We start from the raw sequence: 72,089 nt of genomic DNA, 5'->3' as shown, positions 1-72,089 counted from the left end.
TATGGCTCAGCTCCTTTTTCACCATGACAGACCGATGCAGAGCCTGCAACACTGCGGATGCCGCACCGATCTGCCTGTCGATCTCACGCTCCATTCTTCCCTCACTCGTGAACAAGACCCCGAGATACTTGAACTCCTCCACTTGGGGCAGGATCTCACTCCCAACCCTGAGATAGCACTCCACCCTTTTCCGGCTGAGGACCATGGTCTCGGATTTGGAGGTGCTGATTCCGCTCCCAGCCGCTTCACACTCAGCTGCGAACTGATCCAGAGAGAGCTGAAGATCACGGCCTGATGAAGCAAACAGGACAACATCATCTGCAAAAAGCAGTGACCCAATCCTGAGTCCACCAAGCCGGACCCCCTCAACACCCTGGCTGCGCCTAGAAATTCTGTCCATAAAAGTTATGAACAGAATTGGTAACAAAGGGCAGCCCTGGCGGAGTCCAACTGTCACTGGAAACGGGTTCGACTTACTGCCGGCAATGCGGACCAAGCTCTGACAACGGTCGTACAGGGACTCTTCTCAACCTTTCTCCAATCTCGCAGGTTGCTTTGTGGCAATCCAAAGAGTAAGAAAGAAGCAATGCTTCTTTCTTGAACTCCAAATGCTGACTGATGGAAAATCACAGAAGTGTGCCCGACTTATATACTCTGACTGCCGACTCCATGAAGTGGGTGAGCATTCGATTTGGACAAAGTGCTGCCAACGACGGTCGACAGAAACACAAAAAAAACACAGTCTCGACAACGAAGCAGGTGTCGACACCAGATCTAAACACAAAGCACGGTGTCAACGCCAGATCTAAACACAAAGAGTGCTATCGACAGTGTTTGTAAACAAAAGTAACAACCAAGGTGTTGTGTATTCAGCCAGTACAAACAGCACGTAGTCTCCTTTAATTCAATCCTCTTTAATCACCACACTCCAACCTCATCAAACAATCTTCCCCCTCACTTCCTCTCTTCCTCCATCACTACTGCCCTCTACTGAACACACCAGGAACACCACACAAGGCAGTGAATTCGCGGACAAACAAAGATCAAGATCCAAATGAAGATTATATATAAAGATTAAACCATAGAATGCACAAAGGGATAGTAAACTAAATGTAAAAACATTGAATAACACTGAGAAAACCTTGAACAACAGAGAAAACTAACATTGCAAGAGTTCGCGCTTATGATCCGATCGCTGTAAACACTCTTTTTAAATGAGTTTTAAGCACAGGGGAAAAAAGGAACATTTGAACAAATCTGAACTTTATTTAAAAACCAACCATAAACCACCAAGAAAGTAACATTGCAGGAGTTCACGCTAATAGCCTTACAACCCGATCGCTGTGTAAACTTTTTTTTAATGAGTTTTAAGCACAGGGAAAAAATGAACATTTTAAAAATCAGAAATTTAATAAACAACCAAGAAAAGTAACATTGCAACAATTCACGCTACGAACTGAAAAATGAACATTTGAAAAATCCGTAATACAAAAACTAACCATAAACCACCAAGAAAACTCACCTTGCATGAGTCGAGTTCTGACATGAAGGAAATGAAGAGGAACTGAGTGGAGAGGAGGTTACAGTTTTGAGGGACAGTTCAGCTCCGCAATGGAGGGATGTTCTCCTTCAGGTGTTTTCTTTGTGATTTCTTGGGTTTCTGGTGTTTTTAGCTGTTTAGCTGGTGGATCAGACTTCACAAAATAGCGGTCTAATGTGACATGCCTTTTCCTACGCATTAAAATTTTTCGGACCATACCGTCAACCAAATTTGGAGGGTGTGCCGGTGCATTGTCCATCAGAAGGTGGCATTTTTTAGGCAGGTTATTCTCTTCGAGATATTACTTCACAGTGGGAGCAAAAGCCTCGTGCAGCCATTCCAAAAACAAGGTCCTTGTGACCCACCTCTTCGTGTTTGCCCTCCACATCACAGGCAGTCTGGCTTTGCTTACATTGTGCTGCTTGAAAGCACGAGGGTTCTCAAATTGGTAAACAAGTAACGGCTTGATTTTTACATTACCACTATCGTTAGCACACAGCAAAACGGTTAACCTGTCCTTCATTGGTTTATGGCCGGGCATAGCCTTCTCTTACTGGGTAATGTAGGTCCTCTTCGGCATCCTCTTCCAGAACAATCCGGTCTCGTCGCAGTTGAAGACTTGTTTGCGGGATGTAGCCTTCGTCCTCCACTAATTTTGTGAAATTTTTCACAAATTCTTTCGCAGCTTCAGCGTCGGAACTAGCAGCCTCTCCATGCCTTACCACACTATGAATGCCACTTCTCTTGCGAAACTTTTCAAACCATCCTCTACTGACTTTAAATTCCTCACTTTCGCCACTCGTAGAAGGATAGTTTTGCAGCAAATCACCATGAATCTTCCTGGCTTTCTCACATAACATCGCCTCGCTTATGCTATCCCCTGCAAGTTGCTTCTCGTTCAGCCACACTAGCAACAGTTTTTCCACCTCTTCCAGCACTTGAGGCCTCTGCCTGGTTAACACTGTAACTCTTTTTGCAAAATCAGCTGCTTTAATAGATTCTTTCGGCTTTAGAATAGTCGAAATCATAGATTTAGACTTCTTGTACTCGGCGGCAAGATCAGTAACACGAACGCCACGCTCATACTTTTCAATAATTTCTTTCTTTACTTCGATTTCAATTTTCTGCAAAACTTTCTTCTCACCACTCTTCACTTGCTTAGAAGCCAACTGCAAAAGCACACAAAATACTGTAGAACACAAAGAGTTCACAGGTAAAGCACACACGTCTGACTGAGAACAATGAACAAGGAGAGGTTGAACACGTGCTTAAATACAGTAATCGGCGAGTACGAACCAGAAGGGAAATGAAATAGACCACAAAGAGTCCACAGCGAAAGCACACACGCACGTCTGACCGAGAACAATGCCATACGTGCGGAAATCATCAGCACGCACAAACCGAAAGGGAAACTGGCTTGTTCGTATTTCAAGTGTGTGGTCATGAACCGAGGCAAAAGTTTGGCAAACTTTTTGGTTGTAAACCAATCTGTACGTGTACCAAGACGTTCATGAACCGAGGTTCCACTGTATTAACCGTATTTTGATTATAAGGTTAATGTACACTGAGAACAAGCAAAAAACAGCAACTAAACATGTAGATCTGGCATTAATGATTATTGATAATAAACCAGCACCAATAGACCATTAAAGCCTATGTTCCCTCAAAGCTGCACGGGTGTTGGTGCAGTTTGTGTACTGCTGCTTCACAGGGCTTGAAATTTAAAGGGAGATTGAGGAATTCAGTCATAAACAGTAAGTACCTGCTGAAATTTTATTCATATCCATTTCTCAGTTAAAAAAAAATTCAGAGGGAACATTGGTCATAGCCCCAAATGTGCAAGTGAAGGATGGCAAGATATATGGTCAGATTAAGAACTTTGCCAGTTTATGAAGCCAGGGTTGAATAAAGGATAGGTTGTTCAAGTATGAGCAAACTTCTCCAAAGTAAACAAGACTGTCTTGGCAGAACGGGTTCTAACATTTGTTTCCAATACTAACTAAGGCCAACACGCTGCCCTCTCTTCCACTCTTCAAACCACAAATTCAAGAGTAAAATCTTAAGGGAACTAAAGGAAGAGAAAAAACAAATCAATCTAGATAACATCGGAGTGAGCAGGGCAGCCTACCAACCTACTTCTTCCATACAGTATCTTGGGATTCCTTTTATGTTTATTGTGGCTCAAGGCACACCACAAACGAATGACTTCAAGGGATTTAACTCATTTTACCAATCACAGATCTCTTCAGAAACTGGAGTTTGCCAGTTACTTTAAGGATTGCGCCACTATCTGCAATTCATGCCAGATGTATCTGAAGTCCTTATCAGTAACTTCATACCTGTCTTCACGGTTGGCATATGGCTACTAAACTCATGTATCTAGACACAGATTTTTGGAATTGTTCACATGTATAAAGTACTGTGAAATTCTTACTTGCACGCCTGACCAACATGCAACCACTCTCTGGCTCAAAAATCACCAAGAATATATGAAAATACATAGCTACCCAAGCAGTGATTACTTGACTGAACCCAAACCATTTATCCATTTTATGGAAAGACGAGAATCCTGCTCAGCAGTAAATTAGCAATATTAGGATAAGACTGATGATAGAATACTCCACCAGAATGTTAGTCTACAGAAGTACATTTAACAAACAATCACTTGTATACGCAGGTCGTAAGCTGTTTTACCAGATCTTGGTAGATCTTACTAATTTTATGATTTTAGATGGAAAGATTCAGATTTGAGGTTTTTACCATATGGATTCTGCTGCAGTGCCTCTGAATCCAATAGGTCAGTAGTTCAGGGTACTTTCAAAAGAAAATAAAGCTAAACAATATATATCTTCGATCAGATAAAAAGTTGCTCTCCAGCCAAACCACCTTGTGAACTTCTCATGTGGCACTCTTTTCTCTATAAACTACTGTATTATATTTTCTCTACATAGACAGAGGGGCAAAATCTGAAGCCAAGTGAAAAGGGTGTCACACTGACTGAAATGATCAGTTTAAAGTATAAAAGAAAATTTTACAAACTTTGACAAGTATTCATCATTCGAACACATAGACCTCCTCGCTAAAGCTTTCAAATGAAGATGTATTTGTAAACGCATGGACATTCATTGCAGTTTCACATACTAAGCATAATTTTCAACTGCAGGATAGTTATACATTCAAAGAGAAAATAAATAATCTTAGTCAGCTTTCCTATTGTTACCTCCCTTAAATATATTTAATAAAACAATGAGATGATGGCAAACTTCAGCAAAAAAGAAACTCCTTTTCAAAGCAGTTAGCTATAATCTGACTGTCAATCCAAGTTATGATGACTCAGACCAAGTTAGGAAATATTAAAAAAAACAAAACAAAAAAACAAGTACATCAAATCTTTTCCTGCATTACCATTATTAAAACATCATGACATTTGTAATATTTATTTTACTGTATTTTGTAACATTAATGAAGGATTCAAAATTAATACTTGAAATTCTTACCCAGCTGCATAAGTGCATACATTAGCCCAAGGATTGAGACAAAGAAGTACATAACAAAAACATTCTTTAATTTCATCTTCATGTTTAACATTAAGATTCCACCTGTTAGAAGCAAACACAAAACAAAGGAAACTGTGAAGAATGAAGCATTATTTTTTACTGAAGAAATTATAAAACAATACAGAATTAGACTCATGTTTCACAGTCATATTTCTATACTATGTGAGCTCACAATTATGTATTAAGAGACTAAAACAGACAAAAGTGTTTTCACCAGAAAAGTAACTACAGTACAAAGTAATGGGGATTGTGGAAGAGAGGTGAAAAAGAGAGTGCAGGCAGGGTGGAATGGGTGGAGAAGAGTGTCAGGAGTAATCTGTGACAGATGGGTATCAACAAGAGTGAAAGGACGGTAGTGAGACCAGCTATGTTATATGGGATGGAGACGGTGGCACTGACCAGAAAGCAGGAAACAGAATTGGAGGTGGCAGAGTTAAAGATACTAAGATTTGCATTGGGTGTGACGAGGATGGATAGGATTAGAAATGAGTACATTAGAGGGTCAGCTCAAGTTGGATGGTTGGGAGACAAAGTCAGAGAGGCGAGATTGCGTTGGTTTGGACATGTGCAGAGGAGAGATGCTGGGATAATTGGAAGAAGGATGCTAAGGATAGAGCTGCCAGGCAAGAGAAAAAGAGGCAGGCCTAAGAGAAGATTTATGGATATGGTGAGAGAGGACATGCATGTGACGGGTGTAACAGAACAAGATACAGAGGACAGTGGCAGATACAGTGGCAACTCCTAACGGGAGCAGCCGAAGGAAGAAGAAGAATGCTTTAAATAATTTATATGCAATGCTGAGGGTCATACTGACTGCATCAGGAAACAAAGCTGTACATAAAACATACAAAAATTTTGGTCACTCAAAATCTTTACTATGAATTTAAATAAAATAATGAAAGAGACTTGTGATAAACACAAAATGTTGCCCCTTGTTATTATATGGGACAGGCCAGGCACTGTGCTTTTTCTTGGCAGATTTCTTTCCTTATGTACAACCCCAATTCCAATGAAGTTGGGACGTTGTGTAAAACGTAAATCAAAACAGAATACAATGATTTGCAAATCCTTTTCAACCTATATTCAATTGAATACACTACAAAGACAAGATATCGAATGTTCAAACTGGTAAACTTTATTGTTGTTATGCAAATCTTCACTAATTTTGAATTTGATGCCTGCAACACGTTCCAAAAAAAGCTGGGACAGGGGCATGTTTACCACTGTGTTATATCACCTTTCCTTTTAACAACACTCAATAAGCATTTGGGAACTGAGGACACTAATTGTTGAAGCTGTGTAGGTGGAATTCTTTCCCATTCTTGCTTGATGTACAACTTCAGTTGCTCAACAGTCCGGGGTCTCAGTTGTCGTATTTTGCGCTTCATAATGCGCCACACATTTTCAATGGGAGACTGGTCTGGACTGCAGGCAGGCCAGTCTAGTACCTGCACTCTTTTACTACAAAGCCACGCTGTTGTAACACATGCAGAATGTGGCTTCACATTGTCCTGCTGAAATAAGCAGGGACGTCCCTGAAAAAGACATTGCTTGGATGGCAGCATATGTTGCTCCAATACCTGTATGTACCTTTCAGCATTAATGGTGCCTTCACAGATGTGCAAGTTACCCATGCCATGGGCACTATACCATCACAGATGCTGGCTTTTGAACTTTGCGCTGATAACAATCCGGATGGTCCTTTTCCTCTTTGGCCCGGAGGACACGATGTCCATGATTTCCAAAAACAATTTGAAATGTGGACTCGTCAGAACAGAGCACACATTTCCACTTTGCGTCAGTCCATCTCAGATGAGCTCGGACCTAGAGAAGCCGATGGTGTTTCTGGGTGTTGTTGATATATGGCTTTCGCTTTGCATGGTAGAGTTTTAACTTGCACTTGTAGATATAGCGACGAACTGTGCTAACTGACATTGGTTTTCTGAAGTATTCCTGAGCCCACGTGGTAATATCCTTTTCAGAATGATGTCGGTTTTTAATGCAGTGCCACCTGAGGGATCGAAGGTCACGCGCATCCAGTGTTGGTATTCAGCCTTGCCGCTTATGTGCAGAGATTTCTCCAGATTCTCTGAATCTTTTGATTATGGACAGTAGATGATGAAATCCCTAGATTCCTTGCAATTGTACATTGAGAAACGTTGTTCTTAAACTGCTGGACTATTTGCCCACGCAGTTGTTCACAAAGTGGTGACCCTTGCCCCATCCTTGCTTGTGAACGACTGAGCCTTTTGGGGATGCTCCTTTTATACCCAATCATGACAAACACCTGTTTCCAATTAACCTGTTCACCTGTGGAATGTTCAAAACAGGTGTTTTTTGAACATTCCTCAACTTTCCCAGTCTTTTGCTGCCCCTGTCCCAGCTTTTTTGGAACGTGTTGTAGGCATCAAATTCAAAATGAGTGAAGATTTGCAAAACAACAATAAAGTTTATCAGTTTGAACATTCGATATCTTGTCTTCGTACTGTATTCAATTGAATATTGGTTGAAAAGGATTTGCAAATCATTGTATTCTGTTTTTATTTACGTTTTACACAATGTCCCAACTTCACTGGAATTGGGGTTGTATGTTACTACTATAATAATAGCTCTATCTAGTGCTGGAACGGTTTACCAAATAAACGGAAGATTTACAAGCATGTAGATAATTTTCAGTAGTTTATATAAACTACAGACAAAAACAACAGAAATCCTTCCATTTTGATTGCATTAATGTTCTTATGTTTATAATAAAAGCTTCCAACTTATTATGTTTAATTCACCCTAAATGACAGGAATTCTAGCTCAACTGAAACATTCTGTGGGTGCTCTGCAGTTGCTGCCACCCTCGTTATTTGACATGCAAGACTACAAATTCCCTTCCTCTTTTTTCTGGTTCACTAGCTATGAAAATTCAGAAGGAACAATATATTTTGTTATTTAGGTACTGTCATAATACATTAATTCTACATTTCTAGAGATGGTGCAAAAATCTCTATACTTATTATCAGTGCATTCATGACATAAAAGTAAAAAAATGCAATACCATATTATTTTTTTCCCTATTTCCCATTACTCAAAATGAGGAATTAACAGCAGTACTGCACATCAAAGGTCATTGTTAGTAAAACACTGCCCTTCACGTACCTGGAAACAGGTACAGAAGTGCATCTACCCTTGAAGAGACTTTATGTAAAAAATAGCAAGTCCCTAAATTTTGATCTCTGCTGATCTGCTTTATTATAGGGAGAGTTATGCCATAATTCATGATGGATTACCTCCTGCTAGAATGTATTTTAATGAACAGAAAAAACAAGAATATTATGCCAATATTGTTAAAAGAATGTCACAATAGCTTATTAAATACCTACATATACACCTTCCCTGCAGTGGGTTGGCACCCTGCCCGGGATTGGTTCCTGCCTTGTGCCCTGTGTTGGCTGGGATTGGCTCCAGCAGACCCCCCCCGTGACCCTGTGTTCGGATTCAGCGGGTTGGAAAATGGATGGATGGATATACACCTTCCTAACAAATATAAACTGTATTGGTAATTTAAAATATATATATGTTTATATAAACATTTTCCTGTGGCACAGCATTTTTGTGCTTGCCTTTGTTTTTCATTTCTTTCTCTGTATTTGATGTCAGTCTGTATGTAAATTTGTCAGCAAAATCAGTTCCAAAAAAAACTACCAATAAAAATACAAAAAAAACATTTGTATAAGTTTAAGGACATTTACTAATTTTTATCAATCAATATAGTACTTGACACACTTGGCTGAAAGTCACTATCAGTCATCCTTTTAACAATTACAGATAACAAGCAGTAAGAAGCATGCCAAAGATGGTTTAATAGACGTCTGCGTACTTTAAGCCATAAATAATGTGAACTTCAAAACCAGTACTTATTCTTGAATTACCTAAAATATCAAGTCTCAGTTTACAACAACAACGCAAATCATTTTTTTGTGACCGAAAGTGTTTGTTTTTTTTTTCTCAAGTCAGCAATTCACTTGTCACCTGCCGGAGAAGGTGAAGTATTCTTCTCCTAGGAAGCACCACCGATTATTGCAATCACTCTATTTAGCATGTTTCACGAAGGCCTGAGTAACAATTGACATCCTTGTGCTTCACTTCACAGAATTATCCATTACTGTTGTTTTAATGCTCTTGACTTAGTTCTGACTTGTAAGTAGTGTACTAAGTTTTCCAAGTTAATGATGATTTCATTTTTGCTGACTTAACTTTTTGAATTTCGATTTATGTAGTTTTTGCATTTTTGAACTGAAAAGATTCACTTCTAGAGGTAACACATTGGTAAATCAGTCAGTGGGCATGCTGTGTCATATGATACTTACTGCAGTAAATGTTCTGATTAAGACAGAATCTACTCCCTGGCTACAAGCCAGGTCCAACCAAAGCTCATAACGCAGATTACTTGCTTGTGCATCAAAAAAATCAAGGACATTTTATCTCAAACTGGCACATCTGAACTGAATGTGTTTTCTCACCTCATTGTACAGAAAGCAGGCGATGAAACTAAAGAATCCTATGTAACCTTTTTGACTCCTTCTGCGTACTTATAACAGAAACATGAACTTAGACAGACAGGGAGAATGCATAGTTTGATGAATGGCCTATTGTATAAGACTGGTGACTGACTTAATTAATAATTAAAAAAAAAAAGTTCACTCTAAAACGAAAGCCGTATCAGATTATTCTCGGGCATTGCCATCTTTACCATCTCACAAAACTGTGTTGATACTAAGGAAAAGTTTAAAACAAAGTATATTGTATTAGTATTAATATCGGTATTAAATTGCCGTTTTAACCTTTACTAAAAAATATTTGAGTGGACTGAAAGTGCTAGCTTCAAACTGGGTGAATGGTTTAAGAATTACAACACATTTTGTATGTCATCCCCTCTTTATCAAGTGACAAAAATGATCAGACAATTGACTGACAAGCTGTTCAATGACCTAGTGTGGGCAGTTCCGTCATTAGTTCAGTAACAATTAAGTAGGTAAAATGTCTGGAGTGGATGTGAAGGGTGGAACTTGTTGTGAACTCCCAATATGAAGTCCAAAGAGCTGTCAATGCAAGTAAAGCAGGTCAACATTAGGCTGGGAAAACAAAACAAGAACCATCAAAGAAATGGCAGAAACATCAGGAATGGTCAAACCAACAATCTGATACATTTTTAAACAGAAGGAATTTACTAGTGAGCTCAAAAGGACTGCACTCTCCAGGAGGTTGGCAAGTCATTGTCCAATACTAACATCAAGAGAAAAGAAGACTTTATAAAAGTAAATACAGAGGGTTTACCACAAAGGGCCTCAAGAATAGGAATGCCAGATTAGACTTTGCCAGAATACAACGTCCGACAATTAAGTTTGTGAACTTGCCACCTTGCGCTAACATTGGAAGCACTTCACAAACAGCTCAGTGAGGTTTCATAACCTTTGTGTACCAGTGTCTCACCGCTGTGTTCGTGTCTTCTTGTGGCAGTGTCTTGCTGATTGGCGTTCATTATTGTTGTTACGTGTTCTTGTGTGCCGTCACAAGACTGTCGGAGCTTGCAGCTAACATGGCACTGTCTGTGAGGGAGTTTTTAGGCAGTAAACAAGTAACTGTATCGGAACACCCTCCCTACTCACCTGATCTGGCCCCCCAATTAATTTTTTCTTTACCCTATGATAAAGGAAATATTGAAAGGAAAACATTTTGAGGACATTCAGGACATCAAGCGTAATACGACGACAGCTCTGATGGCCATTCCAGAAAAAGAGTTCCAAAATTGCTTTGAAGTGTGGACTAGGTGCTGGCGTCAATGCATAGCTTCTCAAGGGGAGTAGTTCGAAGGTGACTGTAGTGATGTTCGGTAACGAGGTATGTGGCACTTTTTCTAGAATGAGTTTGCGAACTTAATTGTCAGACCTCGTATATCCAAAAATGCCTCTCCAGTTCTGGAACAATATTCTTTGAACAGACTATAAACTAAGATCAACATGTATCAGAATGATGGGAAGAGAAGAGCATGGAGAAGAGAAGGAACAGCTCAAGATCTGAAACATACCACATTATCTGTGAAACAGGGTGGAGGCAGCTTAAGCCGTACGGACATGCATGCCTGCCAATGGAACCGGGTTAGTAGTGTTTATTAATGATATGATAGTTGACAGAAGTAGCAGGATTAAAATAGAAGTGTATAGGGCTATAGTATCTATTCATGCAGCAAAAGCAACCTAAGCTTTTGTTAAGGCTAAAAAGTGGAATAGTCTTTAATGACCAAGACAATCACCTGACCTCAGCCAAACCGAATGTGCATTTCTCCTGCTGAAGACAAAATTGAAGGCACAATGACAAATGAACAAAAGACAGCTAAAGACAGCTACAGTAAAGGCCTTGCAAAGCATCACTAGCAATTCAATATTTGGTGATGTCCATGAACTTCACACTTCAGGTTGTCATTGACTGCAAATGATTTTCAAACAAGTTTTGAAAATGATTGTCGTTCCTGTACTGCTGATACACTATTTTTGTTAAAACCCTTGCCCTTGAATTAAAGCTGAATGTCTTCACTTACACCTAGGTCACATATTACATCACTTTCAAAATGCATCTGAATTGCACTGTGTTGGTGTACAAGGCCAAATTAATAAGACTGTGTCACTGTCCAGCTACATATGGACCTAACTGTATATTTTTCAAAAAGAGGATCAGGTACTTAGTTAAATGTATTCGTTACCAAGGAAAAACCAATATCATACAGTAAAATCCACGATTCAGGGTCGGGTCCATCAAGCATCAGAAACCAGTTCCGATTTTACAGTCTTGGAGGATTTCTTTTCATTGACAATTATTGCATACTCCTAATAGGAGCTTGATGTTACAGACATTGCTGTGTAAAAACAATGTTGTATTAGGTGAACTACCATCACTGCATGTGACTTGAGGTCACCTTGATGACACGGCATTATGCCAGACCTGCAAAACAGGCATTAGGGAAACCGTCCCTTGATTTTCTGTAACACGCTGCACGTGTTAATACATAGATGTGTGACTGGAGCATGAAATTACAATCGACTACCGTGTATATGACCGTGGCTACCTAAGCTATCGAAAATCTAACAATTAATTACTTTTTTGCTTTAATTATGATATGCATTTGTTTTCATAAAGTTATATTTGGTGCAAGGTAGCTAAATATTCCGCAGACTGCACTGAAAGGTGAGTCCAAGTAACCTCACAACTGCCTTACCGCAAACTGCTACGAAGCATTCGGACTGAACTGCTACAGAAGTGTGCACAAATGTGAGCATGAGTGGCATATTCTGCAATCAACAAGAACGCCTCAGTACCCACGTCGCTGAAAACCTAAACGACAATATTATAAACTCAAAATACCTCAAAATATCACAAAGGCGTCGTCTGCATGAATAGCGGTCCTTCCCAGAGTCGCAATAATTCTAAGTCATTCCCATTCATTCCGCCTCCACGATGAGGTCACTTCCGACAACTCGATTCTAGCGCGCATCCGTTTCATTTCCGGAAACACAACCACGTGGACTCTTTCGTCATACTAAGATGCCTTCGGCATGGTTCAGTTTAGGTTTCTTTTGGCAACAGACTAGTGGACCGCTGAGGTCTGGAGCTGGACCTATCTCACTATTCGACCCTCTTCGCCAAGAACAGTGACCTTGGGCAAAACTGGTGAAAATTATATCATTAGTACTACGTGCTACTTTTTCGTCTTCCTCTTAGGACGCAAATGACAATGCAGGACGGAAACGGTTTTCCCTGACACTCGGGCAACCTCCCTTGCTGCTCGATCAGTCGGATACATTGCGCAAGAATGAAAGTAATGTGGCCCCTTAATTATTAAAATATTCCCGCTATTAATAACACGTGCATTACACAGATTTCAGTAACATTTTACGTTCTTAACTAATGTAGAGCATGGATATTCAGTTATGTACAATTTTATGCAACATCACGTCGGTTTATTAGGGACATAATGATAACAATAGCCGTAAATCAATTTATTCAAATGACCTCAAACACATAGTACATACAGTGGTGTGAAAAACTATTTGCCCCCTTCCTGATTTCTTATTCTTTTGCATGTTTGTCACACAAAATGTTTCTGATCATCAAACACATTTAACCATTAGTCAAATATAACACAAGTAAACACAAAATGCAGTTTTTAAATGATGGTTTTTATTATTTAGGGAGAAAAAAAATCCAAACCTACATGGCCCTGTGTGAAAAAGTAATTGCCCCCTTGTTAAAAAATAACCTAACTGTGGTGTATCACACCCGAGTTCAATTTCCGTAGCCACCCCCAGGCCTGATTACTGCCACACCTGTTTCAATCAAGAAATCACTTAAATAGGAGCTGCCTGACACAGAGAAGTAGACCAAAAGCACCTCAAACGCTAGGCATCATGCCAAGATCCAAAGAAATTCAGGAACAAATGAGAACAGAAGTAATTGAGATCTATCAGTCTGGTAAAGGTTATAAAGCCATTTCTAAAGCTTTGGGACTCCAGCGAACCACAGTGAGAGCCATTATCCACAAATGGCAAAAAACATGGAACAGTGGTGAACCTTCCCAGGAGTGGCCGGCCGACCAAAATTACCCCAAGAGCGCAGAGACGACTCATCCGAGAGGTCACAAAAGACCCCAGGACAACGTCTAAAGAACTGCAGGCCTCACTTGCCTCAATTAAGGTCAGTGTTCACGACTCCACCATAAGAAAGAGACTGGGCAAAAATGGCCTGCATGGCAGATTTCCAAGACGCAAACCACTGTTAAGCAAAAAGAACATTAGGGCTCGTCTCAATTTTGCTAAGAAACATCTCAATGATTGCCAAGACTTTTGGGAAAATACCTTGTGGACTGATGAGTCAAAAGTTGAACTTTTTGGAAGGCAAATGTCCCGTTACATCTGGCGTAAAAGGAACACAGCATTTCAGAAAAAGAACATCATACCAACAGTAAAATATGGTGGTGGTAGTGTGATGGTCTGGGGTTGTTTTGCTGCTTCAGGACCTGGAAGGCTTGCTGTGATAGATGGAACCATGAATTCTACTGTCTACCAAAAAATCCTGAAGGAGAATGTCCGGCCATCTGTTCGTCAACTCAAGCTGAAGCGATCTTGGGTGCTGCAACAGGACAATGACCCAAAACACACCAGCAAATCCACCTCTGAATGGCTGAAGAAAAACAAAATGAAGACTTTGGAGTGGCCTAGTCAAAGTCCTGACCTGAATCCAATTGAGATGCTATGGCATGACCTTAAAAAGGCGGTTCATGCTAGAAAACCCTCAAATAAAGCTGAATTACAACAATTTTGCAAAGATGAGTGGGCCAAAATTCCTCCAGAGCGCTGTAAAAGACTCATTGCAAGTTATCGCAAACGCTTGATTGCAGTTATTGCTGCTAAGGGTGGCCCAACCAGTTATTAGGTTCAGGGGGCAATTACTTTTTCACAGAGGGCCATGTAGGTTTGGATTTTTTTTTTCTCCCTAAATAATAAAAACCACCATTTACAAACTGCATTTTGTGTTTACTTGTGTTATATTTGACTAATGGTTAAATGTGTTTGATGATCAGAAACATTTTGTGTGACAAACATGCAAAAGAATAAGAAATCAGGAAGGGGGCAAATAGTTTTTCACACCACTGTATCTGCAGAGGTAGAAATTTAGAACCTTCGCTATCTCAGTTGCAAGAAGAATGCATAATACTTAACAGCACTCATCTCTGTAAATAGGAAACTTGTCAAGTGTCTGAGAGAAGTAAATACAAATGGAAAGTATGGTAAAAGTAAATTCTATGCAAAAAATAAATGCAGAAGGTCTTGATATGAAAATAAGACATGTACTGTATAGATTAAAATGACATTTGGAATTGTAAATTCACTTGTTTATCTTTCTGACACATTCATTTATATGTGGTGGAAAGATAAATGACAAGTGAATTTAAGATATGGTGGTGGTGGAAAAGAAATAAAGATAAAGTGAATGATATCCATAAAGTAGTAACTCTGAACTCGGGAGTTGTAAAAATAATGTAAACTAGGAAAAATTAAAAAAAAGTAAAGGCATTTTATTTTTTCCTTAAAAATATACATCATCGGCCGCTGTTTACCCGCTATGGATGAACTGCACAGCTCTCGCTGCATAAGGAATGCAGAAAATATCTTAGAAGACTCCTCACACCCCTACTCATGACATGTTCCAACTGTTGCCATCAGGCAAAAGATATAGGAGCATCAAAACAAAGACTAATAGACTGAAAAACAGTTTCTACCCTGTTGCTATTAGGGCACTGAATGCCGCCAAATCACCTCCAATGCAGCAGTGCAATAGATGTCATCTTGTGCAATAGTGTTCATGTGCAATTAAGGTCTTATGTTGAATGTTTGTGTTCTACCTTATTTCTTCTTATCCTTTCTTATCCTTTTGTAATTTATATTTTGACACCGCAGGGACTGCACCTAATTTTGTTGTATTGTTACAATGACAATAAAGATACAGTATTCTGATGGCATTGACCAAACTATCACATTACTTTTCAACATAATCTCCCTGCTTATGTGCAGCTGATCAGCCAAGGCAGAAACAGTAAATCGTCCCCTTTCTTTAGTAAGTATTCACAGGATCCATATTGGTTACACTGCATGTTGTTGTTTGAAGGCCTGATCAGTCTTCATCCGCCAAACCTGTTCTTCCATTTTTAGCAAGTATACCAAAAAAACACGCACTGGTCACATGATGTCTTCCATTTTTTTTTATTTTATTGATTTTATTAAAATCACACAACATTCCATACAAATCAATTTTTACAAACATAAGATCAAAAACAAATCAACCCCCAGCCCTGAAAAAGAGAGCTAAGCCAGAAGAGTAAAACTTTAAAAAGTTAATAAAATAAGTAAGTAGATGAATTAATAAGTGAATAATGATAAATGGAGAGAAAAAAGGGGAGAGAATCTGCTTCCTCAGTGCTTTAAAGGCTTATTCTAAAATGTTATTGATTAGGTCCTGCCAGTTTTTGAAAAAGTTCTGCACAGATCCTCTAAGTGAGAATTAGATTTTTTCCAATTTCAAATAATATAAAACATCAGTTACCCACTGACTTAGACTAAGAGAGTTAGGATTCCTCCAGTTAAGCCTACGTGCCAATAGTGTAGTAAAGGCAATATTACAGTTTGTCCTTCTCCACTTTAAGCCCATCTGGAGGTACACCAAAACACAGCTGTTAATGGGTTAGGAGAGATTGGGACACCAAGGCTGTCTGATAGGCATTTAAAGATTTTGGTCCAGAATTGCGTTAATTTGGTGCCGGTCCAGAACATATGGCCCAATGAGGCTAGAGCTTGATTGCAATGTTCGCAGGTTGGATCTTGCCCTGGAAACATTTTGGACAATTTTAAGCGAGACAGATGTACTTGATATATAATTTTGAGTTGAATAATTGTATGCTTTGCGTATATGGAGGTCGAGTGGATTCTCTACATTGCTACTTTCCACTCCTTTTCTGAAATGTTGAGAGAGATCTTTTTCCCACTGTCCTCTTGGATCTTAGAAAGGGAGGGACTGTAAAATGGTTTTATATACTGTATTATAGAAATGCTGTCGGAGTCCTCAAGACTGATCAGTATTTTTTCCAGCATAGAGGTAGACAGGAGTGTGGTAGAAATTGAACATGTTATTAAAGAAAGAAAGGTCCTCTAACAGGACAATTCAGTAATCAGGCAGGAGAAAAGCTGTTCATTGTATCTTTTAATGACTCCTCGGCAAAATGCCTTGGAGGGAGAATTCTTCAGAAGCAGTCTGTTACAGCATGGTCAGAGAAACAAAGAATAGAGGTTCATTTTATAAACTGTTGAATTTACATACAGTGTCAATCAATGCATACATTTTGTTCTGGTTGGTTCGTTGGTTTACACCCAAAATAAAAGTCTCTTACTGTATATTATATTCTGGTTCTTCTTATACCTTTTGAGATGAGTCACCACCCTTGAAATTTCTGTGCATATGACAACTGTCCATTCTCGTTTATAGGACATCTGCTGATTTCTTAGTCATCTCTTGGTCATCCTTCAGTACATTTTGTATATTACATCAACCTTTCTTCTGGTACATTCTTCATTACTTGACCATTTCAGTATTTTTCCTAAACCAAATTCTTATATTTCAGTGTACATTTTGTTGTTCACTTGACCTTTATTTGGTTTCCCACATTTATTAACCCTATATGCTATTTCTTTAAGATGAAGAAATGTCTTGCTGGGAAGTTAAATTTGGAATGTAGTTGTAGGATGCAAAGACGTTGTCTATGTACAGATCTCTAGAAGTCCATCCATCCATCCATTTTCCAACCCACTGCATCCGAACACAGGGTCACGGGGGTCTGCTGGAGCCAATCCCAGCCAACACAGGGCACAAGGCAGGAACCAATCCCGGGCAGGGTGCCAACTCACCGCAGGACACACACAAACACACCCACACACCAAGCACACACTAGGGACAATTTAGAATTGCCAATCCACCTAACCTGCATGTCTTTGGACTGTGGGAGGAAACTCACGCAGACACGGGGAGAACATCCAAAACTCCATGCAGGGAGGACCCGGGAAGCAAACCCAGGTCTCCTAACTGCGAGGCAGCAGCGCTACCACTGCGCCACTGTACCGCCCTCTGTTCTTTCCATCCATCCATCCATTGTCCAACCCGCTGAATCCGAACACAGGGTCACGGGGGTCTGCTGGAGCCAATCCCAGCCAACACAGGGCACAAGGCAGGAAACAATCCTGGGCAGGGTGCCAACCCACCGCAGGACACACACAAACACACCCACACACCAAGCACACACTAGGGCCAATTTAGAATCGCCAGTCCACCTAACCTGCATGTCTTTGGACTGTGGGAGGAAACCGGAGTGCCCGGAGGAAACCCACGCAGACACGGGGAGAACATGCAAACTCCATGCAGGGAGGACCCAGGAAGCAAACCCAGGTCTCCTAACTGCGAGGCAGCAGCGCTACCACTGCGCCACTGTACCGCCCTCTGTTCTTTCCCACACTAGCAATTCTGCTGTAAGCTTAAAAAAATAATGCAAAATGACTGATTTTTTAGTTAACTATTTACTTGACCCATCTTATTTTCTTAACATTCTAATTTATGCTTAATCTAATGTTTTAGAAGCTTTTAATTACTTTTTATGGCTCTTTATGTTAATTTGCTATTTTAATGCTAATATAAAAAATTTTCCTTCTACACTACGACTACAAAGGTTTCTTTCTTTTTAGTAATTCTGATGTGTAGTTTGGGGAGGGGGGGTGTTGTTGTTTGTTTTATTTATTTGAGCTTCTGTAAAAATCCAAATGTCCCGTGGAAAAAATAAATCTATCTCCATCTCTCTATCCTGCAATGATGCATTCAGAAGGTGGAACTTCCATGTTTACACACTTACTCAAACCAAGAGACCGAGGACTGTAAGTCAGCCCTGCAGGTACAGACATGCTAGGTCTCCACACTCTGGTTATTGTCCTTTAATTACCCCTCCGGTGTGCTTCATACATTTAACTAATTTTATTTTCTGATCCTCACTCCTAGAACATGAATTTGGGAAAGAGAAAGCAAACTCCTAAGTGGTAATCATTCAGTTTAGACAGAAAACAGTAAGAGTTTGACCGGGAAAATGCCAGAGAACGTTCTATGTCTACTTTGTATTAGAATTAATGTTGATGGACTGGGACAATCTGAGGGCAAAAAAACAATTGCTGCTAAAGAAGTCTAAACCTACAGTCCATGGAAAATTGACATGCACTGTGGGTGAAAAGGTCTGAACAAATTTCAGAGAAATCCACTCATAGATGGACTCTTAGAAGTAATGGCAAAAATGTTATCAGTATTTGTTGTCGATGGTGTGTAATATATATTGAACTTTACAAAAGGTTTTTATAGTATTTCATTTTTTAGTTAGTTAATACCAGAGGTATTAGGAATTTTTCATAAAGGAAATGCATTTTTATATTGCAAAATACTGAAAGTAAATTTATTCAGGACACAAATGTACAACCAAAATATATAAAACTTTTGGAAGAATCACTGTGGAAATGACATGTGACACAAGGTACTCAGCAGTGTTATTTTAAAAAGAACTTTAAAGGTTGAACACCTAAAAGCAGGACAAGTAATACAGGATGTTGTACTATTTTATTGATTGTGTATAATAATAATGTATTTGGTGGAATAGCTATGGAACAAATAAATTATGTAATTGTGATTTGTTTTATGAGACTGATGCTAAGATAGTAATAGGAAGAAATTTTAATAGTGCTCCAAAAATGTAAAAATTGGGCAGTTCCTTGATTCAGTTCAGTAAGTGAGTGGCTTTAAAATAACAAGAGTTTATAGTAGCAGTATATGGAAACAATAAGCAAAGGTGAATTGTATCTTTAACTTAATGATGATTCTCAGATGACTCTGCTCTTATGGGGTGTGTAAAAAGGGGGGATGAGACAGAGTGTAGGAGTCAGGTGGAGAACTTTGTTAAAACCAAAGAATCTCTATACCCAGTCACTATTCAGGTAGTGAATGTAGAGGTGGTGCACTCCTACAAGTACCCAGAGGTCCACATCAGTGACAGGTTTGGACTGGCCTCGTAACACAGAGGAACTATATGAGAAAGGCCAGAGCAGGCTCTGTTTTCTTAGGAGACTGCGTTCCTTTAAGGTGGGCAGTGACATCCTTCGCATCTACTACAACTGTGTGGTGGCTCTGAGGCTATGGATCTGTGCTGGTATCCACAAGGTTACTGGTTCGAATCCCCATCACTGCTAAAAGAGATCATACTCTGCTGGGCCCTTGAGCAAGACCCTTAACCTGTAATTGCTCCAGGGGCGCTGTACAATGGCTGACCCCCAAGGAGTATGCAAAAACTAACACATTCCTAATACAAGAAATTGTATAAGATGAAATAAAGAACAAAGAACTCTGTGATGGCCAGTGGGATTTTCTACACTGCAGTGTGCTGAGCAGATAACATCACTCAAAGAGAGGCCCACTGAATCAACAAGGTAATTAAAAAGACAAGCTCAGTTATGGGACACACTGGACCCTCTGGTGGTCACAGCAAGGGAGAGAATTAAAACAACAAAGAGTGCCATTACAAACAATGCTACACATCCTCTCCCTGATACACTAACACGGAGGACTTTCAGCCAACAAATTATTCAGCAGAAGTGCATCAAGAAACGCTACTTGGGCTCCTTGATAGCAATGTCATCAGTAAACTTTTGCAAGTGGCAGGACTTGGAAAGTATTATTGGAAGTCCGATGTATATAGGCTGAACAGGACCAAAGAAAGTACAGTCCCCTGCGGAGCTCCTGTGTTGCTGACCACAATGTCAGACCTGCAGTTCCCGAGACGCACATACTGAGGTCTGTCTGTAAGATAGTCCACGATCCATGCCACCAGGTATGAATCTACTCCCATCTCTGTCAGCTTGTCCCTGAGGAGCAGAGGTTGGATGGTGTTGAAGGCACTAGAGAAGTCCAGAAACATAATTCTTACAGCACCACTGCCTCTGTCCAAGTGGGAGAGGGATCGGTGTAGCATGTAGATGATGGCATCCTCCGCTCCCACCTTCCCCTGGTATGCGAACTGCAGAGGGTCAAGGGCGTGACGGACCTGTGGCCTCAGGTGGTGAAGCAGCAGCCGCTCCATGGTCTTCATCACATGTGACGTCAGAGCGACAGGCTGGAAGTCATTCAGCTCACTAGGACGTGATACCTTTGGGACTGGGGTGATGCAAGATGTTTTCCAAAGCCTGAGGACTCTCCCCTGTTCCAGGCTCAGGTTGAAGATGTGCTGCAGGGGACTCCCCAGGTCCAGCGCACAGGCCTTCAACAGTCGTGGCGATACTCCATCTGGACCCGCTGCTTTGCTGCAATTTTCATAATATATAATACTTTTCTAGGGATCATCCATAGTTAATTTGTAAATCATGGCTTAATAAAAACAATTTTATATGACAAAAGAATTTTAAAAAATAACCTTATCAGTAACCACAATGACAAACTACAACAATGACTCTTATTTTTAGGGTCAAAGTGTTTATTTGTTAACATACAAATAAAACAAAATAAAAACTGCTTTGTTGTGTTCCTTTCTCGTTTAACTAAAATCAAACAAAATATTTATCCTAACATATCTCAAAATGGCCAATGTAAATGATTTAAGAGGACACACATGTTAAACATTAAAAAATGTATCATACATGTAAACAAGGCAGGGGAAAGTTGAGGACCAAACTCAGAGTACACAAGTCATAAAAAAAGTTTAAAAAGTACTGTAACAAGACAACTTTTTTTCTTTAACGTTTCAATACAAAGAGCATCCTGACTGCATTGCAGTCTATAAAAAACAGAATTATTAAAGCATGGCAAAGTTTTCCTTTATGACAAAACCTGCAATCTGCAAATCCAACACTATTTCTATATACACAATATATACTATATACACACACAGTATTATATATACTGTACATACCGGTATCATTTTTATAATAAACACAATAGCAGACAAAAGAAACGGATATGGTATTTCCTGAATTTTTGGGTATTTTTTTAACCAGACTTTTTTGCATAAAAAATGAGATACGATAAAAATAATTAAATGTAACACCAGATCCATACCATACATGACAGGCCAGACTGGCAATTTCTACATCAGACACCATCAGAAACATACAATATTAAAACTTTCATATCAAAACCCTATATAGATGATAAACATACACACCCTAAATTAATTCTTGCTATTGAGAGCAGGGAAGTATGTGCATATTTGATTTTAAGCTTCCATACATTTATTTTGATGACCAGCTCATTTAAAATTTCCATATCTGACAGATTGTACTACCTACAAACATATGCAAACAAAGGTATGATGTCTGACTATTGCCTTAACACACTACTTTTCACACTTTAAAGGATACAGCACATGATTTTTCTTATTGAAATAAGTGTTTCATTGAGCATGTTTAACACTTTATATTAATACTGAGCAATTTATCCAATGAAATTTCAAATGTCACTAAACAGCAAAATAACTAAAAGCTGTGATGCATAAGTAGACTAAGAAGAAATAGTCACATACAAATACATACACTAAAACCTTCCTTTTCTTACAAATTACAATTATATTTCTTTAATTTTCTTCCTACAAGAATGATGCTTTACGTAAATTAAGTAACTTCTAAATTTGGAGTGAAGAGACTATGAGAAAAGAAATGAAAATTGATACAAAAGCAAAATGTGGGTAACAGCATTTTTCTAATGAGGAGGAAACATCTCTAAGAGTTTCAACCTGAGAGTTCCAAAGATAAGCACAACAGACTTATACATTTTCTGCTTCCACGATACTAAGAAAATTATCACAATAAGGTGCAACCTCAACCTTCATTGAACCTAAATGTATTATGTACTCAGATTTCCCTTAATCACTACAGGCAAGAAGGAAACATAGAAGAAAAAAAAAAAAGTACAGTGTTATGCACTTAAACATCTTTAAGAAATAACTGCACAGTCTAAGACTGTATAATAAAAAGAAAGGTTGACTTATGAAATATAACACATTAATAATAAAAAAAAAAAAAAGCAGAAAATGTCATGGTATCTTTTCCAAGAATGAAAAATAAAATGCAGACATCCACAAAAGGCCTTTGTAAGAAGAAAAATAAAATCTAGATTTCTGTCCATTCTGAAGAAACACTTGTAAAAATTAATAAAGAGCTGGCAGAAGTATAATGTTATCATTCTTGTTAACTCTCCCAAGAGATTTAGGTCTTTTCTTTATTGAAAGTTTTAGACTTGTGCATATAAATACAAAGTGGCACTTGAAAACTAATAAAGTTTAAGAAAATTTATGTATGGCTGCTATTAGAAAGATAATCAGAAAGCTTTCAAATTTGCAGACAGCAAAAAAAAAAATCTCTATTTTACATTTTAAATGTAGCACCAAACAGGAAAGATGAAAATTTCTAGATACTACTTCATATCGCAGCAACTTGTTCTTAAACTTAAGACAGTTAAATACAGCATGATACAGTACATTTTCACATTTATTATAAAGTTGTTTTTTAATGGTATTGTGCTTTTCTTAAAACTTAATTTGTAAAAAGCAACCAAAATGACAAACAAATATGCTCACTGTAGTCAATAGAGCCATTTAATATTGTGTGCCTTAAAAATATTTATTTTTTGTTTAGCACCACTCATTCAAGTGAAGTTTAACCAACCTACACATTTCTAAATAATAACATCAGTTTCAGGGTGTTATACCGTACAAAAGGGCTATTTTTAATGAGCATGCCCTGCTTTAGAATGTTTGCTGCTTTCAAGTCAAACATTTTACAACAAACTATGTACAGTACCTCAAGATCAGCTGCTGGACCTTCCCTACAGTTTAGATGGGAACCTCAATGACCCTTGATGTTTTTCTTTGAGTCCCAGAATAAAATTCTCTGGATGCGGAGATCACGAGGTAGCCAAGATGTTGGGGAAGGATTGTCAGTCACAAAGAGGAAAGTTTACAGATAGGCAGTAAAGCAAAACTTCACCGACATTTGACACTTACAGTACATAGATGTATAGTGTTGAAAAGGCAAACATGAGAGGTAGTGAGGGTGTTTTTACATTTCTTAAGTAATTCCAGAAAATAGATCTAAGATCGGAAGTGGCTAAGAGTCTGTAAACAAACTGGGTATCAGTTATCCTTTTTGCTCGAGCAGTTTTACTTCTTGAAAAGCACATGCTGTAGGCTGCTGTAGAGTGACAAAGTAAAGCTAGGTTTAAAACTCACAAATATACAGAAATACTATTAGCGGAGTAGAAACAAAGTGGATAAGGGAAGTAATGTAGACCAACCATTGGCCAGTAGCATGTCAAGATTAAAAAAGATGGGAGACAATACAGTATATATTCCTCATAAATATTCCATGCAGAGAGGAAATTTAAATATGAACTACGAAAATGGTTCAGAGAAAAAAAAATCACCTAAAGCTGTATGGCATTCAACATTTTGCACACACCAACAATAATGCTGGGAACAATTTAATGTAATTTAATGTAAAGGATGATTTAAAAAAATGGATGAATACAAAGAAAAACAGGGAGCTCCTCCCTCAATGGCAGCAGCCCCCGCAATGTCCACCACCATGAGAATGTTGACCCTCTCCATATTTTGTTCTTCGACTCAGAATCTCATAAGAGCATTCATCGCCACAGCATCCAGACATGCTCGGTGATGAGTCATCAATTTCAAACCTATTGCAATAAAAGACAAGATAATGAAATGTACAGCAGTGGGTTAATTGGATTAAGATAATATACAGCTGTCAAATGTTTATCCAAAGACAATAGTAGTAATTCCACATAAAATGCTTTGTTTAACAAAAAAAAGGCATTGTAAAATTACAATATTCACAGCAAACACTGTATTCAAAGCAGTAAAGACCTAACACAACGGGCAAATAATAATAATGTAAACTGCTCAGTGTACCCCTTAAATTACTGGGAAAAACTAACCCTATGATGACCTTGTCACAATGTGATATGCAGTTCCACAATCTTAAATTATATAATTTGTAATGTCCTTCTGTTTCTTCTGTGATCAATTAATTAGTTACGCTTAGGCATAAAAATGAAAAATTATATGTAACACATTGGTCATGCAAGTATCCATATCAATAAAGAAAAAAGTTTGGCATTCACAATTTTGCTGGCTCAGTCAGAGACATTTGTTTTTTTTTTTTTTTTTAAAACAAGGTAAGATGCCCAGCGGCGGCACGGTGGCGCAGTGGGTAGCGCTGCTGCCTCGCAGTTGGGAGACCTGCGGACCCGGGTTCGCTTACCGGGTCCTCCCTGCGTGGAGTTTGCATGTTCTCCCCGTGTCTGCGTGGGTTTCCTCCGGGCGCTCCGGTTTCCTCCCACAATCCAAAGACATGCAGGCTAGGTGGATTGGCGATTCTAAATTGGCCCTAGTGTGTGCTTGGTGTGTGGGTGTGTTTGTGTGTGTCCTGCGGTGGGTTGGCACCCTGCCCAGGATTGGTTCCCTGCCTTGTGCCCTGTGTTGGCTGGGATTGGCTCCAGCAGACCCCCGTGACCCTGTGTTCGGATTCAGCGGGTTGGAAAATGGATGGATGGAAGATGCCCAGCAGACTCATGTTATTATGTACTGTAGCATTGTTGCCAAGTGGCACAATGGATGGATTCACTTCTCTTTCCATGGTGGAGGTGGCTTATCTTTATATAAAACCCTTTTGCTGCACTAATTGGAAAAAACACATGAACTGTGTAGAGCTGCTGATTGCAGAGGCGCTCCTGCTATTGATGACGTAATGCCAGTTCATTCTTTTGGTGACTTATCCCTGTCTGATATAACTTGTCCACCGTCATTGCAGTATTAAGCTTACAGTACATACATATTCACCTGTCCCTGAATAAAGTGTAATGACTATTGAAATTCTTTTATTTTTAAAGTACCCTAATGTAATCAAATATTTGTCCCATGCAAGTTCATAGACAAGTTTTTAATACATCCGGATCTTACCTTCATAATTGTGGATGTAGCTTGAAACATGCAGTTTGAAGCCCTTCTCCTTTTTAGCTCCCAACATTTGGCACAATGTTTGAATAATACGACTTACGTCGTTTACTGCAAGTCTGGGCATATCTTGAAGCGATCGGGTGAAAAACACCATAGCTAGTCCATTTTGATATCAGTGCCGGAAATGCAGCCACTGGCTGACACGGATTCCGGAATAGCCTATTGCCAACTTCCTTACTTAACAGGTATTCGTTTAGAGTAGTCTTGTGCATTTAAATAAATGTTGACATAATCCACCAGACCTTTAATTAGATTTTTAATTTACAGCTTATTGCAGAATTATGTTTCATCAATCTCCATTTATCTTTCTTTTTATACCATCTTAATTTTCTAAAGTCACTGAAAGGTGAAATATTCTCAATAAGAACCAGCCAAAGAGGAGACAACAATCTCTTCCCAATCTAATTTAATTATGGTATAAAGAAATTAGGTAATGAGATAAGCTAATCAGTAATAAAATAAAAATCAGACAATACAATGAGCAGGTTTACTTTATGCAACATTTTACAATGCACTTAACATTAATATACAAAATATCTGTAAATGCAGTCTTAATTTCTGAATTGTCAGAAGGCATGAACAAAACCAATAATTAAAAATAAATGAAATGAAAAATACTTACTGCAAAGCTTCCCTGAAGAACTGATAAGCACCATGATTGTGTTTGAATACTGTTAACATCACCTTCTTCATCTGAGTACTACAAATTAAGCATTAAGCAAATTAAAAAAAATATATATTTGCAGGAAAATATACTGTACAATTAATAATCTAGAAAATAAACTTTGCAAAATTGCCTAGACTGTCTATGCTTATTTAGTGCATCACAATACATATTTCCATCCTCCACCCGCTTTCATCAGCTGCTACAGATGTTTAATAAAAATGAGTTTGAACTACTAATGAAAATGTGATTTGATTAACCACAAAGAAAGCAGCTGCAAAGCTGTTTTTTCACATTTTTCTACCAAATCCTTAAATAAAAAATATAACTAATGGCAATGCTATCACTATTAACTGTTTTATAATGATTTAAAGCATTAAATTCTAGACAGATATGCTGTAAATCCTGAAAACTTGTAAAATTAATAAATAAATAAGAAAAAAAACAAGCTGGCTGTTCTTGATATAGAACTGTGCATTAAGCAGTTCTGAGTCCTAAACTTTTTGGGGGTTAATGTACAGTATATATACACGTGTCAGAAATTAATTACAAATCCAAAATCTAAGGCCATATAAAGCAAGTAAAACATGGAAAACGTACATGGCTACTGCAGACAATTGTAGAAGTCACTCTATTCTCTCCAAATGCTTCTCCAGGCCTAACACAATTTCATGATAATTTGAAACAAATCTGGTGCAATTAAGTATAATAAATATTAAAGTAGAATAAATATAAATAAAAATTCTCTTTGCATCATGAAGTTCAATGCAAGTCCTAATGTGGTGATCAGCAAAACACAAACCTAAATTATAAACTTACACTGAAAATAATAGTGGGGATAAGGTGACAGCACCGATCAAAACATGGAGCATTTCTATTTAGTTATTATCATGGCTTCTTTATGGAATCGAAGTATTTTTTACTTTGTGATTCTCAACCTTTCATGCTTGAATGAAAGTCAATTATTAAAATGTATCCCAACTTTTAATATTAATAAAAAGCACCCATTTGTTTTATATTTACTGGCTTGTTACAATGCATAGCTTTTATTGCTTGAAATTACATACATATCTCCATTATGTTGCAGCAATTTTAACAGTTAAATTTTACACTGTAGTTGTACTGAAGAATAGAAGACATTAGTGTCACTTTGAAGTTTCAATAAAGTCACTTCTTATTTCCAATCTTGATTTTGGGATAACTTTAAATTCAGATGACTACTTTCATCATATATCATTTCAAAATTTTACAAAATAAGGAAATATATGGTACCTTTCCTTTTCTTTTACACTCCACTATTTAGTATGTGCAGAAATCTGCCTACACAAAAGCAGAACACCTACAAGTTTTAGGCTTCAATAGAAGTGTAAAAAATGGCCCAATACATTGCTCAAATATTTTCTCAAGATTTTCTGGTATCTGCTGGTATAATTAGAACAAATCATATCAAACTGTGGCAAACATATAGCTGTGACTGCATATCAGATGCAACATTGTCATATTTTCTATAAAAATAAAAAACAATGTTAGAACAATAGTACTTGCATGACCTGATAAAACAACTAATTATATACTACCAATCACTACAATGAAATCTGATGACATTATCTGAGCACATTCAATGATGTACACTTTATTTTTCCAACACTCTACTTCCAAATAACTCCAAGATTTTGAGGACTTGTCCAACACCTCAACTTTTCTTATTTTTTTTTTTTAACAAGGTATATTCCATTCCCAAACTCCCACCCCAAAATTCCAAGGAATAACCTGAACATGGGCTAAGGAATAAAGAAACATATTTGCTGATCCTTCATAAAAGCCATATTCATTGTCTACTTACCTGTTAGCGATAAGCTGTAGTATCTGAATCAAGAACTTTCCAAGACCTTTTCTTCGTGCATTACTCTCTAACTGGACCTCATAACTATAAACAAAACAAGACATATTTATTCACAAAAAGGATGTTATTAATAGTTATAAAGTACTTAACATCATTCAACATTTTTTAACCTACAGTATAACAGTTCTGAAAACAAGGTACATTTTATTTAATATTAATAAAGCTACCCCATTATTGTAAGTGCTGCTTATTTATGTTGATTTACTGATACTTCCCCAGAGAAAAGCTTGAAATGGGGACTGAATCTGAAAAAAGGTGCCATAACGAGATAAAGGATTGATCATATGGTAAGAAGACTGTTGTAGGTATTTGCATTTCTGTCTGTTGTCTAAGGACCCCTTGATACCAAAACAAAAACAATGACCCAATGTTTAGGGCAAACTGATGTATTTCTGAAAAAAATCACATGCATATTCTGAATATTTCTAAACAAATCACCTGACTTCAAAGCCAGTAACAGTTCTTTTTGAAATGTTTAAATTCAATTTACAGTTTTATAACATGTACTTTCAGGTAAATAGCCCTATTAAATATTTTAAAAAAATGTACAGAGAATAATTCAGTCACATGAATCTAAATGCTATAAAATAGACTAAACATTTTCTATTCATAATTACAATAAAACTGTGTCTTGCTCAGTAATGTCAGGATGTGTGGGGTAAAAGATAAAAGTCTCATTGAGTAATTTGTAATAAAAAAATTCTTTTAATCGAAGGTGTTCCATAGTGCAATTAAATGGCCAAAAAAAAATTTTCTTAAATTAAACGAAAATAAAAATAAAAGCTGAGTGAAAAGCAAAAACTAAACTGAAATTAATACTTCATAATTGAAAACCAAATTAAATAGAAACAGCTGCCTACTGTTGACAAATGTTCCCTGTAAGGTGCATGCATGTGGAGTTGCGTACATGCACAATTAACTTTAAGCACATAACATTTTCCAGTAGGATACAAACAAGTCAGGAGCTCCCTTTTCTTGTCCCAGAAATCAATAATTAAAACTTGACATGGAAAGCCCATAGATTTATCATTTAAAAGTTAACATTTAGGTGGCCTGATTAGTTTGTCTTATGCCCACCCATCATAAACATTATTCATGCAACGTTTGGTGACTCTTTTCTCTAAAGTATCCTTGGTTTATGAAACACATAAATAACCCTGTTTTAAAGACATGAATGTCCTTAGAGCTGGTGGTTTAGGATGAATTAAGATTCATCATCAGTTTAACAAAATTTGTAACAAATAGTACATTCTGCATGTCATTGCAAGATGTTACATTAAAAGGCAAAATACATTCACCCACTCATTAGCTGAACTTGTTGCATATTGTAATTTTGGGCCACAGAGCAGGTATAAAATGGTGGGAAACTATGGAGCTACTCAGAGAAAGTTCTGACCACACAGCCTGTGACTGATTAAGATTAAATTCAGCTTCCTAGAGTTTTACAGCAGGAGTTCCAACCACTGTACCATCTAGTAAAATGTATTAGTTCATAAAATGTAATCATTTCAAATATCACTCTAAAACATTGTAAGTTAAAAAGGAGACCTTAGCTCTAAAGTTATGTTCAGGTTGTTCAAGCATATTCTGAAAATGCATCAGTCGAGTTTTCATACTGCAAATTAGCCACGCACCAATATAAAACTTCCTCTCCACACTCCACGTCAAAGCGAAAATGTGAGAAAGCAACAGGAGAATTGTCTGTGTCAAAAGCAATGAGGTACCAGGCACGATCATCTGTCATTTCTTCTTTCTTTTCTCTGTCTTTCCAGCCCCATTCACTCTGCTCATAACTTCAAAAAAAAAAAAAAAAAAGTTTTCAGTTCTTCACTTTCCTACAAGGGAAAAACACTACAAAACAAATACATTAGTAACTGAGGCTGATCGTAAAATTTACTCTATTACATTAAACGAGTCTTTAAAAACCCACCCAACATGCTGGCTTGTTTTACATGATAAAAAAAAACACATCAATTTATTAGAAAATTTTACAATATTTCCCTTCAAAACCAATAAAAATGCAAAGAATGCTATACAAAAAGTTATTCAGTCTTTCAAAATTTCATTAATTATCCATCCATTTTCTAAATCACATACTGAGATCAGGGTCACATGAAGCCAAAAGATATCAATGACCAGTCCACTGCAATACACATTTATTGCCACACTCAAAATACTCCGGGCCCATTTAGAATTGAATATCAACCTAATAATCACATCTTTGAGATGTGTGGGCTAAACCTCACGTAGATAAGGGCACAGCACACAGATTCCACACAGACACTGACTAAGCTTGGAATGTGAAGCAGTGAGGCAGTAGTAATTAAAATGGTGCCATTATGTGCAGCTCTACTTGTATTATGTGTCTACTAAATCTGTTGTGTACCTACTGCATTTCCTGATTTTATTGACACAGTACTACTTTAAACCTTTAAAATTTCTAAGAATCTACTAAAAAAAAAACCTTTCATTGTATCTAACAATATTTGCCATCATGATCACCAGGTACTGTAATTCATTTAACTATATAACATGATTTAAAAATTATCCTGATGCTCAAGTAAAAACAGTAGAATTAATATATGACCTACTCATCTCATATTCCTGTTTCCTTGTTTACTTTTATAATGTAGTTTTTAGGAAATTATTTTAGATTTTCATCAAAAAAGCACAGTTTACTCCAATAGGATTAGCAGTATCGACTCAATGAACCAGTATAAATTACATAAAATCTAAATTAGTTGATAGTTTTATCCCCAAAATGTATACAGTTCCCCTTATAAATTACCCTGTATATCCTATATACAGCACCACACATCTTAAAACAAAACACAATAATAACAGTTTATGCCTCTTAATTGCAACTTGATTGGTAAAAGCTAATGTGATACAGACTACAATTTCTTCAATAGTTTTTACACTTTCCAAAGAACTATCCTATGGATGTATATTCAAAATATTAAAATCTTGCTGTTAAATATGTCAAAGCAGCTTTAGATTTTTTGTACATAATAAAAGGTATGCAATGGCAATTATTCTGTAACTAACATGTTATAGTTACAGTACATGTTATAGTTATATATAGTTATTAAGCAGATATATATACACGAGACAAAGAGCCCGTTTCGACAAGGTAAGATGAAACGGGCACGAGTTTGTGTCAGCAGTGTATGAAGAACAAATGATAAGTAACGAAGAAGTTGTTTTGTAATGATTGTAGTCCGCTTTACTCATTACTGTACAGGCTTGTACTGTTTATTGATGAATTTTCCAGGCCTATAGTATAATATTGAATGGTGAATGTTCCAGTACAATATGTAATAGTAATAAGTATAAGCACCACAAACCTGATACAGGTGTATTGAATGAATGTGTAATTGAATCAGAATGTGTAATTAGGCCTCGAGCTGTAGTCGAAATCGCCTTTCAGGCCTCTAGAGCTTTAATCGAAGTCGCCTTTCTCTTTGAATTTTTGTGGCCATAAATCCGCCGCCTGCCGCGATAATGGGGTTGGATGTCGGTCTCGTAAGGTTTTTCGGGCAGCTGCGCAGAAGGCGACTGCACATTTGGCTTCGGACGGACGTGAGTGAGTGAGTAGGCAGGTGAATTATGTATTAAGATATATATATAGTTATAGTTAGTATATATATTCTGTAACTAACCTGTTATAGTTAGTAAAATGTACTATATTCATGTGCAAATTGTTGTTTTCAACAAATATACAAACAAAGACAAGCAGTACTATCACAATAAGCACAAATGAAACTTGAACGACTATGCAATCAAATATTGAATTTTTGACATTTTTAAGTCTTATGGCCTGGAATTGTTATACATTCCAAACTGGGGGAAATGTATTTATGAGTCACATATTATTCCTCAATGGGAAATGTCATTCAATAAGCAATCCAATAGGTCACATTTTTTTTTAATTACTTATTACAGCTATAACTGTGAGTAATTGTATTTTTGTTCTGGAGTTGTACAAATGAGATACAGAAAAACAACAAAAAAGACATTAACAAACAAATATGTGTGGTACAGTGTATATAACCAAATAATGGATATGCAGTGCATCGGAGTTAATCACCTAAATATTTATTTTGACTTATAGAAAACAGTGAATAGTGTATTGTGCTAAAATTTGTTTTATACGTCCTTGTGCTTTAAGACGCTATCCAAATTATAAATGTGAATATTATTAGTAAGTTAAAGCATAATACCTTACCCCCCCCCCAATGGGATGTGAGTGTTCAAAATTACTCCTTATCACAAAACTTCGAAAAAATGTAGGTCAGTAATATAGGCATATGGAGTGTCAATTTACGCTATTTCAAAGGTTTCAAAGGCTATTTCTAACCCGCTTAATAAACAACAGGATCGTGGGGGGTGTTCTTTGCAAGTCAAGCTTGTAATTTTGGCATTTAAAATAATACTTTGCAAAGGGATCCCAAATTTAACTGTACTGAAGTAAAAATTCAGTGATAAAAATCTCTAATAATGGATACCTGCTTATTGAATGTGGCTTTATATGCCTAATTTTTTCAGACGGCTTAAGTTACTTACTGTATATCATATCATAACTGTCTTAGTATAAATTCCAACAAAAAATAAACCCCCTTTATTCACTTCGACTTGGTACAAATTGTGTACTATTTAGTAATAGATACGCATTTCATCATCTTTGCATGAGAATAGATTTATAACACAATCTTTTTCAGTAAACTGATGCTGAAGTCATTTCATCATCTTTGCATGAGAATAGATTTATAACACAATCTATTTCAATAAACTGATGCCGATGTCAAGCAATAATTACACAAACATTTTTAACTTTCCTTAAAAAGTATGGCAATCTCAAAACTGAGGCATTACTGGCATAATAGGAACATCACCTATTGCTACCACATTCCTTAAAACAAACTTTGCATACCCCAAAAGTATTTATATTGGAACTCTGTATGTAAAATCTGATGTTTGATTTGCTAAGCCATTAAAACAATATTCCAGGCTATGACAGGAAAAAGAGGACTCAAGACCCATGTTTGGGGCCTTCTTAAGAATGGGTCACACGTTTCCTAGCATATTTAATATCTTTAACTGCAGTACTTGCTGGTAATACTGTTAAAATGTGTAAACCTAAATAGAGAATGTTTCATGCAAATGTATATCAGCACAATAAATATTAGATAATTACTTTAAAAATAAGCCAACATATAAGCTTTGAATTATGATAAACATTTTTTAATTTAAAAACAAAATTACACATTACTATTATAACAGTATCAAATATTACTTATTTATGATTGTTAGAGTACAATAGGAATACGTTAGGTAATTAACTGGTTAAAATTTGCTGAACATTTAATCCATGCATTACACTAGTTTTTTAAATGTATTATTTACAGAATGGTGAACAGCTACTCATTTTGAAATTATTTCATTAAATGCTTTGAAGCACCTTCCCTTTAGACAGTTTACAAGAGACCAGAGCTCATTCAGGTAGCATCAGGTGCAAGACACTCACAAAATATGCCAATTTGTCCAAAGCTGAAAGAAAACTGCAAATTAATGATACACTTTACAAAATAATAGTCTTTAATAGTTCAGATGTAATGTAAAAATCTGAAATTCCCTTACAGTGTCTGCATGTTGTTTCTGGTTAGATCGTAGGCCCACTCCACTACACCTGGCTTCATAGAAGAGACACGCTGACATTCAATTGTCAGGTTTAACCTGCACATAAACAGAAAAAATATCTCATAGCAGAAGATAATCGATTCACACATTCACAGCTGGTTGCAATTAATCAAAACATTTTCCAAAAAAGCAATTTCTGAAGTGGCTTGAATACATTTATAGTATTTTAAAAATGAAGTATAATTTTAAGTGATTCCTGAAGTAGTGTGGATTTTTGGTTAATAAATGGCAAAGCTACTGAACTGTTTTACTGAACTGACATACAATTAATATTTTGGCTGAGGATGTATTAAAACCATTTCTTTTCCTGTATCCAAAATATAAATCTGAAGTTTCAAGTAACAATACCAATCCAACTGTTCCAAGTTATTACAAAATTTAAAAAAAAAATAGCCTATGCATATCTTCAATATACTGCCAATTCAACAAGAGATTGTTATGTAAAATGTAATCACCACAGACACTGATCAGGCCTGACTTGGAATAAACTTGATATCTACTCTCTCGTGGTATTGGAGAGAAGCAATGTACTGTTTATTGGCCAGACATGCAATTAAGAATTTCACTGTACACTGTGCATTGGCAATACTACTACTTCTAATAATAGTTTTGATTTCCGTGGCCATAGAACTGCCAGTGCACATATTTGTTTGTGAAAGGAGAAACATCAGTTATGCTGGGGTTTTGTGGAGCGCTTAAGTAAGGTACATAAAGCATGCCTCTATCCCAACCTGAATCATCAATAGAACTTTTAAATAATGATAAAATAAGAACTGTTAGTGAGATTTTAAGTTATGCAAATGTCCTCATGAGGCAGATGGAGATAAAAAGTAAGTCAAAGTTATACGTGATCAATGTGGATTTTGGCTGTGAGACAGCAGTAACTGTTGTGTATTCAAAGACTGAACAGGATTATATTAACCCTGTCTGAACCAAGTTCATCAATATCAACTGTGGAGGAAGGGAAAAAAAGCTTTTTTCTTTCCACATACGTGCATAAACACAGAGGTTTTAGAAACTATTCAGACCCATTCATTTTTTCACATTTTAGTTTGTTACAGCTTTGTGCTGTATTATTTTTTCCCTACATGAAGTAACGCTAAATACCACAGAATGAGGATTTTAGAAATGTTAGCAAATGTATTAAATAGAAAAAGCTGAAATATCATATTGACACAAGTATTCAGTCTTAATCATCTCAGGAGGCTCAAAACATGCCACAAACACACACCACACCAGTCTGCAATGATAAAATCTGGGGGTATGAATCAATATGGGGTTTTACTGTATTCTGGTATATCATTCTGGAGAATACCGAATTCTTTCGACTAGCTAAAGTTGTACCAAACTCACAATGTCTAATGTTCCTGTTCCTTATACCACTATAATCCCATCTTCTTGTCTTTTACAAGTGCAACACTTAAATCATCCACTGTTGTAACCTGTTGATTACAACAAGAGACATGTGCATGATTTGCCCTCTGTCTATAACTGTGTTCTCAAACTTCGATCCTGGAGGGCCGCAGTGGCTGCAGGTTTTCATTCTAACCCTTTTCTTAATTAGTGACCTGTTTTTGCGGCTAATTAACTTTTTTTGAATTAATTTTAACTGACTTGTTTTTTTAAGATTTGTTTCACTGAATTTTTTCATCGTTCCTCTGAATTGTTTAATTTCTTTCCTTAAATGGCACCCAAACAGAAATGAAATGTAAAGTGAGTGAGTCAACAGAAGACCAACTAAGTCAGGGCCTCAAACTCCAATCAATTTCACTCCAACCTATTGCTTAATTACAGTAAGTGCAGAGTCTTGTTGTTAATTAAACCCATTCTTTAATTCCTTGGCTTGTTGCTGCTCTCATTGTGCAATAGAATATATTTCTGAAAATGTTGATTTTCTCTTTCTAAGAATACTGTTCAAGTGTTTTGTGGACCTGAGCAGATCAACATTCCTGAGACCTTCATCTTTCTTTATTGTATGATGGATAGTTTGCTAGTCATATTTTGGCTCATTTTGTATGATGGATAGTTTGCTAGTCACATTTTGGCTCATTTTGTATCTCATTATTGTTTGGCAGCTAATTAAGGAAAAAGAAACAAAGGGTCTGAGTCTTTAAGAGTAAGTCAATTACAATTAATTCATAAGAAGTTAATAAGCAGCAAAAACAGGTCACTAATTAAGAAAATGGTTAGAATGAAAACCTGCAGCCACTGTGGCCCTCTAGGACCGGAGTTTGAGAACCCTGGTCTACACCCACCTACTACCTGGCTGACTATAGCCAATCTGGAACTGCACAGTTATGCTGGCCTCCATCAGTTTATTTTATCAATAGTCATTTGTCACCCACAAAGCACATATGCCTAACCGTTTTCATGGGTAGTGTTGATATAGTTTTGATACAATCTTGACACTATTTTATGAAAATATTTTAAGGGTTGCTGGTCCTACTCAATACACACAACAATTACCATGGTACATTCAATGGCACTGTTACAATATATCTTTAGTTTTGTACATTCTCCCTCTGAATCACACAAAGAGACACACCAGCAACTCCACACCTTTAAATAGCATTATCCACTTTCACATATATACACAACCAGCAAGCCCGCGATTCTCGAAAGAATCTCAAATCCAAGAATGGCAATCACTTTCTGTTCCCTCCGATACTTGGAGGGATGAAATATCATGGAGGGTGGGTGCATCCTGGGAAAGTTCATTTAATTAAACATACTTGTACTAAAGCGGTTTCTTTTTGGAGCTGTGACTCATCTGGTTCTGGTGTTTCAGAAGCGCATTGTAGGCGCCTTCATTTATTGTTTTTATACATGCAGTCTCTTTTTTGTTTTTCTATGACTGTGTCGTCAGCGAGAAGTCGTTTGCTGACGGCGGCAGATTCACGTGCTGAAGTGACCATGGCGGCGGATCCGGGCATGGAGGGCTACATTACTAAACGAACGTGGTATATGCGGTGGTGTGGGCGGTCACGTTCAGGCGGCTGTACAACCTGGCGTGCACGCTTTAGCTCAGGTTTAGTTTACAGGTCGTAGCCATGGTAAAGTTTTCATTTAATTAAATAAACGGGCTCATGTTTGTATTACTAATCGTTGAGCTCCTTCCATTTGGAGCCGTGACTCCTTTGCCTCTGCTGTGTCATAAGCGCGTTGTGGGCGCGTTCGTTCATTGTGTTTATCCATACGGGCTCGTTTTGTATTTCCGTTAGTTGAGCTCTTTCATTGTGGAGCCGTGACGTCTTTGCTTCTGGTGTGTCTGAAGCGCGTCGTAGGAGCCTCCGTGTATTGTTTTTATCCATGCGGTCTCATCTTTGTTGTTCTGTGGCTGTGTTGTTAGGTAGAAGTTGTTTACTGTTAGGAAGCATACTCCAACTTACACACACTGACTGCTGGCACAGTGGATTAGAGCAGGTGTAGTTTACAGGTTGTGGTGTTTGGGCGCCACGCACTGACTCTGGGAACTACGGGCTCGGTTTTGTATTACACATCGTTGAGCTCTTTCCATTTGTAGCCGTGACTCCTTTGCCTCTGCTGACACCAACTGCTGGCACAGTGGATTAGAGCAAGTTTAGTTTACAGGTTGTGTTGTTTGGGCACCACCTACAGACTCTGGGAAGCCGCTGGGTTTGACTCTGGGGCGCTGCGGCGCAGTGCGCATGCGGTGCATCCGCCGTCCATGCATAAATTAAACTGTCGTTTAGTAATATAGATAATACTAGTAAAATACACAGATCATGCGCAGGTATTGTATGAATGAAGCTAGGCCAGGAGTACCAAGAAAGTCAACCACAGAATTTGCAAGATTTAAGCCTAGTGTGATTCCTATGAATTTTCAGACTAACATATGTATAAACCCAGCTAAAAAACTGTCAGTTAAACCAAGCCAAACAATTTATGACACACGCATATAAGGACAACAGTCATAAGGGACCTGAGTAATCCCAAAGATATTGAGGCTAGCTTGTTTTACAGAACTTATTTAACTTAGAGCAGCTGTTGGAAAAGTGTCTACAAATTGGGTGAATTTTGGAAATAGGTAAACGTATTTCCATCCAAGAAAAAGAGAAAAAGCCCATGTTATACCAACACAGCCATTTGTCTCCCACATACTACTGGCCATTAGCAAAAAAAGCAATGTGCTTCAGTTACTGTGATGCTAGAGGAGGGAAGCATATGGTGCTTGATTCTCATTTTGTAGCAACTCAGCTTTGTGCTTCTTTCTGCAATAGTAAATACACAACAGTGTACATCATTGAAATCTTTCATGGTTTGAATTTACCGTAATTATTTTGAGCTTCCAATAAATAGAATTGTTTAAGGCTTGGATTTGGCATTGAGATTTAAGTATTTAAAATACATACATACTTGGCCCTTGATATAGCTGAGGATATTTTAAGAGGAAAAAAATTTAATCAGTGATTGCAGACTTATATACATAGTTTTACTGTCCCCTTATCTAGGGTGAAAGATTTAACTATGAATGCTATTGACCAAGGTATTGTCAGGTTGCCCGGGAATGAGCAATCCCATTTAATTCCTGGGATGGTTCAATTAGAAATTTCTAGGTTCACATATGTGAAAGGGACAATTGTATGAACATGATGCTATCACTAACTGAGGAGGCAATTACATGCAAAAAATCAGGTACATCTAATTAAGTAGCCATTCAGTAAGTGTGTGATTTGCCATACTTTCATATTAGCTCAAAAGACACTTTTATTAAATGTTGACTATTTAAACTGGTTTTAAAAAATATGAAAACAACGTTCAAAACACTGCTTAACAGTATTGCGATAGATAGATAGATAGATAGATAGATAGATAGATAGATAGATAGATAGATAGATAGATAGATAGATAGATAGATAAAGATAGGAGGTGCAGCATTGTTCATGATGGCACTCAACTTTGTTTTAATTCCCTCCTTTGCTACTACCTCCAGGAGGACCACAGTGTGTCCTATAACTGAGCTTGCCCTTTTAATTAGCTTCTTGATTCGGTGGACCTCTCTTGAAGTGATTTTACCAACCCAGCCCACCATGGCATAAAGTTATTGAAAATGTGAAGGATGTCACTTTCCACATTAAAGAAACACAGACTTTTAAAGAAAAAAGCCTGCTCTGTCCTTTCGTATATAGTCCCTCTGTGTTCGGAGACCAATCCAACCTGTCATTAATGTGACCTTTTACCCAGTTCGTCTCCTCTGCTTCAGTGTTACAGCTTGAAGCATGCCACTCTGACTCAGACTTGTTCCCTTCTACTAGATCTTTCACTCTGCACTGTTCACGCACAACGTACTGCTCCTTCTCATCCACACACATGCTGCTACTGCACACTGTGCTCTCCTTTTCTCCGTACTCAGCTCCAAGAAAACAAGCACAATTTCCAGCGTCTTCCACACTTTCATGATTCATGTTCAGAGTGTTAACAACGGATTAAATAATTTATGTTACCAACTTTAAAAATAAACATCAACAAGATGATGCAACGCCCTCCTAGTGGTTAACATGGACAAATTCAGAATGCATTTCAAAATATGTTGAAAGGTATATGATTGAGAATAACATTTATTCCAAAATTATATGATGAGCATACTCCAAAGTTAATTAATCTTATTTCAATTTACACATGGTCAGAATATCCACCCAGCATCTTTATAGCAAAATAATTCAGCAAAACATGCACAGATAAATTATTCTTGTTATTGCTAGGACTATCCTACGTGACCATTCTAGACACAAATTCAATGTAAATATTTGGTAAATTTACATATTCAAGATATCACTAGTGTGAAATGGTAATGAATCACACCTTACATTTTCAGTCTTGTCCAGTATTAATTTATTTTTAAACACTGAAATGTATATGCTCCTGGAGGCGAGTAATGCGTATGATCACTAAGCTTTTCTGAACCTGGGCAGGAGGGTTCAACAACTAAACCACAAAAATTCTTAATATTTGCTGCACACTTCTTATGAACTGCTTTTTTTTAATTAAATGGGTACACACTTTAAACTACATTACTGGAGTACACCAAACCTGAAATTATAACTACATAACGATTCACATTAAACAAAATCCTCTATTTATGCTCTACCAAGTTACTTACCCATTTCTGTCATATTTCTTAAAAACTGGAAATGAAGCCAGGGGATCTTCAAGCTATGGGTAAAGAAAAGAAAAGTGTGTCTGTATTACAATTTTGTCTTGAAAAAGTACATTTTTTCATTTCAGGTTCTGTGGAATTTAAAATTGATCCTTTTCATTGACATTTAACAATAACTAATTATTATTTTTTAATGTTTGAGAATACTATTTGCAACAAAGCAAACCTTCATATATTGTTTTTCATTTTTCAGTAACTTAAAATATTTACCTTGCTTCATAAGAATTTTTTTAAGAGACCAGCACATAGTATTTCAAGAAAACACACTTTATTTCTAATTTCACTTTAATATACTTATTCAAACTTAGTGTTTACACTTCAAATTATTTGAACACTACAATCAATTGAACAATTTCAGGAAATAGCTTTTATTACGTTTTCACTACAAACAAATATCTAACATGTCATGGTATGGCAATATTGCAAGATATGTTAATTCAGCTGCATGTGAATTTGTTTTATTTTAACTTGTGCTATGAATTAATATATTTAGTCAAGTTGAGACTGGTTTTTCTACATATATTAGTGATGCAAGTTGAGAGTGGTTGATCTGCAACCTTGATTGAAGCACAGACACTGAAATGGTGTTAACTTCATTCTGTTCAGCAGAGAAAGTAAAAAGCATCTACATGCTGTATATACCTTATATATGCCAATTACGTACATTTCAGTGGCAGCAATTCTTATTTATTATGCCCTCTTGATTTCAACAAAAGTATGTTAACAACTGCTTGTAAAAAGAAATCTATTTTAGCTTGGATTTGATGTGTGTTTTTAGCTGGAATGGTTGTAGGCCACAGGAATATCAATCACTTCAGCTTTGGTTTGCTTGTTAACAGTGGGAACAACAAAGATATTAATTCTATTACTAATGATTAACTTTGCTATTTAAAGAAATTAAAGTTTTGCTGTGCATTTGTCAACTTGAAATTTACAATATGTTTATATTATGCTTGCAAAAGTAAATAGCTTCTGATAGTCTGATTTTACCATGGATCAATCTATACCTACTGAGGTCAAAACTGCACACATTTACAAATATCAAACTGCTGTCCAATAAAACAGAGGGAAATCCCATAAATATGCAAATTAAAACTAAAATTCATTAGTAGTTTAGGCAATGCAAAGTATTTTATAGGGACTGAGCTACCTGCTGCTAAGTAGTCATTTTTCCCCCTTATACCTTGTTTGCAGCTTCCACTTTGGCACAAACTGCATCCATTGCAGCTCTTTCTTCAAGCCTTTTCTGCTTCTTTTCTTTAGCTTTGTTGGACTTCCTCTGCATACACAAAATAAACACAGAGCTAAACATAACATACAGAGCATTACTACAGCTGTATTATAAGGAACCCATTAGTAAATCCATGACATGTAAAATATCCTTTGTCATGAAAGATTAAAAAAAAAAAGAACTGACATCAGAAATGTATTACCCCTTAAATAGTTAAATAGTATATTATTCAAGATCATACTGCTCATTTACAAATCTCTGATAACACATTTTCCTCAGTTTACTCCATATAAGCATCATTAGCAGAAAATACTTCATAAAAATAGCCTTCTCAATATTCAAAAACCTAGTGATGCTTATTCAGTCTCTCATGAAAAAGTCTCAAACAGCTTTTTAAAGTTTTTTTGTAATTCCTTCAACCACAACATTAAAATTATTTTCTTTGCAGTTTACATATATGTGGGATATATGTGACACTGTAACACATACTTATTCACTCATACATTCAATCTGAATACATCACAAGCAGGTTTAAACAATGTAGCAAATGTTCAGAATACATACATTTGAAAGAGTGATCATTTTGTTGGGTTTTTAACTTTGTATCACTATATTGAATATTCACATTTTGAGGAATTTCATCCAACAATTTAGATCCCACTGTGAAAGTATCTTCAGCTTCCACAATGAAGTGATATTGAAAATGGAAATTTTCATGTATGAAAATAATGCATAAAAACTGATTTATCTAGACTGATACACTACACATATAATATACCATGCACTTCATTAAATTCTGCTATGCTATACCAAAATGCAGTCTCCTTTTTACAAATGAAAAATATATTTGTCTTCACTCAACTTACTAGCAACACTACATTTTGGAACATTACAAATAAATTCTAATAAGCTTCAATGCCACTTAGGACACTGTTCTATCAGGATTAAACAACAGTGCCTGAAATTTAAGAAATTAACAAAAAAATGCTTTATTATAGTCCATTACATGAACATCGCAATTCTCTTAGATACCAGGAAATAATCTATAGACTACTTGCAGAATTTAAACCAGAAAGTCTCTCAAACAACCTTTAAATGACTGGACCTGCACAACAAAAAAAAAATGATTAAAACATATATTCTCTAACTGTGGAAAAATGTGTGTCAAAAATGATTCTGTCAGATGTGTCTGTGACCATTGGCAATAACTGCTGAAATCCATCCTGACATCAGGACACTCACAAAGTAAACAAATAAGGCTCAAATCCAAACAGTATCTATGCTGTTCTAATATGCATGTCTTGCTTGATATCCTTCATTCACTTCAAAAATGATCTGAAAAAGAATTATTTTTACCCTATTGGAATGTTTTGTTTCTGGGGGAAGATCCGACTCCCAGCTCTCTACAACATGTTAATTTATAGTGCAGTTTATATACAGTATTCAGGTTTTTTTGTGTGACACACAAAACATGATAAAAACAAGTCAAAATAGTGTCATAATGCACAGAGGAACTATACTAGACAACATTTAAACTAAATAAAAAAAAACAGACACAACCTTATTTTGCAAAAATATGCAAAGACGTGTAAATCTTGTGACTTGATGTTGTAAACAGGCTTGTGTGTGGTTTCAGTCACCTTTAAAGAGCTGGAATCTTGTTTTCCTTATAAGATTTCATAGTAAATCTATATAATAGATAAGACATAAAGCAACCCAGAAGAGGACTATCCTAGTGTTTTTATCACGTCCAGTAAACACTGACCAAGTACAGGAATAGTAGGAGGCAATGGATTTTGTACTTTAAAGAGAATTGCCTACCAGTGGTCTCTTTTAACATGCCCCACTGGGTCTTCTAAAAAAAAAAAAACACCAGAACCAAAGCATATTGGTCAATTATATTTCATTAGTACTGGTATCAAATAATTAATTACTCCTTGCACTGTGACAATTTTAAACAATTGTTTAAAAGAAAAAAAAAAAAGCTTGCTAGACTGTCTTTTAACAACTTTACTTTCACCAGTGAAAATGTAATATATCATCCACTTTAAACGAAAGGATGACAAAGTTAGCTACAAACTGTAATACTGTGCTAAAATACTAAGACTGAATATCTACAATGAAGTAGGCTTGTCTTGACTGCACTTCAAATGGGCTGCGAACTTGGATAGAGTCACAAAGAGGAACAGAAGGCTACCTTATGTCTGCAACACCTGAAAACATAAAAGAGACACTGAGAAAATAATAAAAGTATTAAATACTTCCATAATCACCTGCTTGTACTGTGATCACAAGCACCTAAGCAGCTCAGTTTCACTTTACTGCAGGAGTCTTTTGTCTGAAGACAGTGAGAGCGATGTGCCTGCGTGAGAGTAAAAGCAATGTAAAAAGATTTTAGAACTGGTCTACCATGATTGTAATAGGCAATGGTCGACCACTGTCAAATAAGATAGATGAACTGTCTTCTGTTCTATTGTGTCATGGCACATACAAGTACAGTAGATTTTGTGGTTTACAGACAGCTGGCTTAAACATTATATACCTGACACTGTTTTAATGCTGGACAGATTTCATCTTATTCGAGCAAACACAGACCCAGTGCAGCGTGGAAGAAAGTGAGGAGGGGGGACTGGTCATTTATTTTAAATCAGGAACAGAGTAAAAGGGAGCATATTATAATTAAAACTAAATTGTAATTTAGACATTGAAATTCTGGCTGTTGGAATTCATCCATGTGATATGCCCAGGGAAATAAGTTACATCATCCTTATCTATGTTTATATTCCTTCCTCTGCAAATATGGACTTGGCAACAGAAAATGACTCACACGTTCATCAACACATTTAATGATGACTCATTCTGACCCCGGCACTTATAAAATGTGGTGACTTCATCAATGTGACTTTGGAAGGAACTGTAACAAATTTCCATTAGTTTGTTTTTGTTCCACTCTAGGAAATAAACTGGACCTGTTCTATTCAAATGTTAAAGATGCATTTATACTACTGGACCTTTGGTCAGCTCTTGACCACAATCTGATTCACTTTACTCCCTGCTACAAGCCTGTTATTAGATAGCAACCTTTTATCACCACGACAGTGAGGAAGCGGAAGCCTGGAGACTGAAATGGTTCTGAATGACTACTTCCAAATGACAGACTGGGAAATGATATGCAAGTCATATACAGACGCTACTGAGAAACTCAGCCACTGCACCACAGACTATATTAGCTTTTGTCTCAACACTGTGGTACCCTCAAAGAAAATGTGGTGCTTTCCAAATAACAAGCCCTGGATTACTTTGTAGCTAAAAGGTTTCCTGAATGTGGAAAAGAGAGCATTCAAATGTGACGACAAAGAGGCTCTGAACGACGAGAGGTGTAAAAAAAATATTGATACACTTGAGTACTGCAATATTATGTTTTGTGATACTGTATCAATTCTCAAAAACACTTTATTGATTTTTAATTACTAGCTTACATGTAAAGATTCAAGGCAAACAGTGGGATCAGTTTGTGTTGTGTTTAAATCCCTGAACGCTAGATAGCAGTGCTGTAATCTAACTTAGGCTAACGTAAGACAAGAAGTAGTGTAAAGGCGCACTGCTGACATATGAATGCTTTCAATACGCAGGTGTGCGAGGATCAGGCAGACAACACAGATCAGGTAGTGACAAACATAGCTGACTAGTAACATTACTACAGATGGCTGAATCCAGAGGAATTAAACTGGCTCCGGCAGTGTACAGAGTCGAAGTGTAGGCTCGTTTTGGCTTCCACAATAAAGAAGGCACTAAAGGAGATCAAGAAAGGCATGCCATCTGCAACTGTAAAGGAGCAGCAAAAGGCCAACATTAAACAAGTGGATCTCTCTCAACTCGCTTTTGAAAGAAATCCACACACCGAATTTAGCACCAACCTCAACTCGTGCAACCAAAATAACCTGGTCAATAATCTATTTCATTTGAAAAGATATGCATCCTCTCAGCGTTATAGAGAATTAAGGCTCAGTTATCCAGAGTAGCAAATAATTTCCTGTGAATTCCTGGCAAAAGTGTCTCTCTACACCACAGGAGAAGTGTCCTGAAAGCTGAGCATGTTGACCAGCTTATCTTCCTCCAGAAAAACATTTGACATTAAAAAAATAATCACTGACATGCATATAACTGTAATAATATGTGCAATCCAAGTTAAGAATTTGAGAATGTTCACCATCTGCATATATTTTTTGTTTACATTTGTTTAATATTTTCTTTAGGAATCCTGCAAGCACTTTTAATTTTCATTGATATAGGCAGATGTAATTCCTTTGTCCAGATTACAGAAATGTGTTATGATGCTAGAGGTTACAGGAACTGTGCATTTTCTTTTATTAACTACTTGCGATTGAGAAATTAAAAACTTTGTTCAGACTGCAGTGCTATGATGTTGGATGTCACAGGGACTATGCATTTTCTTTTAATTACTTAATAATGTGGCATACAGTAAACCTTTAAAGCAGGATCTAAAAGTACAAGCACTTTTATTTCTTTATTGATATAGGCACATGTTAATTCCTTTGTTCAGACTGCACAAAAAGTAGTACTATGATGTTTGAAGTTACAAGGACTATAATAAATGCAGTTGCAGATCCCAATGTTTTGATTGCATAAAAAAATTAAACTTTTTACTGAGATTTTATGCATATGGCGGTGTGTTCTTTATACTATGACAATTTTTACTAAAATTAGATAAAAAAAAACAGATTTAAACAAAAATTGCCAAATATTACCTTACTTACAGCATTGTAGTATATCACAATATACTGAATCATAACGCCTATATTATGATATGTATCATATTGCAAGACTCTTGCCAAAACACAGCCCTATGAAGGACACACAGCAAGTTCTAAAGAAAAACCTAAGTGAAGGAAGGGAAGCTTACAAAGCTAAAACAGAAAACAAACTCACTCAGAATGAGGGATTTCTGGAAAGGACTGGGCATTATTAGGATATGGACGCAGGGACCTGCCCGTGGACGCAAAAGACATGTGAATTTCCCACTGGGATTAATAAAGTATATATCTATCTATCTATCTCGTGCGCAGGCGCCACACAAAGCCCCCCTCCAACTAACAGAAATCGCAGGAGGCATGGTGCGCAGGCGCCAAGCCCCCCTCCACTAACAGAAATAAGAAATGAGGCAACGCACCCATAGCACACAAAAAAGAGGAGTCAGACACAGGCGCCACACAAAGCCCATAGCACACAAAAAAGAGGAGTCAGACCCACGCCCCAAAGTGAAACGAGACAGACTACGGAGTACACACACTAACATAAATAAGAAATGAGGCAATGCGCCCATAGCACACAAAAAAGAGGAGTCAGACCCACGCCCCCGAGTGAAACGGGACAGACTACGGAGTCCACAAAGGGTCACCCATCAAGCCCGAGTTTACCGCTCAAAAACGAAAGAGCAACCGCAAGCAAACACCCGACATCATACAGAAACCCCACAAATACGGACAAAACAACATATTTGAATCACATTATCCCCGCCCCACAGTGAAACGGGACATACTACGGAGTCCACAAAGGTTCATAAATCAAGCCCGAGATGGTACGGAAAAAGAGGAGTCATCCCCCCCGCACCAGAGTAAAACGGGACAGACTACGGAGTCCACAAAGGGTCACACATCAACCGCGAGATATTACGGAAAGTGAATTGTGGTACGGAAAACGGCAGATACTACGATAGGAGCATTCACCTACAACGCGCATCTGAAATCAACGTACACACTACACAGCATAATCCACGCACTTCTAAAAAACCGCACTCAGACACCCGACGTCATACATAAACAACAAGAAACCGGACTACACTACATATTGGAATCACATTACAGTAATGCAATATTAACAGGACAACCACAGATAACACAGGCGCAACACCTGATGGGTAATAATAAGAAGAAACGAACGCTCCATATTAAACATGCGTCATCTGAACACGTACAAACTATACAGCATAGGTGAATCTCATTACAGTGATGCACTACTAACCGTACAACCACAGAAAACACTCCCTATTAACAGTAAGTGCGATCATCCTTATTACTTACCCATATTACTAACGATAAAGAACAGACAAGTCATGAATTCACGATCACGGGTGCAAAACAATACGGCTCGAGTACCGGGACCACAAAGACAAGCCCACATGAAAAAAAACAATAAACGTAGGTGCCTACAACGCGCTTCTGAAACCGCGGAAGAAAAACTGTATTGGCTCCAAAAACAAAAAGCTCAACTAACACAGGTACAGAAACGAGCCCAAATGGACAGATACAATGAATGTAGACGCATGCGCATCTCAAACTGCGGAAGCGAAGCGGGCACGGGTTCAAAAGGAAAGAGCTTGAGTGACAGACATACAAAAACGGGACCGACGACAAAAAATCAATGAACGCAGACGTCTACAACGCGCGTCTGAAATGCCGGAAAACAAGCAGGCACGGCTCCAAAAAGAGAGAGCTCAACTGACCGGGATACAAAAACGGGCCCGGCTCCATAAAAACAATGAACGCCGACGACTACAACGCGCTTCTCACACAACACAAGCAAAGCAGTTACAGCTCTAAAACAACACATCCCAAATACTGGACATTAACTTCCCTGAAGAAACAACTGGCAATACAACTAATGAGTTTACACGTTGTTGTCAAAAGGATCAAGTTAGACTGACTCCTTTACATGAATATCCTGAATATCTACGGAAGCTTCTAACTAACGATGTACCTGAAAGTAAAAACTTTATGAACTGCATTAGATCCTACAATGGTTCATTTGCTTTTGCATCTACCGGAGTAAATATCAGGCCACCAGCTGGCAATGGCCCATACTGCTTTCGCGTATGTGGACAAATATTACATCGCATTGGAACAGTGCACCCTGAAACAAATCACGAACGCAAATTTGCAGAAATATACATCTTAGATCCAGATGACGCAATCTATCAACGAATGAACCTTCCTGAAAACAAACAATGCACGGAGCTTACAATAAGAAACGTCACTAAGGTCATAAACAATCACCCATTAGCTAAGTCTATAAAAATGATACATGAGGTTGAAAGAGAGGCCAATACAAAAGCAACCTACGGCTGCCCGGCGGGCACGGGTTCAAAACGCCGGGGGTAGGCGAGCGAAGCGAGCAGGGGGCGGAGCCCCCTTGTTATTACTGTACTCAGGCAAACCAGGGCTCAGTGTAAGAAGGGAATATGGCTAATTCTTAACACCCTCAACAAATGTTTCAATAGATTTTCCCTCCCACTGCCACCTTCTTCCAATGGCCTGTCTCTCCACACCATTCCTACTACTACATTAACAACTCTGTCAGATAGACCACAGTTTGTGAGCCTCAAGGGCTGTGTTTCTGATATGGATATAAATGTCCCTAAGGCTCCAGAAAATGCCACTGCTGGTGGAAAATATCCTGTATTGTTCCCATTCAAAATAAGGCAGGTACATCTTCACCTAAAAAATACAGACCAGTGGCACTTGCATCTGGCAGCACTCTGAGGATTATGCCTTTTGCTTTCTCCAGTTCCTTCAATACCATCCAGCCATCTGTGTTACGGGGTAAGCTCAGAGATATGCAGGTGGATCAGCTTATGCTGTCCTTGGCAATGGACACTGTCAGGGAGACCACAGTTTGTGAAACTCAAGGACTGCATTTATCAAATGGATGTCAGCATCTCTGAAGCACCACAAAGAACAGTCCTGTCTCCTCATCTCTTCACTCTGTAAACCTAAGACTAAAAAATATTACTATACCAGGTTTTGTCACTTCCAGAAATTCTTATGATTCTGCACTTATGAGGTGTATTAATAAGGGGGATGAGACAGAATATAGGAGTCAGGTGGAGAACTTTGTTTCTGAGTGCAGAAAGAATTGTCTGCAACTAGACATCCACAAAACCAAGGACCTGGTTATTGGCTTTAACTACACCAAAGAGCCTCTATGTCTAAAGCCACATCAAAGAGCCTCTAGGTCCAATCACTATTCAGGGGGTGAATGTGGAGGTGGTGCACTCCTACAAGTACTTGGTGGTCCACACCAGTGATAGATTGGGCTGGTCTCATAACATATAGAAACTATTTAAGAATATCTTATTTTCTTAGGAGACTGTGTTCCTTTAATGTGGGTAATGACATCCTTCATATATTCTACAACTCTATGATGGCCAGTGTGATTTTCTACACTATGGTGTGCTTGGCTGGGAATGTCACTTTAAGAGTGGCCCACTGAATTAACAAGCTAATTATAAGGGCAAGATCTGTTATGGGACATAATCTGGACACCCTGGAGGTAGTAGCCAAGCACAGAATTAAAACAAAACTGAATGTGATTATGAACAATGCTACACATCCTCTCTCTGACACACTAACACGGAGTACTTTCAGCTGACAATTTATTCAGTAGAAGTTTGTCAATAAATGGTACTTGAGCTCTTTTATGCCAACAGCAATATGCCTGCATAATGTCTCACTGCGATTGGAACTGCAAATTCAGAAGCATTTTTTTTTACTTCATTTTTCTTCCTTTTCAGTCCTTCTGGTGTGTGTTCAGACTATTATTGTATGTGTATATACATTTATGGATCTACTTATTTATTTATTGAGCTTCGGTAAAAAGCCAGATTTCCTCCTGGGTACAAATAAAGTCCTACCTACCTATCTATCTATCTAAGTGCCACATACAAAACAAGCATTTTGCTTGTAAGGCTGGACTATAAAAACCCACCATACTGGCAGCACTGGGAAGGAAAAACTGTGGCAGTCAGCAGTCAGAGGAAATTAAACAGAGAAGACATGTTACCGATAAATGTGGTTGATGGAAAAGGCATTCTGCAGTTAATCTATTATCTTGAACCAGAGTACCAAATTCCATCTTGAGTTACTCTCAACAGCAATAGAGAAAAATATTTCTGAATAGTTTATCTTTAATTAAACTTTCAGTTGCATAATTTTTGCACTACACAACATTTAAACCATTGTGTAAAATACCCACAATTTTCAGGAGGTTCCACTAGAGGTCATCTGTTGGGCGAATAATGAAATCTTAATCTAGTATAGTGAAATACACAATTTGCTGTACATAATGCTATCATACAGGATATAAGCATCTTCGTTAGATTAATCACATCATACACACATATGCCATCTGTAAATGACCAGAATTACATAGAACAGCCAAAATTTGAATAGAGCACAATGTTCTCTTTTCTTTGTTCTTAAACAGAGTTATGCTTAAAGAAATGTCATTAATTCCAACCTGCCAGAAAGCAACACTGCAGCACTATCTAATAAGCTCCAAACAACGCCACTCCCTGGTGACATGAAATAAAGTACAGCAAAAATGGTGTTTTATAGTAAAGGGAGGGTAGGTTTATACATGGGGTGGATCCTGCCTATTTTGCGAATGGCTCATTCACTTTTCCACATATTAACACCAGACTTCTTTTTCACCTCCCATGCTTAAACTGAATTTACTGGCCTGTCTTCCTGCCACCAGCTGAGCCCTTACCACTGTGCAGCTGTCCCCAAGAAATGATTCTGGGACTTAACAGACACTGTGCAGAAGCCTTGGGGCTATATGCCTACCGCTTCTTATGGCTATCCAGACTAAGGACCATCTGATATTTAAACATGACAATATACACCAGGAGTCCATAAAGTATACAAGAGACCCCCGTGTAGCCCCACAACTGACTAAGGGATTAACTGTTTGTGTATGTACTGCATGCAAATGTTATTTGCTTTACAATTTAATATTAGTACATTATAGCTGAAAACCAATTAGATGCTTCAAGACTTACTCAGTTAAGACTGCCATACACTGTACAAAAAAAATCACTTAATATTTCATTAAATAAACTAAAATAGTATATGTTTATATTAATAATGGCACTGAAAACACACCTAACAGCTGCAACAACACTAAAACTATAAATTCTAGATAAATGTTCTATTAATTGTTCAGTATCATTATTTTGTATACCGTTTCTCTTTAGGTACATGTGTAAATATTTACCTCCATATCATAAAGAAGAGTGTTAACTCATGTTTTAAAAAGGTAAGACACTAGCAATCAAATGTTATTTTCAGAAATTTCCCCAGGTATTTTTCCCCAAACTTTTAACACTTTCTTTCTATATTTTTAAACCAGTCTAGCAATATATACAGTATGTTTTCACAGAAAATTCCTGTTTTCACAGAAAATTCCAACACTTTGTAGCTAATATTATTTTGTACGTGTATCATGTCCTTTTTCTTTTCACAAAGAAAAAGGTGCATGTTTTCAAATACACTCTATTTTCTGGTGACAACTGCATGTTTTGTACCTCAGCCAGAGATGCAGGGCATGGAGAGGGTGAGACTGCCTATCTAATTATGTTGTCAAAAAAAGGGAATGTATTATAAGCATGAATACCTTTCTTCCATCCATCCATCCATTTTCCAACCCGCTGAATCCAAACACAGGGTCACGGGGGTCTGCTGGAGCCAATCCCAGCCAACACAGGGCACAAGGCAGGAAACAATCCTGGGCAGGGTGCCAACCCACCGCAGGACACACACAAACGCACCCACACACCAAGCACACACTAGGGCCAATTTAGAATCTCCAATCCACCTAACCTGCATGTCTTTGGACTGTGGGAGGAAACCGGAGTGCCCGGAGGAAACCCACGCAGACACGGGGAGAACATGCAAACTCCACGCAGGGAGGACCCGGGAATCGAACCCAGGTCCCCAGATCTCCCAACTGCGAGGCAGCAGCGCTACCCACTGCGCCACCGTGCCGCCGAATACCTTTCTTATTTTTAGTAAATATATCTATAGTAAATGTAATTTAAAACTGTTCTTTTCCACCTTGTGTGCATGCTTTAACTGTAACAATGAAAAGTCTCAAAAAGTGGAAGCTTATTTTTGCAATTAAATGTACTACCACCCCAAAAAGGAAAAAACTGAGTTCTAAAATTAAAGCAAAAAGATTATATATAAAAATGAAGGGGTCACAATGTCAGGATATCCCGAGATAAACATTGCCTGGTTTGTTTGTAGAGCATATTATAAATTCACAAAGTAAGGACAGGGCATGATCATGACCTGTCTTATTGTTATCGAACCAATATATTCACACTGAAGTTCTAAAATAAAGTGGTAGATCCCAGTTTCTTTTTTTGGTGATTTATTTTTAAAAGACATTTTATAATTAAATCAGTGAGGTCAGTTCAACAAAATGTTGTTTTAGTCAAACACCTCCCACAATAATGGTAGGCAACAGACATGTTATTAGCTAGTTTTCATTTAGTAAGTAATGTGCATAATCTGCCAATTGGCACCTAACTAAACATTAGGAATGAAAATCAACCGATTCAGATAAATTTGAGATAAAGTGCTACACTTTAAGTGTATGTCTATAAAAGGTTACATGAATAATCTTGACTACATATTGCATAATATATCGACAATACCAGTCTCGCTGAGAAATGCGCAGCAGCTTATCCAACAGTACTCAAAAGTACTTGGGATATACTTCAAAGGTTCAACTGAAATATTACACAAGAGATACACGGTAAATTAGAAGAATGAGCAAAATGATGTGCATAGCTTTAGAAGCCTTATACTGTACATTCCTTAATTAAACTGTGACTTTGAAAACAACTGCTCAATGCCTCAGCAGAGTTAACTTTTATTATGAAATAAGATTACAACAAAAGCAATAGCTGTCCTACACCTGCACTGCATGGCACATTAATAACATGGCTGTAAAGGCTGCTCTGGGATGATACGCACAATAGGAAAACACAGTATAAAAAGGTTTAAAACACTGTAGAAATGTTTTTATTCAAGAACTATATTATTAAATAAACATGTTCACAAAAGAAATATTTCTAAATTTGTAAGTTTACTCCTGAATGGAGTATGTAAGTTTGATGTGATTACATTATGACAAGTACCTTACTGACAAAGCTTAGGTTTGTGCTCAGCTACAACTACAGCAACATTCCTACAACAATGTAGCTCAAAGCACTTTACCGGATGACAAAGAGAAAGTTACAAGAAAAGAAAAACAATTAGGCAATATTATTAAAGAATTAGTAATAACAAAAAAGGTAAGGTCAGATGGCCAGGACTACAGAAAAAAAAAAAAAACTTCAGTTAGGCTGGAGAGAAAAACAAAAACTAAATTAATATCTGTTAATATCTACTTCTCTAAAAATTCTTACAAATTTCTATACACTCTTCCTCTCCTGGATTCTTGTGGTTAATGAACCACAAATCATAAAAGATTGTGACAATGTACGAATAATTCAGTAAAACAAAACACTGAACATGCTGACCTTCAATTGCCTAGGTCTTCATACTGTTATTACACTGTAAGTATTTAAACAGAGAGATTGCATGATTTATTATTATAGTTGCATAAGTGGTACATTGTAATGTTTAATATCATATTATTTACATAATATCTACAATGAACACTTTAAATCTGTCTATGACACACTACTTTATTTTTTACTTAAAATAATGGGATGTCTCAAAGTGAACATTGGGGAAAATGACTTGCAATGTTAAATATACTTACACAACAATCTCATATCTCAAAGCATGGTTAGAAATGAAACAGTGACTTACACAGTCACAAACTATAAAAATATTACATGCAGCCTCCACTGAAGAGAGAGGCTTATGTGCATCTTTTATTGAATTCCAGCTTTGATTAACTTCAGTTTAATAAATTCCTACACTTCCTAAATTAATTTAAAATGCCTCTCCAGTACTGGCTTTGCTTTTGCAAAAAAGGAATAATCTTGGGATACCTTGTTCTTAACCTTTAAAGACATTCATTCTACTTTAATGCTTTTCAGACAGTTGATTAACTTCACAAAACAGATGTTGTGCTAAATATTTTTTTGTATCTTGTCAAGGAGTTTTAGACAATGCCATAATTGCCCACTGCACTTTAACAATTTTTAAAGGGCATTTTGTGGAAAATGTACAGCTTGATATTAAACAAGCAAGCTTGATGAACAATTTACATCTGTAGACATAAATCCATCCATCACCACATCACCAAACCCACTTAATCTACCATGAATATGTAGGAACCACTCATGGCAGAAAAAAAAAAAGTCAGTCTTTTACTGGACACACTTCCATGTTCATAAAAATCCACATAATGATACAGTATATTTGATTAATTTTGAATCCACATTCTTCAGAATAAAAGGTGGTGTAGAGTATTTCAGCTCAAGGAAAGAACTGGCCTGCAAAAGTTAGTTGTAATGCAAGTACACAGCCTACATGTTCCTTCGCCTATACAAGGATGTGCAAAAACGAGCAAAAAAAGAGTTCAATACGAGAGCGCATCCCAGATTAGGTAAAACAAACATGTATGCCACTCGTAATCCAATTTTCACAGCGAGCTTCCCTTCATTTAAGTTAACAGGCATTCCACCTACACTTCACAACACGTAATCCACCTAATTTGGGTCCAGTCACTACCTAGATCGGGACCATCTATGAAAAACTTGGGAGATTACTGAAATAGGTGCTGGAGAGGCCTGTGATCTGTGTTTGTATCCCATTGTCCCAGGGCAGTTAGGGGATATAGTGATGTAAAAATCACTGCTGCCCTTCCCATAAGATGTAAAACAGAGGCCCTGACTATCCATGGTCATAAAAGATACCTGTGGATCTTCCAAAATGAGCAGCATGCACTCGATGTCCTGGTTAGTCTGTCCTTCTAACCATCTCCTCTCCCTTACTGGCTAGCTTTGTCTTTCACCACCTAAAAGCTCACGTTTGACCGGTGTACTGGAGCAATGTGTCTGTAGTCGCATCATCCAGGTGGATGCTACGCACTGGTGGTGGTTGATGCAGCGCCTTACTATCTATCTAAAGCGCTTAAATAAAGCTGGTTAGAAAAGAAATACGTAAATGTAATCATTAATTGCTATGAATGACGGTTTTGTTCTGAGCACACACGTGCAAAAATACATACTACACAAAACCCAACTTACAGAAACTTTTCTTCAGTGCCCAAATGTGCACGTCTTTACACGTTACTGTACTATGTAACACAATTTTTTAGTGTTTTGCGCCTGTAGCTTTTCCTCGACCACCTGGCATCGAAACCCATCATTTACGTCCCTGGCCCCACCCAGGTACGAAAATGGATCGGTTACAGCCGAACACGAATTCGGCGAAGTCAAAGTGGCAACACTAAAGAAGAAACTCTCAACAGTATTCGACTCGCTAACCTGCTAACAACTTGGTGGCAGGTAAGACGATCGGTCCCCCCATTGTAAGGTCCGGCGCATTATACCCTTGGGCTGGGTTTCGATCGCACGTGGGGTCATGCATCAGCAAACGCCAAGGGCGAATCACACTTTGTTCCCTGTAAATATATAATCATCGCCTTATTTTAGTTAATTGGTAAAAATAATCACAATAATTATATGTTATGGCTACACGATGCACGGATAAGCAATCGGTACAATATATTCACTTATTCCAACTACAACAGTACCTAGGAGCTCGTGCGCAACTCCCGCGCACTACCCGGAAAACCTCGCCACACCAATCGCGCGCACCTCGCCGCTTCTTCTATCATGTGGCTCCTAGCATTCAGCCTTTTCCCCTGCATTACATGTTTTATTCCTTTCGATGTATTTCTACACTAGGCAGACCACCACCAATGAAAACGTCGTGACAGGTGTGAAAGCGCGCTTCCTACAGGAAACGTACAAAAGAATGCGAGGGAGCAAGGGGGCGCGAATCTGCCACAAAGAGGACGGCTTCCTTACTGAAAAGGGACTAGACTCCTATTCACATTGGCTAAGAAGTGCAACAAAATAAACAGCAACAGCCACCTCTGCTGACATGCTTTCTTGTTTCGTGTATCTAGCTGTGGCTCGGTTAATATTATTCACCCGTGAACGACACCCGATCTGGAGAGCCACTTTGTGGCCTGTCTACTCTTAATACGAATAGACAAATGAATACACGTAAAGAGTTGTTCGAATGTCTTAAATTAGGCGGGCGAAAACAAAACGGTTAAATACGCTTCGAGTAAAGCTTGTTTGCCTCCACCTTTTAACGCAATACACGGTATGTCTCTCAAATGCAACCACATTAACTCAAATATTCAGATGCTACGACGTAAACCGGAAAAAAGCTGGGATACAAACATATAGCTTCCCATTATTATTCGACTCACCCCCATAACTGTGTCAATAAGCAATGCCGTGAAAAGTTTCTTCCTTTGTTCTTTTGCTTTGGAATTAATCGCACCGTTGGTATTTTTTGTTTCAAAGTTTAATTCCTAACAGCAATCCTGTTGCAGCAGCACTTAGCTACCCTTTCACTCTTGAATCACATTGACATGAAACGGGCCACTGGCAGATGGAGCTGCTTTCTCTACCGTTGTCATGGGGAAATGACGTCACGCCAAAAAAAAAGGAACGTGCCAGTACAGTAGTGGCGACCGAACACAACGGTGTGTTATCGAGTGAGGCCAGCATGGCGGTTGCCATGCTTAGTAGTGGCATTTTTATAAAGCTCGAAATTTGGTTGTGGAAAAAATACTTCAAAGCCCTTAACGTGACGTTCGCGATATGTATTTTAAGTTGGTAAAAATGAGTGTAACTCAAAATAACACTTTGTTTTTTATGAATTTGTTATAGAGGAAAATAGCTCCTGCATTCTTCTAATATTGAAGATGTTCATCTGCAAATTGTTAAAGGTTTGGTTTACATGTATTATCTTAGAAATACCATTTTACATTTCAATAGACCATTTGAATCTGCTGATTGCAGTTTCTTCATTTCTTTTCCGTTCAAATTTTGCATTTTACAAATGCATTTTGGAGAAAAAAAATACAATGCAGCCTGGTATCTTAAGGACAGGTTTTAATTTGAAAATTGTTGTAGACATACTGTTTTTGATTATTGGGTGGGGGGTCATTTTGAAGAAAAAAATACATTTAGAACGTTTGCCATTATAAATGAAATCCTACAATATTCTGATTCTGCTTTTTATGAGACTGAGACCCTGTGAAAATCTTAGATTTGTTTTGAATAGGCAACTGGAATAGTTGTCAAACGCAAAGCATGCAACATAATTTACATAGACTTTCAAAAAAGCCTTTGATACAATCCCACACCAAAAAATAATTATGAACGTAGAAGCTGCAGGCATCAGAGGCAACCTGCAAAACTGGATCTCAGATTGTTTAATACAGTACATATAAGAGGGGACTGCTCCATGTGGAATGAGGTCATCAGTGGAGCCACTTGGGGTTTTGTCCTGGGACTGTTACTTTTTCTGATTTATATTAATGACACTGATTCTGGTATAGTCAGTAAACGTGAAATTCACAGAATAAAATTGGAGGAATGGCAGACACTGAGAAGGCAGCAAAAATAATTCAAAAACACTCAAACTATCTTCCTAACTGGGTGAACATTTGAAAAATACAGTTTAATACAGAAAAGTGCAAAGTGCTACATGAGGGAAACAAGAATGTTAATTGATAATACAAAATGGGAGACACTGTCCTACAGGAAGAAACCTCTGAGAAGGATTTAGGGGTTTATGCTGACACAACGCTTTCATCATCTAAGCAATCTGCAGAAGTGATTAAAAAGGCAAATGAAATGTTAGGTGATATCATATAAACCGTTGAATGTAAATTGACAGACATTATGCTTACACTTATACAGTTAGGTCCATAAATATTTGGACAGAGACAACTTTTTTCTAATTTTGGTTATGTACATTACCACAATGAATTTTAAATGAAACAACTCAGATGCATTAGAAGTGCAGACTTTCAGCTTTAATTCAGTGGGGTGAACAAAACGATTGTATAAAAATGTGAGGCAACTAAAGCATTTTTTAACACAATCCCTTCATTTCAGGGGCTCAAAAGTAATTGGACAAATTAAATAACTGGAAATGAAATGTTCATTTCTAATACTTGGTTGAAAACCCTTTGCTGGCAATGACAGCCTGAAGTCTTGAACTCATAGACATCACCAGATGCTGGGTTTCCTCCTTTTTAATGCTCTGCCAGGCCTTTACTGCAGCGGCTTTCAGTTGCTGTTTGTTTGTGGGCCTTTCTGTCTGAAGTTTAGTCTTCAACAAGTGAAATGCATGCTCAATTGGGTTAAGATCAGGTGACTGACTTGGCCATTCAAGAATTTTCCACTTCTTTCCTTTAATAAACCCCTGGGTTGCTTTGGCTGTATGTTTTGGGTCATTGTCCATATGTATCATGAAATGCCGCCCAATCAATTTGACTGCATTTAGCTGGATTTGAGCAGACAGTATGTCTCTGAACACCTCAGAATTCATTCGGCTGCTTCTGTCCTGTGTCACATAATCAATAAACACTAGTGTCCCAGTGCCACTGGCAGCCATGCACACCCAAGCCATCACACTGCCTCCACCGTGTTTTACAGGTGATGTGGTATGCTTTGGATAATGAGCTGTTCCACGCCTTCTCCATACTTTTTTCTTGCCTTCACTCTGGTAGAGGTTGATCTTGGTTTTATCTGTCCAAAGAATGTTTTTCCAGAACTGTGCTGGCTTTTTTAGATGTTCTTTAGCAAAGTCCAATCTAGCCTTTCTATTCTTGAGGCTTATGAGTGGCTTGCACCTTGCAGTGCACCCTCTGTATTTACTTTCATACAGTCTTCTCTTTATGGTAGACTTGGATATCGATACTCCTACCCCCTGGAGAGTGTTGTTCACTTGGTTGGCTGTTGTGAAGGGGTTTCTCTTCACCATGGAAATGATTCTGCGATCATCCACCACTGTTGTCTTCCGTGGACGTCCAGGTCTTTTTGCGTTGCTGAGTTCACCAGTGCTTGCTTTCTTTCTCAGGATGTACCAAACTGTAGATTTTGCCACTCGTAATATTGTAGCAATTTCTCGGATGGGTTTTTTCTGTTTTCGCAGCTTAAGGATGGCTTCTTTCACCTGCATGGAGAGCTCCTTTGACCGCGTGTTGTCTGTTCACAGCAAAATATTCCACATGCAAGCACCACACCTCAAATCAACTCCAGGCCTTTCATCTGCTTAATTGATAATGACATAACGACTGACTTGCCTACACCTGCCCATGAAATAGCCTTTGAGTCAATTGTCCAATTACTTTTGAGCCCCTGAAATGAAGGGATTGTGTTAAAAAAATGCTTTAGTTGCCTCACATTTTTATGCAATTGTTTTGTTCACCCCACTGAATTAAAGCTAAAAGTCTGCACTTCAACTGCATCTGAGTTGTTTCATTTAAAATTCATTGTGGTAATGTACATAACCAAAATTAGAAAAAAGTTGTCTCTGTCCAAATATTTATGGACCTAACTGTATAATGCACTAGTGAGATTGTATCTGGAGTACTTCCCATTATTGTTCGACTCACCACAATGCAACACAATGTCACAATGCAACAAAAAATACAGAGCAGCATCTGAAGCTGTGCAGAAGAGAACAGCCAAGTGCATCCCAGGACTTAAGGACATGTCATATTCTGATCGACTCAGAGAATTAAACTTGTGTAGTCTTGAGCAGAGGAGACTGTGTGAAAATGTAATCCAGGTCTTCAAAATCCTCAAAGGCATCGATAAAGTAGATCCACCAGAATTCTTTTGACTTAAGGCTGAATCACATACTCGAGGCCACCAGTGGAAATTAAGCGAAAGTGCATTTACTATAGGACAAGGAAGCACTTCTTTACAAAAAGGGTATCTGGGAATCTGGAATAAACTACTGAGACAGGTAGTTGAAACAGAAATCTTGACAAGGTTTAAGAGGTATCTGGATGAGATTTTAGGACAGCTTAGTTATTAGATATACAAACAAGCTCGATGAACTGAATAGTCTCCTCTTGTTTGTAAAATGTCTTGTTTTTTACAGTATTTCGGTGATAAATTAGTAAGATGTATTAAAATTAATAAGAGTGAAACTTCAGCAGCCTGGAGTTACACATAGTCATGTGAAAAAGTATGCATACCTCATGAAATGTTTATTTTCTTTTTAAAAATATGTGGACATGACAAGATTTGAATTTCATTTAAACAGTATCTTTACTGTAGATAAACATTAAAAATTTGACTGCAATAATTCATTCAATGAAAAATGAATAGATATTCTATTTCCATCTGTGTTAAACATAAATACACTGTTGACTCTAATAGCTGGTATTAACCACTTTTGGCAGAAACAACTTCAAGTAGGCATTTCCTATAAATGTCTACCAGTCCCTGATATCAAATGAGAGAAAGTCTTTCCCACTCTCCCATGCACAATTGTTTCTACTGTTCAATATTTGAGATTTATCTTGCATGCTCAGCCCATTTCAAATCCTGCCCGCACTGCATCTATGGGATTCAGATCCAGTCTTTGACTTGGCCATTCCTGAAGCCTCATTTCTTGGTGGATTTACTGGCATGTTTACTTTGATTGTCATGTTGCAAGACTCACTTTCAGCAGAACTTAACTATTCTGAATAATGGCCTCACTTTATCCTCAAGCACCCTTTAATATAATGAAGAATTCATAGTGGATTCTACGATGCTGAATTACCCAGACCCTTATGCAGCAAAGCAGCCCTAAACCATAATCATTTCCTCCACTGTGTGTTATAGTTCGTAGCAGGTTGTTTTGGTCAAATTAAGTCTTTGGTTATCGCCAAACATTTCTTTTGGTAGTATGGCCAGATAACTATCTTTCCCTCATCTGTGCAGGGAACATTGTTCCAGAAATCCTAGTATTTGCCTTGATATTCATCAGCAAACTTTAGTCTTGCCCTTGATGTTCTTTCTGGACAGAAAAGGTTTCCTCCTGGCATATCACCCATGTAGGTCTAATTTGTGCAGGTTCCTTCTGATGGTGGACTAAGGCAAACTGACATCAACAGTGGCAAGTGCTACTTGTAGGTCATGTGATGAAATTCTGAGGTCCTTGGAGACTTCTTTCAGCATTTTGTTTTCTGCTCTCAAGCTGTAGTTTATGGGACAGCCTGACAAGGACAAGTTGGCAGTTATTTGAAATCTTCTCCACTTTCTGAAGATTTCAGAGAGCTCTTTCAATCTAGACATGGTCATAACACACACTTCAGCAACAAAGAGGAAACCTGTCTGAATTCTAATTTTACGTATTTGATGTAATGATAAATACAGAGGTGTACTTACTTTTTCCACAGAACAAATTTGCATTTTTGTTTATATAAACTATACAATGGACTACAAAATGTAATCATAAAATAGGGTTTGTTGTATTATATCACCTTTATCTATATATACTGTTTAAATAAAGATCAAACCTTGATATATCAACATATGTTAAAAAATCATGGGGTTTACTTACTTTTTCAAATGACTGTAGCTGGACCCCATGTAGATGGTAATTTGTCTTACCAAACGTCAACATGTATATTTTAATCAAGTGCAGTCCTAGGATATATGGCTGTTAGTTTGGAGTAGATTAGAGTACTGGAGGTGTTATAAATTAGGACATGAGCCAAAACATTATAGACAACACATGTTAGTTTGTGCTCCAGTTCAAACATCAGATTTATAAAATGTACCACTGAACAAAAATTATGTGGGAAGGCATAAAGGTATCATCTGGAATGGAACAAGACTATACATACAGTGAATACAATGGGATGGGTGAAGCAGAAAGAGAAGAGAAAGTATAGATGATAAATAAATAAAGGCAGTGGGAGGTGATTAAGAAATACAAGAAGAACAGGAGCAAAGCAATGAAAAATATGGCGAAAAAATTATAATGAAAGGGAAATAAATATATAGTTAAAAGAAGAGTGTGGAATTAGAAATAAAAGAAAACAAAAAGAATTAGAAGAGGAAGATTATGAAAACAAATTATAATTATATAAGTTCAGGTTGGAAAAACAGTGAGCAATAAAGTAGCTTTGTAAATAAAAAAGACAGAAACATTTTGAAAAAATAGATAAATGAAAAGAGGAGTTAGTATTAAAGGGAGAGACTATGACAAGAAAGAAAGAAAGACAGGAAGAAAGAAAGAAAGAAAGAAAGAAAGAAAGAAAGAAAGAAAAGGCAAGGACTGGAAATGAACGTTGGATGCAGAATTATACAAACAAGTGTATACTGTACAGTCAAACTAAAATAACTGAAATATGATATTGCATATATTTTACTAAGGCTTGGAGAAGTAGGTTATGGAGTCTAAAGTTAAAAGAAGACAGAGAAATATGACGAGTATTTGAATTATGGATTAGTCAAATTATTTACTGCTGATTAAAAAATAGATCTAAACTATAATATGATCCTAACATTATATAGCAGAGAAAGGCAAATAGTATTGCACATAGTATAGTAGAAATAAAAAGATATAAAAATAATTTTAAAAAGCAAAGAATTATTAAGAAGAATGGTTTATAAGTAGAAAAATGAAAAAGAAATAAGCAATAAGGAGTGAAATTATGAATAAAAAGAAAGGTGGAAAGTGCAAAAGTACTGTAAAACAGTTATGCATAGATATGACAAATAAAACTGAAAACTGCAATGTGGGAAAATGAACAATATGAAAAAGAGGTAAAAGAGAGAGCAAAGAATGAAAATAAGTGGTGGATATAGATTTGAGAAGGAAAATATATGTTTAAATAATTATTAAGTAATGGAGAAGTTTCTGTTGAAGAAGTATATTTTTAAAATCTTGTGTGGAATTTTTTCAATGTTGGAGTAAACCTGAGATAGGAAAAAACACAAAATCTGGGGTAAGAAATAATCCTGTAAAAATGACAGACGTTACCCAGTAAAATTATTTTTTCTGTCATCTTTTGCAGTTTATATAGAATACAGGGAGAAGAAAAATAGAATAATGCAAATAGTGTGAAAATAAAGCATAGAGCGATGTGGGGTTTGAAGGTGTGCAAAAAACAGTAAAGGAATAAATGGAAACTCTGAACTACCTAGATAATACTGCTGCAACTGATATGGTAATCTCTTTAGGAAATGTAATGCAATAGGCAAAGCAACCTGGACCAACAATAATAGCAATGAGTAGATTTTAACAAATTTTACACAAAGGAATAAAGAAAATAACTATGTGGCTTTTTTATATAAATAAGACTCAAAATATTTTTTTGCTCTTCTGAGAAAAAGGTTAATGCATTTTTGACATCTTTTAACACTCAGGAGGTTATTCATTCTCTTAATTTATGTTTTCCTTCTCCCTTCTTCTGCCAGCTATCCATAATGGCAGACTTAAACAATCAAACTGATTTATTACTGTCTACTGGAAAACCCCCAAATAAAAAAAATTAAACATATATTAAGAATTACAATTGCCATTAAAAAGAATTGTAAAGAATGTAAAAATTATGATAATAATCGCTGGCAACTTTAAACATTTTAAAAGCCAAGAATTTGGCTGAAAGTAATTCTTCAGTTCTGAATATGGATGTAAAATATCTGTGCATCTCAATGTAGTAAATCTGTCACATTCCACAATAAATCCTCCAGTGAATCTGCATTAGCAAAAAGATTGCAATTGTCAATACAATCACTTCATATGGATTTAACTAAGCTTTAGTCTTGTTATAACTATGTGTGCTCTAGTAGAAATAGTGTTACATCTAATTAAAAAATACCTTCCTTTCAAATCCATTGTGCAAGTATTTTCCATTTTCCTCAAAATTTCAGTTAAGTAATGTTCCCTTCCTAGAGATGTGTTAGATTCTGTTTTGTCTTCAGTGGGATGGAGATCTATCCAACATTCTGTTTATTAGGATGATTCACATGAATGCTTTAATAGGTGTTTTTTTTTAATATAAGTAATCCATATGTTTTCTGTTATCACCTTCTCCATTACAGTGTTGCAAGGACCTGGAAACATCCTCAGCTATATCGGACTCAAAATAGGAACCATCCTTGAAAGACCACCAGTCCATCATTAGGGCTACCCACTTATAGATTATCACAACAACTCATGCTTGGCCAATTTAGTGTCAAGAGATAACAAAACAATAAAGGTATAAATGGAAGGGATTTAAAATAGTCTAGCAAACACAATCTTTAGATTAAAAAACAAGTTGATTCTATAGCCAGCAAGCATATACAGTATATTGTGCAAATTTGCCATCATCATTGAAATGTTTTATTTTATTTATTATTTTTATTATAAAACATGTTTCCTTTATCTTGAAGACTTGTTGAGGCAAGGACATTTAAGAAAAAGGCTATCTGAATGCTGTTTATGTTATTCAATAAGAAGTTCCAAAGTAAAAACAGTCCAAAAAATACTCAAAATGCCCACTAGAGGGGGTAAAACTGTGAGAACCTGGCTAGTCAGAAAAAGGTCAATAAAAATCATTAAAAATAAAAAGACTTATTATTCAAAAAGGGCTTTGCTCAACAAGAAGATCACAAAAAACACAGAAAGCAATGCATTCAAAATAGGCAATCCAAACAGTAATCACAGTCCCAACACTAAATCTCAGAGGCAAAGTCAGAAACAGAGCAAAAATTCCAGAAATTCACAATAATCAGAATATCAATATACATAGGAGAACTCACCACCACCATGAGTGCATTCGCAATGAACCACTTGGAACTGTGCATTTTCTTCAGCCTTTAAAGGGCTGAAAGCAGTCACTGCAAATGACCCCACCTCTTGGGATACCATCCACAAAACATAGGAAACCAAACAGAAGAGATTTTTGACATACAGGAACTAAATAATGAACACAGTTAAAATAAAAAACAAAGTAAATATAAATGAAATGACATTTGAACCACAGTCAGGGGGTATCCCTACGTGGAACATGACAGTTTACCTTTACTAGTATGCATTTTGTTTCTGTATACACTCTAATAAGACACAAACAGCTATTTAACAATGACTGCTAAGTTTCATTTTACTGACAAATAAATTGCAGTTGCTTGCTTGCTGTAAACACTTTCTTGCAGATGATTTTCTTAGAACTGACCTACAAAAAGATTATCCATCACTGATGATATGCCACAAAACTTAAAAAGTTGTTCTTCTTAGTACAGTACTTGTTCGATGCCTTTCTTATGAAGTTTGTTTTTATATTCATGAACCACATCAATACCTTACTAAACCAACTCACACAGATTAGGAGCCTATCCTATCAGCACCAAGCATAAGGCAAAGACCAGCATTGATCCACTATTGTGCACACCCACACTCACAAGGGGCCATTTTGGAATCACCAGTTAACTAAATATTCACATTTTTTGAGACATGGGAGGAAAATGATAGTAGCCAAGAGAACATTCACGCAGACAAATGGGAAATAAATGTGGCTACACTGGAAAAACACAAATTTCACAAAAGTGGTACAGGTCACTGTCCATTAACCACAAACATAATTATATTTAAGGTTATATGAAATAAAAATGTAAGAGAAAAATATTTCCATACCCGTATGGCATTACAATCAAATCATTATTATTCATCAAAGTGTCTAGATTTAAATACTGGGTAGTACAGTGGTACAGTGATTAGCACTGCTATCACTGATTTCAAATTCCAACTGGACAGTGTTAATGTATAATTTTCACATTTTCTGTAAGTTTTAGGGAATTTGTTCAGGTTCTTCAATGCCTTCCCACAGCTCCAGGGACAGGTTTCTTCTCTTCTCTTCTTGATTGTACATTGAAATAAGTGAGTTTACAAAATAAAGGAATGGATGTATTGTTGGAAAATAAATGAATTAGTTTGATACCGGTATATATTCTAAATCTGAATTGTAGTTTGTGAGATATGGCCGGCCATTCATCCCGGCCAATACCCCCAGGCCGCTAGATGGAGTCCTCCTTGCAACGTGGAGATGCCCCGAATTCCAGCAGGGCATCATGGACTATGGAGTTTTAATACACAGCCCTGCTAGATAAGGTCAGGGCCGCCAGGAGTCGCTGCAGGGAGGTCCAGAGATTTATATTTTCCATATAGCCGGGAAGTATTTCCAACTCACGGAAACGGAAGAAATGATATACTTCCGGGCTGAAGAAAAAGAGAAGGTTTTGCCTGACCCGGAAGTGATAGAAAGTCACATGGACTAAGGGACAAACACTTCCAGGTCATGGACTATAAAAGGACCATGGGAAATCCCAGACAGTGAGCTGAGCTGGGTGGAAGGGTGGCAACGCGTCTGGGAGAGGAGGATTGGTTTATTGTATTGATTATTGATTATTGTATGTGTAGTGTGGAGTGGAGGGTGCTTTGTGCACAGTATTATTATATAATAAATAATAATTGGAGTTTTACCTGGTGTTTGGAGTGGTACCTGAAGGTTCAAGGGAGCTCTAGCGCCCCCTACTGTTACAAGTTGTAATAAATAATTGATAATTTTATAATCCTTGTGAAGCTTAGCCAAAGTTGGTTATTATTTGTATATTTTTATTGATTCAGTAATTTCAATCAATGACTCCCTCGTGCCCTATAGCTGCATTCATAATAATTCCAAGAATACTAAAGATAGAACAAAAATACATTTATTATAAAATAAAGTACATAAATAAAGAAAAAATATGGAAGGGCTCATAATACTAAAAATAACAGAAAACAAAATATGCAATCTTTCTGTTCCTGTAAGCCTGCTTACACAGACGATTAAACCCTGTCTAATAGCTGAGTTAGCTTGCCATTTATCTGTCTCTTACAGCCACCACAGTACTCTCCATTATTATCTCTTGCTTTTTCTTCACTTTTATGATACTGAGTGTGACTTTTTGTTAATTAGCCCTCTCAACTTTAAAGTCCTTTATGGTGTCACTTCTGGCCAAGCCCTGAAATTTCTTCAGTAATAAAGGCTGCCCTTCTTTAGCAACTGGTATACATGGAAAGAAAACAAGAGATAGGAACCCTAAGTACCTCCAAGAAAGCCTGATCTTGTTCTTTAGTGAGAAGAGTTCAACTTATCCAGGCTTTGAGCTGTCTGATGTTCCCTGTTGGCATGGAGGTCTTTCCTCCATACCATCTCCTTCACACTAAGCAGAAGGTCAGAGGCACGCTATCTGCTAAGATACTTGCTTTCTAGTATCCCGAAAGAAAGTTGTATGTTTTATAAATGCAAGAGTTCACAAACAAGAAGCCACACAAACCTGGAGCACGAAAGGCTGAATAACTATGCAAAAGGTAATCTTTTCAAATATCTCAGCAAATTAGCAAAAATCTCTTCAGTTAGGAGGCATGGTCTAAGCACACATTATTAGGAAGTTAAACAGCAAGACATGTTAATTAATAAACAGGCAGATGGCACCACATACGAAAAGATAAAATTACCATGGTCTTCTTTTAAGTTTAGGATACTGTCAGAAGAAAGAAAGAATGAACAGGAAAAGGAAGCCATATATCAAAACAACCCTCACAACAGGTATGCATTTGGCCTAAACTTTTATCTTTTTTTCAGCCTGCTTGAAAAGAAGTTTTAAAGAAATACTCCACCCAAAAATTATATTTTTTTTAAATGTGGCTTACCCCATTTAGCCTATAGTGATGGCTGCGAGAAAAAAATGAATGTTTTCATGCAAAATGAGATAAAAAAAAAACGTTTATGATATATAGAACCCAATGGTGACCAGTGCTTTACAATGACAAACAATATGAATAACATCCATGGAAAAAAGAACAAAACTTTCATGTTACTCATGTCACATAATTCACATGGTCAAAATGAGCAAAACACATGCATTTTCTGTTAAAATATTATTAATAGTTACTTTCAGAAAAAAGAGCATACGAGAGGAAAGGTATTCACATAATGCTGTGCTTTTTAATTAAAGACAGGATTCTTGACCAATGAATTAGGAGGATAAGCAGATCTTCAATTCAAGAGCAAGTATTATGGGAATGCCTTTCCCACTTATAATGAATGATAATTTGTCCAGAAGTTAAGTTGATTTTCCTAATGTTAAGCATCACATTGCCAACATGATTTTTAATCTTTAATATTGCCATAATATTATTATCAGTCTTGGTGCTCTTTTTGCATGCCAGCTCAGTGCTTGAAAGGTTTTGTATAGCTCTATATTAATGGATTAACTGTTGAAATTTCTTAAGAAATGTGATAGATGACCCTCATGGAGGCATTCTCTACCCAGAAAAACAAATATAAGGCAAAGATGCAAAAACTACATTTTTATAAGCAAAAATAACAATAGGAAGGAATACATTAAAGAGTAAACTCAAGGTACAAATAAACAAAGACAAAATAAGAAAACTTTCCACTATTCTTGGTCTTGGGGACTTATTGTCCTGATGTGCTGTATCACCAGCCTGCTCACCATATACCTTTATTTCAGGCCTGTCTCATCTTTTCTCTTGACTTCTCAATGTCCATCCAGTTGAGTATTCGTCATTCTCCTCCTGACTCTGCAATTAACTGGCATCTGCCAATGATGCAGCTGTAAACTACAGTAAATGACTTCTAGGGTCAGAGACACCAATTAGCAATTTCAGGCAACCTCCATGGCAGCTCATCTGTTGACAGTATTATCTGAGGGATGGCCCTTGTGGGTTCAGGTGCTATTTAGTATTTATCTCCCAGTAGCCCCTGCATTTCTGTATTGCCATATATATTTCCCGATACCAGTCTCTCTCTCTTTCTCTCTCTCTCACTGCTACTCCTCCACAAGGCATATAATTCAACTGAGGCCACTTTTCTCTTTATGTTACTATGGGTTTGATCCGCCTTGAAAATTATAGCAAACAGGAAGTTTAAGAGAGTTTATTAAATTGCCCTTTGTCAATGGTATAGCACTCCTTATGTCTTCTTACTTTTCTTCCCAGCTTTTTTCACAATTTTTTTTTATGGTGGTATCACCACCTGGTGATGCTGTTTCTCTGCTTTTCCCAAAACACTTTTATAAAGTATAATAGTTGCTGACCTCTTCATTTCTAACGAACCACCCCTTTGTTTAAATTTAAAAACAAGAACCTATTTCTCAGATTTGGTCGTCAGAGCCTTTTTGTCTCCTGACTTTTGATTAAACTTCTTAGGTTCCAAATCAGACTGTTGTTTAAAAAAATAGCTTGTTTTTTATTTTCTCAAGCTATGAAACGATAGAAGTCCTTGAAAAGAAATAAGAAACAGAAATGTGATGTTCACCCACACTGCCATAACAGACATACAGTAGGATGCTCCTAACTTTTGTTTTAACCTGGAATTTTGTTTAAGTTCCAGTTATAGTTAAATTAAAATTACATTATGTTTTTAAAAATTGAATATAATCAAGAATGTTAAAAGTAAACATACTAAATGATAAGCATGCATACGAAATTGATATTTTTTTGTTTGATAATACAGTACATGGAATGCCTCCATGATCATCTTAAATTAACTCCCAGCTGCTATTTCCTGTATCAATCCTGATCAAGACCATTCAACTTTTTGCAGACTCTACCAACTGCCACTCCTTTCTGCTCAACCAAAGTTTGCTTGTAAATATCGTAAAGTCTCTCTCTCTCTCTCTCTCTCTCTCTCTCTCTCTCTCTCTCTCTCTCTCTCTCTCTCTCACACACACACACACACGCACACACACACACACACACACACACACACACAGAATGGGTCAGGGTCAGATGTAGGTAGGACTGGATTTCTAAGGTTTGCCATCAGTGTTCTCTCAATAGTTTCTTTACAGCCTTTGTAAATTTTCATGAAGCATTCAACTCAGTTGATCAAGCTGCCCTGGGAGTTTGCGAGATCCCCCCGAGGTTGCTAGATATCATGGCCAGCCAGTACACTGGTACCGTGAGTGCTGTGCAGAGTGGAGGTATAACCTCTGCATTTTTACCACTTGATTCTGGGGTTCATCAGAGTTGTGTTCTTGCTCCTACTCTGTTCAATGCTTGCATGGACTGGGCATTGGGCAGGGTTGTGGGATCCAGAGGCTGCTGGGGCATCTGCTGGTGAAGAAAGATTCACTGATCTTGACTTTGCCAACAATGCTGTGATCTTTGCAGAGTCAATGGAAGCTCTGATCAGGGCTCTTGAGAGACTGAGCAAGGAATCTAAATGTCTGAGCATGCAAGTGTCTTTGATAAAAACCAAGGTCCAAGCCTTTAATGAACTCTTGGACACAGCCATCAGCAATGTGTCTGTCTGTGCAGAGAATGTTGACCTCATTGAGAGGTTTACTTTCTTCGGCAGTTATATTAATATCTCTGGTGACTCTTCCTATGAAGTCAGTAGACAGATTGGGAGAGCATGAGGGGTCATGAGGTCATTGGAAAAGGATGTGTGGTGCTTCCAATATTTCTGCCAAAGGACAAAGGCCCAAGTCTTTAGAGTTCTGGTGCTTCCTGTTTTGCTATATGGTTGCAAGACATGGACGTGAGCCAGTGATCTTAGACAAAGACTGTGTCTCTTCAGAGAATCCTTGGCTACCGCTGGTTTGACTTTGTGTCAAACGAGCTGTTGCTCACAGATACCTGAATGAGGCACATTACCTGCATTGTGAGGGAACACTAGTTATGGCTCTAATGCCATGTGGTGAAATTACCCAAGGGTGATCCAGCTCACAGGATCCTCATTGTTGAGATCCCAAGCAGCTGGACCAGGCCAAGGGCGTGCCCACGTAACCCCTGGCTGTGGCAGATAGATGGTCATTTCTGGAGGGTGAGACTGGACCTTGTGTCTGCCTGGGGGGATGCCAACCGTGAGCCTGAGTTTTTTTGTTCTGTGGTGGGTGTGGCAATGTGCTGTACCAGTGCATGCTCCCCAACCTGACCTGACCTGTTCACACTAAACCCTAACCTTAACCTTAACCACTTATACTAAACTATAAACACACTAACCCTAGCCTTTACTTTTGTCCATAAAATGCTGTCCTAAAACCACACTGACTTTTGGCTCTGCAGATATATTGTAATGCCTTACTGGTGCTCACCAGCAGTGATCTAATGGTTTCTTGTTTTTTACATCTCACTTCTAAGTAACTTAATGTCCTTAGAAGGCCTATCACTTTTGCCACAATAGTTGGAATTCATGCAATTTGGACAGTCTTTCCATTTTATAGGCTCTTCAGCGGCTGGCTCTGAAGATGCTCATTTGAATGATGGAATACTAGCTATAGTCATATTTATACTCTTATTCTGTACTGTGAAATAAATGCCAAAGACACTGCAAAAAGGTTTGGGGCAGCCACCCCGTATACTTGAAGAGTTGTCTGAAAAAGGCAAAAAAGTTTAAGTTTAATGGTCTTTACAGATTTGAGTCCAAAACAGAACTGGCAAGACAGACAAAACATTCCAGCTGGGGAGGGAAAATGTCGTCATCTGGGCAGGAACCAGAAGTGATGTCATTTGGGCTGGAGCCGGAAGTGATATCATTGGGTCCGGAAACAGAAGTGGGGTCATTGTACCCAGGTGGAATTTTCCATGGTCAGTCTGCAGAGAAAAAAGAGAAAGGATCAGTGCACTCTACTAGCCCCTGGTCCAGCATAGAATTATCTTTTTTTGAGCCCTTTAGCTGCTTCCAATGTGCACGTGCATGACAATAGTATGAACATATTTAGACAGTAATAATAATAATAATAATTCTTTTCATTTATAT

General features: G+C 37.3%; 2 protein-coding genes across 3 annotated transcripts in view; both read right to left on the bottom strand.

The window, feature by feature from the left end:
* b3gat3 (beta-1,3-glucuronyltransferase 3 (glucuronosyltransferase I)) overlaps window positions 1–12,614 on the bottom strand; it is a 25,599-nt gene extending 12,985 nt beyond the window's left edge. The window contains exons 1-2 of the mRNA XM_028802724.2: window positions 12,505–12,614; window positions 5,038–5,139 (exon numbers count right to left, since the gene is read on the bottom strand). Of these exons, the coding sequence (XP_028658557.1) occupies window positions 5,038–5,128 (91 nt within the window). The 5' untranslated portion in view covers window positions 5,129–5,139; window positions 12,505–12,614. The remainder of the gene's footprint in view (window positions 1–5,037; window positions 5,140–12,504) is intronic.
* An 8,600-nt stretch (window positions 12,615–21,214) lies between these two features.
* Window positions 21,215–56,953, bottom strand: naa40 (N-alpha-acetyltransferase 40, NatD catalytic subunit). Of its 2 annotated transcripts, XM_028802687.2 has the most exons (9): window positions 56,736–56,953; window positions 43,739–43,827; window positions 41,418–41,513; window positions 40,178–40,230; window positions 33,997–34,092; window positions 29,991–30,149; window positions 28,297–28,380; window positions 26,412–26,489; window positions 21,215–24,447 (listed from the first exon to the last, which is right to left on the bottom strand). In XM_028802687.2, exons 3-9 carry the CDS (start codon window positions 41,454–41,456, stop codon window positions 24,306–24,308), a joined length of 651 nt encoding a protein of 216 aa, XP_028658520.1. In that variant the 5' UTR covers window positions 41,457–41,513; window positions 43,739–43,827; window positions 56,736–56,953; the 3' UTR covers window positions 21,215–24,305. The 2 variants fall into 2 exon arrangements, with proteins under 2 accessions (XP_028658520.1, XP_028658510.1); XM_028802677.2 differs by lacking the exon at window positions 43,739–43,827.
* Between the last annotated feature and the right edge of the window lie 15,136 nt (window positions 56,954–72,089).

The sequence above is a fragment of the Erpetoichthys calabaricus genome, chromosome 1 (assembly GCF_900747795.2).
Source record: "Erpetoichthys calabaricus chromosome 1, fErpCal1.3, whole genome shotgun sequence".
Classification (NCBI taxonomy): Eukaryota; Metazoa; Chordata; class Cladistia; order Polypteriformes; family Polypteridae; genus Erpetoichthys; species Erpetoichthys calabaricus.
Note: the sequence above shows the minus strand (reverse complement) of the source record. Positions and strands in the feature narration are given on the sequence as shown.

Coding starts and splice junctions, on each gene's coding strand:
- naa40 (XM_028802677.2), bottom strand. Junction 30,150..33,996: donor AGAAACAACATGCAGACACT/GTAAGGGAATTT, acceptor TTTTTTTTGAAG/TTATGAGCAGAGTGAATGGG. Junction 28,381..29,990: donor GGAGAGGAAGTTTTATATTG/GTGCGTGGCTAA, acceptor TTTTGTTTATAG/TTATGAGGTCCAGTTAGAGA.